The sequence below is a fragment of the Scaptodrosophila lebanonensis genome, unplaced genomic scaffold (genome assembly GCF_003285725.1).
Source record: "Scaptodrosophila lebanonensis strain 11010-0011.00,11010-0021.00 unplaced genomic scaffold, SlebRS2 tig00000123-arrow-arrow-pilon, whole genome shotgun sequence".
NCBI classification, from domain to species: domain Eukaryota; kingdom Metazoa; phylum Arthropoda; class Insecta; order Diptera; family Drosophilidae; genus Scaptodrosophila; species Scaptodrosophila lebanonensis.
In genome coordinates, this window is record NW_022060581.1 from 292147 (window position 1) to 364235 (window position 72089).

At 36.8% G+C, this 72089-nt stretch overlaps 2 non-coding genes across 2 annotated transcripts; one reads left to right on the forward strand and one right to left on the reverse strand.

The window, feature by feature from the left end:
• Positions 1 to 22640: 22640 nt before the first annotated feature.
• Positions 22641 to 22712, reverse strand: Trnad-guc. The gene has a single exon. It is a non-coding gene; the product is annotated as a tRNA-Asp (tRNA).
• Positions 22713 to 50325: 27613 nt separating this feature from the next.
• Trnap-agg lies at positions 50326 to 50397 on the forward strand. Its single transcript has one exon. It is a non-coding gene; the product is annotated as a tRNA-Pro (tRNA).
• Positions 50398 to 72089: the final 21692 nt, after the last annotated feature.

Below are 72089 nucleotides of genomic sequence, written 5' to 3' on the forward strand. Positions count from 1 at the left end.
GCTACGGGCAGCGCTGCAAGCAGAGCATGGGCAGCGATTTGATTTATGGCTATAACTTTCTTCACATAAGCACTAACTGGACGTAACTACTAAAACTGATTTCAAAATTCCAAGAATTACGGGAGTTTAAAAAAAACACGAATTGCAGGGAAGTGGGGGGGTGTATCAGAATAAAAAAATAAACTTGACCTGCCTAGGATTTAGGGGAACCTGGATACCAAGTTTGGTAATTCTAGCTCTTGTACCTTCTGAGATCCTTGCGCTCATACAGACGGACGGACGGACGGACAGACGGACATGGCTAAATCGACTCGGCTTGTCACCCTGATCAAGAACATACATTCGCACAAAACTAGTATAGCCTTTCACCCTTTGGGTACAGGCTATAAAAATTTTAAAAACTAAACTGAACAAAATTCATATTGATGTTAGAAATATTTAAAGTTCCGTGGAGAAAATGTTCGTGCGTAGTGAACGTGATGAGATTTGAAACATATGTACGTACGTGCGTGATTTTAAAGGCACATATTGTCACGCGCACATCTCTAGTCTTACAGACGGGTAGACTTGAGCTTGAAATGGCGGGGGACAAAAGCAAGAGTAAGAGTAATGCGCTCATAAACGCACACATAAATGCATAGTTCCCGGAAAAGAAGCATTCTTAGTAAGACGCATTGATTAGAACTTGAGGAAACTAGTGTGACAAATGGAAAGAAAGGTAAACAAATCATCCTGAACAGGAGCTGCCAATTATCCTATGAGCGCATGTTCGTGTATGTGAATACTACAACTATGATGACTATATGATGGCAATTTGAAAGATAAATCCAATTGTGAATTAATGAATGAATATAAGCAAATTATAGAGAAATGGCAAACGGGTAATATTACTTTAGCTTTACTTAAGCTTTACTGAATATATTATTCCTGTTGTGATAAGCAAATCATGCTGAACAGGAGCTGCCAATTATCCTGTGAGCGCATGTTCGTATATGATGACAATTTTTAAAATGAAGAAATCCAAGGAAATTAATGAATAAATGAAAGCAAATTATAGAAAAATGGCAATATTACTCTTATATGCTTAGTATTCAAGCTTTGCTGAAGTATATTATTCTTATATTATTCCTATTGTGATAATGGCAGTAAATTGATTAACAAATATAAGTTATTATAAATACAGGACGGGTCCTCCTCCACAAAACTATTACTACTACTAGCAGGAACCCCAAAATTTGAGTTCGTTCGAATCACGCCGCAACGCTCATGACAGAAGCATTATTAAATTTTCCAAGCTATCTTAACATTTAATAATTGTCCAACCTAGGACAGATCTTAAATAAAGTTTAAAAGATTTAAAAAAAACACACAACTTATGACGTACTATTTAATTATTATATTAGATGAGGCTATAGAATATTGTGAATACAAAACTTAAAGCTATCATTTCCATAAGATATTTTTATAAATATAAATCTTATCATATTAAAGTTTAGATTCTAATGAGGCTAAATACAAATCTACAAATCCAAGAAATCGTAAATTTTCTCAAGAAAAAGTGTTCCCACTCAGAGTAATTTTAGCACCGATCTTTCCTACAATAGCTATAGATTATAATGAGATTATAAAAGGCTTGTCATAAACTTTCTCTGCGTATGGATAAGACGACGCACTTATGGTTCATAAAGTTATCGTTGTTCATACAGACGAACAGACGGATAGGCCAATGGACATGTCTCCTTCTTCTGTCTATATATATATTTGGCATTTAAGCACTTCGGCGTTTAAGTACACCTTTCAACCCTACGGGTACAGGGTATAAAAGGAGTGCCTTGGCTGGCGTTGGGAGGGCAATAAAAAAATTGTTGCATACTTTATAGCCGTCTAAGCGCATTTATTTAATCAAATACAAGTAAATGTCGTGTCAAATCAGTTCGAGTGTAAATTATTGTAACAAGCACTATAGCTATATCTATATGTTCTGGGTAGATGTGGAGATGGGAAGCACAGATGCTGCCAATCAGCCAGCAAGTAGTAAATAATTTGATTTGTTTATTTTAATGCGAATCGAAAAACAAGGCAATTAAAAATTGCGCACGTCAATGTACCAATAAATATGTACAACTACATACTCGACTCGTACGTTCTCCAATTGCGAATTTGCACACTCATTTATTTTCATTCAATAATTGCCTCAATTGCTCATTTACTCAAATGCCCAGCAGTGGAGGGAGGTGTAGGGCGAATGGTCGACACTGATTATTCGAAATGGTCAACAAAATGCCAATACGAGTGAGAATGCGGGCGTTCGATGTGAAAACAAATATTCAATAAATTTGCATGGAAATGAGCGGAAAAATGAGTTTTCCAAATGAATAAATGTAACGAGCATTACAACAACAACAACAACAACAACAATATTATAAAAATAACAACAACAAACCACTGCAGCAGCGACCAAGTGCTCTACTTTTTGGCTGTCGCGCTTTTTGTTGCTGCCGCTGTTGATGTTTAGTTTTGTTTTAATTTTTAGCAGCCAGCTCAGTTAGCTGTCTCGGCTTTTTCTTCCCTTCCCCCTTTCGCTCTCTTTTTGCTCTTTTGCTGTCTGTAGTATTAGTAGCTGTTTTTTTTGTTTTTGTATTCCCGGCCATAAAAAACTGGACCTGCCTGTCGACATCGTCGTCGTCTTTGGCTATCGTCTGGCTGGCTTTTTGTGGCTATTGCTGTGCTGCTTTGGTTGTTGTTGTTGTTGGTGTTGTTGCTGCTGCTGCTGTCATGGTTGTTGTTAATTCATGGAAATTTATGTTTAACGACAACAAAAAGCAGCAAAAACTGCACTCCTATTTTTCATATCGCAGGTAAAAGCAAAAGCAAAGGCAAATTGCGCCTGGGACGGCTTCCAGCTGGAACAGAACAGGCAACTGCAGCTTATACGAGTATGTATGGTATTTAGGAGTTATAGGCCTGTAACGCTCTTTGGTTTCCCATTAACAACGCAAAATTGCAAAAAAAAAAAAAAAAAAAAAAAAACAGAAAAAAAAGAAAACACGCACAAAACTCAGATCCCATGCACATGTCATGGTGATTGCAAAAATTGGCGATTATGAGTTTGCGATAAATGAAGCAAGCAATTTTTTTCATGACTTACGGATTGCAAATGAAAATTTCAATATATTCCCTACACCCTACACTGTAACCAAAAAAATTATTATGAATGCCACAATTCTACATGTGCGACAATGTTGCCAAATCAAAACCTATAAAACCACAAAATACAGCCTTATAGCAAAGATGATGAGAATATTTTTAGTTTCTGAAATCTGAAGTGATTTAAATATTTCATTTTCTTATTTAAATTGTTCTTAAGTTCCTTTGTGATTACAGCAATGTTATCTTAAAATTTAGCTGACGAATTGAAAAGCGCAAAGTGTATCCTAAAAGTATGCTGTTCTTAATTTTAACTGTAATTGCCATTGAAGTGTCTGATATGGGAATGGAAACAAGAAACGTCAAGAAACTCCTTTCTAGGCCAAAAAAGAGGAGATTGAAAAAGCATTACCCACTGGATCTCCCAACGAGATTCCATGTTTAAGTTCATCATCATTTTCAATTATATTCAATAGTAATGTGAAAATAATGTAAATAATTTGTATTTTTAAGTGCAAACCTATAGGTTATTAATTTGCAACTGGATTTTAAAAAAACAAATGGAAAAAGACTGGTCTGGGAAATAATATAAATTTTCAAATAGTTTCAAATTCAAAAACCTACACAAGTATTTAAAAAATTAAAGCAAAATTAAAACATTTGAACTATTTCTTAAGTAATTTAAACAATTTAAGCCATTTGAAAGCTTTGTGTTTTATTTGTTGGACAAATTTAAAAGTAAGTTAGATTTTCGGTTTTATTTTTGAATAAAACATTCATGCACATATACCTTCATATATACCCTTCGACATGTATTTAGCTTTAGAAAACAGTAAATGTTTCTTATTTAATTGCTTGTTTTTTGAAGAATTAAAAACTTATGCGAATGGAATGCGTTCAAAATGCGAATGGTATGCAAAAAAAAAAAAATAAAACAAACTAAAAAGGTACCTAAAAGCTAGTGAGTTGAAAAGAAAAACCCTTTATAATTAAACATAATTTTAATGTGAACATATCGCGAATTATAATTAAACATAATTTTCATGTGAACATAAAGCACGAAAATGATTGTGAAACGCATAGTCATCTCCCATATGCATCTAGACAATTTACATATATAAAAATAAATGTTTATTAGACTACCAAGAGCTGAGAAGTTGGGTCGACATTAGAAAGCAAAGGAGTCTTCATAAACAATAATTAGCATGTGGAGAAAAACTAGACTAAGAATGGTATGTTAATGACGAAAGGTTTAGAAGCAACAGTCTGCTAGAATACGACCGTCCAACAAGAGTAGTGTAGGGTTGGGATCCAACCTAAAACCAAATACAGAAAATGGGAAATGGGAATGGCTTCTGGACCGACTCAATACGTTGCTGAAGTGCTCTATATTTGTTGAATAAGCTTACTAGACACTGACTGGTGATGCCAAGTGTGCGGTGGGATTGGAAGGGAACCATCTACCATGAGCTGCTTCCATATGGCCCAAGACTGAATTCTCTGAATTCCTCTACTGCCTATTGTCGATTGTCAAAAAGATAATAATAATACTTGTAATAATGACTTGCCAGGAACTGAAGAAACTTGATTGGCAGGCTTTAGTGCATCCACCATATAAAGAGGGGAATTATGAAACTATCCTTAAGAGGAGAACAAGTCATTAAACAAAAAGAGTCTTATTAAATAAAATTTGAGAAACGGGTAACAACATTAAATTGAATTTAAATTTATTTTCTCTAATGTTAATTATGAGGCGGGCTTTAAAAAAAAATCATGTAATAAGTTAAGAAACTCTAGGGTTTTTATTTTTTAAATTTAGGTTAAGCCTTTGGTTTTGAGAGCTCATGGATTTATTGCATATTTGCGAATTGCGTATTGTGTCGCATAAACTAAATAGCAGACCACAGAAGTCCACTAAATTGTGTTAATAAGCCTTTTCTATTGTTGTTGGTGTTGTTGTTATTGTTATTGTCGCTGCTGAGCGTCGTTGTCTGAGAATGCAGCAATGCGTGGGTGTGGCTGGTGGGCGCTGGCAAGAAAGGCGCACGCCTGTCAACGAGACCGAAAGTGCAACTTGCAACAAATTTTCTTTTGTCGGGCACACAGTTGTTGTTGTTGTTGCTGTTGAAAAAGCCCAGAAATAAGCATAGTTTTTAGGTGGGCGCCTGCCTGCCTGCCTGTCTGTCTGACCACCGACGCCGCCTGTTTGCCTGTTTGCCCGTTTGCCCGTTTGCCTGCTGTTTGAATAAAGCTCCATTATGGCATTCGGCTGGCCAATTACATGGACATTCTTGGGCCCCATTGGCATTATGCAATGTTACGCTCTGTAAGTGGACATGAGCCAAGACACAAAATGAGGCAAGGCGAGCCGAGCGGAGTCGAGCTGGGCTGAGCTGAGCAGAGCTGAGCCGAGCTGAGTCGACTCTGTGTGGGCAGCGCCATCAAATGGCCAACGGAAATGCCAAGTGGCGCATTCTAAGCAGGAAACTGTGGCCACTGCGTTGACTGCTCCCCACTGGTCAACCACATTATACATTGACTTAGTATCGGGGCATACCATAAGAAGCTTTTTTGGGCAACAGCAGCGCTCAGTTGGCAGTTAGAAAAGAATACTACAGTACAACATTCTAATTCCATATTGCATTTCAATTAAAACTTTTAATAGTTTTATAAAAATGCCCGGACATGAAAAGCTGATACTACTTCTCCGACCAAGGCTTTGATTAATGTTACGACCGTTTCATAGACTATTCTCAATGTCTGGGAAGAAATGAATGAATGCAAATGAATGCTTTGAATCATATTCTAAATTAAATTGAATGCAATGAAGAAAAATCCATTCGCTTTTAACTTCTTGTGGACTGCTTCATATTCGCAAACTTATGAAGATTGTGGCAAAAAATGTTTCACAAATCGGTGACGATCATTTTTCTAAATGTCTGCTTAAAATGTTTGTTCCGTCACTAGAAATGAATGAATGCAAATAAATGCTTTGAATAATATTCTAAATTAAATGAAATGAAGAAAAATCAATTCCCTTTTAACTTTTTGTAGACTGCTGCAAGACCTTGCGAAAATTATTAAAGTAATTGCTTTAAAAATCGGTGGCGTTCATTTTATAGACTATTCTCAAAGTCTGGGCAGAAATGTATGAATGGAAATGAAAGCTTTGAATCATATTCTAAATTAAATGAAATGAAATAAAGAAAAATCAATTCCTTTTTAACTTTTGGTGGACTGCTTCATGTCTGTAAAAAATATACGAAAATTATGGAAGAAAATGTTTTACAAATCGGTGACGGTCATTTTTCTCAATGTCTGATTAAAATGTTTGTTCTGTCAGAAGAAATTTATTAATGCAAATAAATGCAAATGAATGCCTTGAATCATATTCTAAATTAAATTTAATGAAATGAAGAAAAATCAATTCCCTTTAATTTTGTTTGTAGGCTGTTTCATGCCTGCGAAAATTATGAAAGAAAAAATCAGTTGCCTGCACGCAAGCTGGCTTAAATGATGTGTAAAGCGTTGGTAAAAGCGTAACGGACACTTTTATAAATCAGTTCAGCGACGGTATGCTATATAGCCAGCTTAATGCGAAATGTTGGGAATAAAATATATACAAACTGTTTTGTTTATCCTGACCGATTGACTGATTAGCGACCAACGTAAGCTTCCTTTTGAAAAGTAGGTGAGCTCTAAGAAGTTTTCCCCCCAAAAATGGGGGAAACAAACTCCACCGTTTGTATCAAAACAATAGAATTTTCATCCGATTTATTTGGATTGTATACTCTCAGGAAAAATATAAAATAAACTGTAACTTCTTTCTTTCAAAATTATATTGGGGTCCTGACATGTTTCCATTTTGCCGTGGGAAAATTGGGGCTCAAAAAGCTATGTGCAATCAACGCACAGCCCAAACGGTAAAAGCTAGGAAACTAAAATTACCAGGTAAGTTGTATTTTATGATGTAGGTGGGCACTAAGAAGCGGTTTTGGATCATTCTAACGCCAAAGGGGGGAAAATGAGCTCAAAAGTTTGCTTAAAAATTTACAATTTTCAAGCTAGGTTTGTATAATCTATAAAGGAATGAAAAAAAAAATGGTTTTTATGTTATTTTTCCTGGGGCCTGAAATATTTCCTCGTGGAAAAATTGGAACACATCGGAAATGTGGACTTAGTGTGGGCGCGCTCTAAAAAGGTTTTGAAAATTCTAACCCCAAAGGGGCTAAGACGGACTTCAAAATAAGTTTGAAAAATCTTCATTTTCCAACCAATCGAATTCAAACTTGGTTTGTTTACTGTAAACAAAAAATAGCAAACAAAATAATCTGCATGCTTGGTTTCTTGCATTTTTTTTCGCTTTTTATACTCTGTACTTAAAGGGTAAAAGGTATATCATATTACTAATAATAATAAACAAAGAAATTATTTTTTAGACACATTTTTTGTTTAAAGTGTTCATTCTTCTTTGTTGTGTATTGGACACATTTATAATCAAATCTCGATTCTTGATTAGTTTTGTGGGCTTCAAGCTAATTAGAAAATATGCTTAAATAAATTTTGTGCTGGCCTTAATATTCGCTGATTTGAATTTATTTATTTATATACTCGCGATTAGAACTAACTAACTAATATTACTAATAATAATTTACAAACGAATCATATTGTAGACAAATTTTTCGCTTACAGACTTTGTTCTTTGTTGATCTTCATTTTTTAGCCGACTTCAAATAAGGAGGAGGTTATATTATGATCATTTATAATCAAATCTCCAATCTTGTTTACTTTCTTGGCTTCAAGCTACCCGAAACTTGGTGCTGGCCCGAATCCTCGCTGATCATTTATTTAAATAAATAAAAACGAACATGAAAACAGTTCGTAGTCTATGCGCTTCTTTAAAGAGCATTACACTATTAAGCTAGTTCCTGATCCCTGACCCCATTGGCCGTCAACGCCCCAGCCGTATCTCAGTGGCATCAACATACTATATGTTTGTCTTACATTGGCGCTGGACGTCCCACGTCTGGGCACATGATCAAATCAAGAGCGAGTGGATTTGTGGTCGCCAGTTGATTTCATTGAATGCGTGACAAAATGACAGAGTTGTCGATGGCAATGGCTGCGACCGAAACGTTTTGTGCCACAAAATGCTGGCCATACGCTTTTTGGTAGCGGCGTGTCGATTTGGCCAACTATTTCAAGTAAATCCAGTTGCAGTTGCAGTCGCCGGCCGTTGCTGACAGTCCAACATAAAAACTTAATTAAGAGTCGAGCACACACACACACACACACACACACAGAGATATATACACACAGATAGACACACAGACGGACACGAACACACACATAGCACTGCAGCAGAAATAATTCGATTCACAGGCGACTCGATTTTCCCTTGCTGGCCTAGTGAGACAAGAGCTTGCTGCTCCCATTTAGGCAAGTGCCTGCTGGCCATTTCATTCAGCGAAAGTAATGCGGTCGGGTCAACGTTGCGTATGCGCAATGTGGCCAGCAGCCAATTAGTTGGAGGCGTTGGAGGAGGCGGAAAGGCAGCACGCAAGACCGACCAACATTCTGCATATCTGAGCCACTAATCTGGCAGCATGCAACTGCATGCGAACTCCCGATGCTGCACAGTGGCCCCCTCCCTTATGTTATCAAATGAAAATTTAACTAAAAACCCATTAAAGGCAATGCTATGAGAAAACTGTGAATATTTGAATCTAAATGGGGTTTTAATGTTAAAGCAACATTTTTTATACACCTCTATAGGATTTGAACTTAGCTTTATATTATAAATGAAATCAAATGCAGATGATAATACTTGAAGTAAGTAAATAAATCATAATAGATTTGATCTTTGAAGTGTATGCCTGAAACTCACTTTTTAGAAACACCACTCGACGTTAATCGATTTTGTGAATAAATCAAATATGGGATTATTTCTTCGACTTCTCCATTGCCTTATCGGAAGCAGAACCAAGGGCGTAAGCAGCTTTTACCAAAGGGGGGGCCAAAAAATTACAATTTTGATTAAATAATGCACGATGCATGTATAAAATAGCTTATGCATATGATCAATGGAAAAGCTTCAATAAAACCAATTCAGATCCATTTTAAGGCGAAATAGTGTGTCATAATAATAAACGTGTGGTTGACTTTATATGGCAAAACGGCCGTTGCGGCACCCCCCCCCCCCCCCCCCTTGCCAACGCCCTTGAGCAGAATCCATCACTGTCTCAGATAAATGTTACTTAATATTAGGGCTATAAGCTCCATGTTAGTCCTCAGTTTGAACTCTAAGCTAACTCAATAAATAAATAAATAAATCATTTTTAGGCAAATAAGCAGCATTACAGTTATTCCTATGAGTATACTATAATGCACCATTTTATTTGCTTGTGTCAAACTTTTTAACTTATTTTTCAAATATATATGTGTATAGCATTATTTATGGATTTTCATCATGAATTAAAATTTTTTATTTGTATTATAATGCTTCATTTTGAGTTAGTTGTATACTTTACAGCTCAACCAATAATCATATTTTTAAGCAAAAAATAAAAATCGTCACAAAATGATTTGATCAAAAAAAAAAAGTATTCTTCGAAATATTTAATATTAAAATCACTGTGCGTCGTCATTTGAACTTTGCAACAAAATGCAAAATGGAGCAGTTGGCCACTACAGGAGGGGAGGGGGTTACAGAAGACAGACAAACGTGCCGAGCAGCCAACTCTGCGGCATTTCAACTAAGCGCTCATACGAGTACTCGTACTATATAGTGAAGAAAAGGTCTTATAAGTTATCTTCAGCTGCACCGCAGCTAAATACGCTACCTTGTCTTTGTTTCTCTCTTCGCACTTGTGGCGACTTACTATTTATTCTGCTGCCAATTGGTGGCATAATTTCTTCTTCTTTTGTTGCCAATAGTACCCTTCTATTTAAGGCGAAGGGTGTCATGAAGTTGGGCAACTATTTTGGCAAAGATCTTTTTATATTTTGTGTGCAATTTTTTTGGTTTTAATTAACGCTCTGACCAAATGGCACGACGAGTGATGCACCACAACCAGTTGCATTAATGGTGTCAACACTGCCGCAAAATGTGGCAGGCGCCAACAACAGCGAACAGCAAACAGCGAACAGCAGCCTCCGCTCTTTTTTCTGTGGCCAACCAATTCCAATTTCGATTTGAGAATTGTTCAAAATTTATGGCTTTCATTGGCATTGACAGCGATAATTGGCAGCAGTGTCAGCCAATGTCTGTGGCTCTGTGTGTGTGTGTGTGTGTGTGTGTGTGTGTGTCTGTGTGTGTGCTTTTAACGGTCTTTGACAATTTGACAGTGCGCGGCGGCAGTTGCAAGAACGAGCGCCACAAAATAATGTCAAACAAGTACCATTAATCATTTGTCCCCTGGTCGGCATTGAAATATGAAAACAGTATGTTCTCTGCCCCGCACACACTAATATGCAAAGAGTAAGTGTGGAAATTAAGGAAAAGCCTACCCACGACCACTTTCCTTGGCCTCAACACACATACCACATATGTAGGTATATATACTTGTAGTATGTAGTATGCGAGTGTAGAGTGATATTTATGGCCAGTGGCCACTTATCGATCGACCGATAACTTGGTTGATAATAAATAAGCGACACAAATACCTGCAACGAAGCAGGCTCATTTATAATTAAGGCTTGGCAGTTTATTGGAAATTACCGATACATTATAGGCAGCCCTGTTAAGCTCTGTTCAGTACACACACTTATCGATAAGATCCCGTTGATTGTTATTATACATATTATTACATATTTCTTTTTATACAGGAGTCTGCAAATTATCATTGTTTTATAATTGTTAATCTCAGCTTCGGCTCTCAATTCTTATTATTTCTAATCCTCTGGTATGATCCCTACAATAACCCTTATACGATATGCTAGACTATGTACTTATTTTGTTTATAAATCGATCACTAACCTCAATTCAGGTCGAGTTTGATTTGAAATTCGTTAGTTTATTACTTCGGCTTCCATATTTACTTAAAAAGTTGCTTGAAAAGCGATAAAAAAAAAAGCTTGCAACCTTATATATAAGTTATCGATTCACTATAGTCAGTATATCGTTTATACATATATCGTTGCCTGATCTCCACTAAGCTGTTAGTAGAGCTTTGATAATTTGATTGTTCCTTCTGTTTAGTTTATGAGTTGCTTAATTGCTTGTTTTCGTTTAAGCAAATAGTTATCGATAAAGATATCGTTTAAGAATCGAGTACTCATAAAAGAAATTATATTATTATATAAAATGAAGAAATTTACAAACATAATATGCATATTTTCATAAAAGTTGTGCTTTTAGGCAAAAAAAAACTTCTAATAAATCTGAGCGTCTTTTTCGATAATCGATTACCTCAAATCATGAGCGATTAGACCGAGTTCTTTGTTTCAATTCAATGCGAAAATTAAATATTTAGTGCAACATGTTTATGAAATTTACACCTGTGCTTGAGAATGGTGTTATTAATTGTGGGTCGTCTGATTGCCACATAATTACATTCTACCTTTGTTTTGGCCACATTTGTGGTTTCCAGAGCCTGAACAAGAGCTAAAGTAAACAAATGCGAAAGCCTTGTGGCAGAGTAAACGCTTTTCAACAACGGTACGTATGCGTTATATTTTGTCTATATAAGTGTGTATGAGAGAGCTGCATGAATGCCACATACTGTTTGAATATAAATGAATGAATGAATGAATAGCTTATTGCTTGCTCCTTTAGAAAACACCCATGTTTGTGTGAGAGCGTGTGAGAGGCTGTTGCTGAGGGCGAAGTAAATATACTTTGTTTTCAAATATGAAATAGATTTGTCTGCAAATCTTTTACCACCAAACAGCAATGGCCGTACTTTCTTGATTTCATGACTCAAACGTAGCAACAAGTTCGCAAACCATTTGCCATTGATTATTTTTACTTTTGAAAGATAATCAATAAAAGTTATTCCCAATGTATATTATGTTTATTTTGGCACCTGCTCCACCTTTTTCTTACTTGCTTGCGCGAAAACTTCTTGTAATTCATTAAAAAAAATTTTTTTTTATTAAATACAAAGTTCTTAAGGTGAACTTAAAAACTAGTAGTATGTTAGCTTCGGCTGCTGAGGCCCTTAGCTACCTACGAGTACATTGATTACAAAATATGATTGTTCTTCTTCAATCCTGTTGGATTAATTTAGTTTATTCAAATTTACGATGTTACTTATGTTTATTGCAATAACAATCTTTTACAAAATCCGTTTAATTCAAATTTCACTCAGCGTCCTCCTTCTTTGGCTGGTCAATATCAATTAACCTCTTGCTTCCCTGTAATTCGTTATTATCGATTATCGATTATCGATTACTTATTACTACTTCGCTATTCGGTCACTACTTAATTATTGTTACTGATTAGGGGTGTTCCTACTATCACCCATTCCTACAATCCATTGATTCATTTGGCATTCATTCCTGTAATTGCAAATGAATAGAAGGTGCTCCCATGCAGACCTCTTGCGTGTGTGTGTGTGTGTGTGTGTGTGTATGCCGTGTACCGAAGATAAGCAAAGATAGTCGCTTACATTGTTGTTACTATTGTTGTTTTGTTTTTTGTAGCTGTTGTTATGCAAATTTATTAACAACCGCTAAATACGGCAGCAGCGACTGAAGCGACTGAAGCGGCCGAAGCAGAGTTTCGTTTGAATTTTTAATTAATGTTGCGCATACGCCGCGTATTGCACGATCCGACAAAATGCTGACATTTGCGAGCTTTGTTTTCCTTTAGCTACTCATGTTGCTGTTGTTGTTGCTGTTTTGGCTGTTTTTGCTGTTTTTCTGCCGCTTGTACTAACAAATTTAGCAACAAGCCAAAAAGAAAAATAAATGTGTGCCACAGGTAAATAGCTTTGAGGCGGACTTTGAAAAATAAATAAATAAAAAATAAATGAAATAATGAGCACACATTTTTATACAAACTGCAGCCAAACACTTTCACTGCCGTTGCTAGAGAAGTGCAGCCAACAAAAACAAAGAAAAACAAAAACAAAAACAACGACAGCAACAACAAATACAAAAACATTAAGCGACATTTTTTTTCTATTACACGAACTTCGTGTTCAGCCAGAGAGGCTGCAAAAGCTAGGCAGTGGGGTGGCCTGGGATGGTGTGGGGAGTGGGGGGTGTGGGCGTGTTATTTTATGTTATGCCCTGGTTTTTTCTTCTTCAAATAAATAGGCTGCTGCTGGACATTATTAAATGCTGAAGAAAAGGAAGAAGAAGAAGTAGAAACAGTAGTAGTAGTGGTTGGCAAATAAACAGGGAGATGTGTTTTATGCTCCTTAAGCAAATCATGAATAAAGAGTTAGCTAAGAATCTTAGTTTTTGGGAGAGGGAGATGCTGGTTCTGCTGAGGAACCGCTGGACGAGCACGCTAATGCGTTCCTAGAAAACCTCGTGTTAAGCGAAATTGTCTTAAACGAGACCTGGACTCCATAGAAAATATGGGATTACGTTCCGAGATTTCGACTAATGCACAACAAAATTGTTTCTTGTTTAAATTTCCACTGTTTGAAGGGTCCAAACATTTTCAAAATTAACAAAACAGTTGCTCCAAAAGTTAAATGTTAATCTTGATAGAACGGAAAATATTTTTAAGCGTAAAAAATGTTAAAGCTGCTTAATATAAAATTTAAGAACCATTCTTTTTTATTTGCAGATCTCTTGCAGATCATTGATATTCATGTCTTCGAATCCTGTACCTTCAATTAAATTTAACATATGTTGTCATTTATTTATTTAAAAATTAATAGCAAATGATACTGACATTTTGTACAACAAAGAAAACTTATATCATAAAAAAGGAAAAAAACTGAAATTTGTATTAAAAAATGTAGTAATGCAGTACTAATCTTAAAGGGATATTTTAGTCGCCGAAATAGGCCACTGTGCCCCGAGGTCATACTCTGATCATTTTAGTTTTGTGGTTTTAAGCAACCGCTGGTAATAATTTCTGCCAATATCCATTCAATGTTGCCTCCTTAAGCTCTTTAAGAGATAAAATAAACAATTCAAGGCAATAGGAAATTTATTCTCAGCACTAATGATTACATCGATGGAGTCCGTTTCAGTTGTATTCAAAATCCTGAGTATAGAGCGCCTGATATATTAGTAGTAGTATGTTTTGAAACTACAAATTACAGTGAAAACTCCCTTAATGAACACCTCAAAAACTAGCCGAACGTGAGTGTCCGGCCAAGAGAGTTTCCACTGTATATCCTAATCGATGGCTTACATTAACTGCATATCCTGGGACATATTCCAAAAACACAAAGGCGTTCAATTAATACTCTTCTTCTGTTTAAAATTTGTTTCAACTTCAAACGTGTAAGAACGAGGTTTTTGTTTTAATGTTTTATTCAGGATTTATATACGATTGGTCACATCTTTTGTGAATATGGGCGAGAGCCATTATAGGCATTTCTTTTCTTTCGCAATTGACTGTGAAGGCAGCGGGAAAAACGACCGTTAAGTTAGCATACGACATTGATTAACGATGAGACATTCTTCGGACCATGCTCAAGCATGCGCTAAATGTCGCCGAACTGCAAGACAACAACAACAAAATGCAACAACAAATAGCAACAACAAACAACACCAACAAGAGCTGCCAACAAGCATTGACACAATGGCTGACTGACAAGCAAGTGTCACATTTTCATATTTATTATGCATTTTTTCAATAGTTGTTGTTGCTGTTGTTGTAACATTGCAGTTAGTTGAACAACAACAGCGTCCAATTGGCAACACACACACACACACACACACACACACACCTACATACATAAGTACATACTCGCATAAACTTATGTAAGCTTGGAAGTACTTATGTATGTATGAGTACTTAACAAATAGCCTTAAAGCCAGTTGTGGATAACTGAAATGATGCAAAAAGTTATAAGTATGTTCAAAAGTTATATAATTAACAAAAGTACTCAAGTATCGAGTAAGTTGGTTCATTGCTTGGCCATCGAAAGAGTAAGGAAGTGTTCAATAGCTGTGTAACATTTTATCAATTGTAGTCAGTACCAACAGTCGATAGATATTAATAGCAACCTAACAAAACGTCTTCAGTAACGAGTATCGAGTATTGAGTAAGTATCGAGTACCATAGCTATTAATAAGAAACGCACAATTTTTTTAAGGAACGAGTATCCAGCATTGTGATTGATTTATTGCCTAAGCTTAAAAATTGTACCATATCTGATTTCCGGAAAAATACATATTCGTAGTCAAATTACAAAGTAATAGCTTTTAAATAACCCTAAAAAAACCCTTAATCGATATCGATACTAGTAACGTGTAAGCCGATTCACTGCTTGATCATCGAATAAACAAGAAAGTGTACTATAACTGAGTGACATTGAATCAAAAGCAGTCAGTTAAAACACTCCATAAATACTAATAATGATAATAGAAAAGTATCGAGTATTGAGTCAGATGATTAATCTTTCGCGCAAGGCCTAATTTTTTTTATCTTTATTAAAAAAACAATGTTTTCTGCATGCAAATAGTACCAAATAAGTAGTCATTAAAAATGGCTAAGAGTAGCTTTCTACTATCGGGCATTGTTGCTTTTTATTATCGATCATTGAGTGCTCAACAATAAGTACAATTTAATTTTGATCATTGAATAATAACAAATACCCATAATACCTTATTCCTTCTCTTTATCAATACCACAGGCTTATGCTGATGATTCTGATTCTCAGGGATAGTAAATTAGGAGCTTAAGCAAATGCATTAATTATTTATGATATTTAAGAGAAAACCCAAACAATAAAAAGTTATTTATTGAACTGCTAATCGTTTTATCCGATTGCTGCAAACACACTTAAACAAAAATATCCACCTTTGAAGTTATAACAAGGCTGATAATTGTATTTTCTGTTTTCGATTTGCTTGAAAATGCGCTGAATAAAAACACAGATAATTACAGATATAAATACAATTGATTATTATTATTATTATTGACGAAATCGAATTAAATTAACAGTGCGTTTGATAATTTATTCATTTTTAATCTCGATTGCCTTATAATTATATATTCTTTATAGGCTAAGAAACGAGATTAATTTGAGTTCAAAACTTGAGTGTTTAACGAGGAGCGAAGTAGTCTCTTTGTACAGACATTGCGAATCTCTAAGGCATGTTAATATTTTACCCAGTAGGACTTTGCAATTTGATTGAAGCTGTGATAAAAAGTACAGCTATTTAATGAGGTATATAAAGCAGAAATACAGAATATTAAATTATTTCACATAAAAGGAAAAGTTAACCCGCTCACTGATATACATACTATATAGTAGGTAGATGAGTATTATTTTCAAAGAATATCATCGATACGAATCAATGCTAGATGTAATTTAAAAAACTGTCATCTTTAAGCATTCGTTAAAAGCAAACTATTTTGTAATCTTTGCTGTCACTTCATATCGTAAAATATGCTCCAAAAAAAAAGAATTTTTTTTTTTTTAGGTGGTAACGTAAAATATAATACTTAATCCTCCAGCTTCCTGGTCTATGAATGCTCTTGAAAAACTCGCCACATACGCAGTTTATAAGTCTTTCGTGAAGGTACAACTGCATTTTAATACCACGTGTAAACTTTACTTTACGTTTTCATCTTAGCCTTTTGTGAAATCTTAAAGTTTTAATTTTAAGCAGTCAATTAACCTTTTGTGGATATCCTAACTACCTATTAAGATTTCATCTTTAAGAAGAAAGCAGTTGAAAGGCCGTCGTGAAGTCTCCTATTATTTTATGAGTCTGCGTATCGTGGAATCTTTATATTAAGTTTTAATTTCTAAGAAGATACTCAGCCTTTCCAACTATCTTATAAGTTTGCGTATCCTGAAATCTTTAAGTTCTCATCTTTAAGCAGTAAATAACAGTTTTTTGGATGTCCTAACATTTTGGTAATATTTCATCGTTAAGCAGTTAAAAAGCCGCTCGTAAAGTTAATATTAAGTTTTCATCTTTAAGCAGCCAATTAACCTTACATTTCTTTTTTAAAGAGGGTACCTAGATTTTCCAACTATTTTATTTGTGTCGAGAAAATAAAGTATGATCCAAAAGAATCGTTTTACTATATATATTTTATATATTATGGCTTACACGTATTGTTCTATGGATAGCATGAATTTAAAAAATATATATATTGCTGGCTGAGAAGTATATTTTTAGTTGGCGATCAATTCCTACTGGGAAGTCAAGTGGGAGGCGACGACCCCTGAATGCACATTCTGCACTCACAACCTCACAAATATCGCGTATATATGTACATACAAAGTATATATACATACTTAATATGCACTGTATATAATGAATAAAGATGCTTTTGCACAGACTGCATTGTTGTGCTGTTGTTGTTGTTGTTGTTGTTGTTGCCTCAGGTCAACAAAGTTTACGCACTGAGGAGAGCTCTGACAGCGGCGGCCGCGGCCGCGGCATTTTATTATTACGATGATGATGCTGATGCTGATGTGGATGTGAATGGTGATGATGATGATTATTATGATCGTATATTATAATTCATTGCTCGCTGCCTCATTTTCGATTTGTGTCGCGCAACAACAACAAGAGACAACAAGATCAAAGTCATTTTTGTAACATATTCTTGGGTGAGGTTATGCGAGTAAAGTTCCCGACCCGCTGCACATATTTTGTTTCGGTTCAGTTCAATGGAGGCAATGACAAACTGACAAACTGACAAACTGACAACAAACCAATGGCTGACGACCAACTGAGCTTTTAATTAATTTGCGTTTTTGAACTGCGCCCTCTCCAGTTGTTTATTGTTGTGTTTGCTTTGTGTGCGTGTACTTGAATTTATTTCAATTGATTTATTTTTATTTTTAGTATATCTGTTCTGTTTCGATTTACATTCTTCCACTTCTTCATTTTCAATTTTTTTATTTTTTATTTTGGGCTGTTTTTTGGACTGTTTGGCTGCTCGGCTGCTCGGCTGCTTTCGACTTTTATGGCCATATGAACAATTAAAATACACCCAATACAAATTACAACAACGATACGAATTGCAACAACAAATATGAATCAAAACAGTGAGTGAATCATAGGAAGGCAACAAAAAACAAAAAGCAGAAAAAAAAGGTTGAAGCCAGAGAATAAAAATAGCAGAGCATGAAAATCTTTCAAAGCAGACCAAATGGCAACGCGCTGAAGCATACCACTAATAGCCTAGGGGAGGGGCGACAGGGAACTCGTAGAGCTAGAGAGTGATTCACTGACCCATTCGTAGAAGGTGCAAAGCCATAAGCCGCACATTTCTGGAATTAACTAAGTATCTTGAATGGCATGGATTAGTATCAGATAAAAAATGTAACTTGAAGTGGGAACTTTAGAGAGTGTCAAAGTTCCAAAAGCGCTGATAATAAGAAATCAAATGGAGCCATAGTTCCAAATAATTTGGAAAACAAGTAGCGCGTTGTTTGGGGTAGGTTTGGAGATTTAAAAAAAAATGCCAAAAAAGAGAACACATTTATTTATTTTTTTGAAATTAGAACTTAGCAAATATTTAAGTTTCTCGCTTTAAAAAGTGATTTCAACCTTTCTAGGGTATATGCGAAAAAAATATACCTTCGTACAGTATGAAATGAGTTATGGAATGAATGGAATTTATTCCACTTAAATCCTCTACAAGTTTTCATTGCTTTCGAAAAATATCCATTGATAATATGAATAGGAATATTTGAAATGAAAACATCAACATTTTAATCGAAAATAAATACCAATATATACGATAATAATAAGAAAATAATAATAATGGCTTTATTAATAACTGTGATATTCGATATACAAGTAACTTTATTTCAAAGCATTGAACTGAAATTTAAAAATTAATAAAAATATCCTGTGATTCCTGATTCGATTTTGAGGAAGTTAAAAAGTGATTTTCAATCTATCTGGGCTATATTCGAAAAATATACATATACCTTCGTACATTAATTAATTGCGCCATTTAAGTGATCTATTTTAGAAAATATCAATTGATGAGATATGATACTTGTAATTATGGGAACGAAGAAAGGGATATTTAATAATGAAAACATTAAAATTGTAATCGAAAATAAATATTTATATATACGATAATAATAATAATAGCTTTATTAACATTTATAATATTGGATATAATTACATTTCAATGCATTGAAAGAAAATGTGAAAAATAATGTGATTCCAATGATCGTGTCTTTTCGATTTCACACAAAAAGCTCTTTCGAGTCGATTAGTGACAAAAGTATATACGACCCCCTCCCCTTTAAACAATTACGAAATATGAAGTCGACCACACATTCTCATTATTATGGCACTTATTTCGCCTTAAAATAGAACTGAGTTGGATTTGCTCAAGTTTTTTATTGATCATATGCATAAATTATTATTTTAACGCATCGTGCATTATTTAATCAAATTTTACTTTTCTTGTTTGTATTCCTACCTCGACTTGTTAACTAGCTTCGATACTAATCTGGATCTATCAAAACTAATGCGATATTTGATACCAACAACACTAATTAAAGAGCGATAAGTACATTCTCCTATTGGAACCATTATAAACTGACTAATAGGAATGAGTAACAAAGCTGAGCAGGCATTCATTTTGCAAAAAGAACAAACAATTCATATGTATGTATATATATTTTAGCAACTCATTTCAGTACATTGTATGTGCACATATATCTGTACGTATATCTGGAATAGATATTCAAGTTCCAATTCCTGTTATATACCTAAATACTTGTATATATGTATACTGCAAATATATAGCAGCGAAATCAAAGCATCGACAGAATTCGATTGCCAAATAAAAATATAAAACAATGAATAAAACAAAAGTGCGGCAATAAATAAATCAGACCACATTTTTCGACTACCAATATACTATATACATATGTATATACATATGTATGTACATATGTATGTACATATGTGTGTATGTATTTATTTGTGTAGGTGTACTCACATTTCAATAGAACGACGCCGGTGGCGTGTTGACTGCTGAGGCTGTTCCTCATCAGAGACGATGTCTGGGAGAGCTGGGAGAGCTGGGGGCCTGTGGCCTGTGGATGCAGCTGCTGCTGCTGCTGGTGATGATGATGGGCGCCATCTAGGGCTGATTTAATCATTTGGAAGGCCATCGCACTGTTCGGCACATTGGCATATGCACTATATATACTATACTATACTGTATATATCTTCACAAAGAAACAAAATAGTGTGCGGATTTCTTCAAGTTGTATGCAAAAAAACTTCACTTTACTTAAACTTAAATCGAACGATTCTCAATTCAATTATTAAAAACTGGGGCAGCAGTGTGTGTGTGTGTGTGTGTGTGTGTGTGTGTGTCAAGTGATTTGTATGAACGGAAATTAAAAAGAAATAAATTATTGGAGTCGCCGGCTGGGGTTATCTGCCAATGTTGCAACATTCGAGCATAAAGCTAATTATAGAATGTCTCGCGGGCAAAGGAATTTGAAAATATGTTGCACACACACACACACGCGCATACATAATTGAGAATGACATTATAAACAAAAAACAAAAAAAAAAAACAGACAACAACAACACTGTTGGGGCGCAAGTTGTAAATCGAAATGAGCTGATAAAGTCGAAAGCGAAAAGCGCACCAAATTAATTGTTGACGATTTATTTTAAATGCGTCGCCAGTTGCGAGCAGCAACAACAATACCAACAACAACAACACCGCCAACTAGTAGACAAACACGCCGCCCCCCACAGTTGTTCATTTTTTTCTCTCTTCCATTTTTTTTTAGTTTAGTTCTGTGTTCCTTTTGTTCCATTTCGGTCGCATTGTTTGCATGGGTCCAAAAAAAAGCAAAAAAAAAAAAAAAAAAAAAAAAAAACAACAACAATACACGCACACGCACACGCTTAGACAGCAGCACCGAAAAAAGCCCGTGTTTTAAGATTTAAAACATTTTGTCACTTGTTAGGCAATTTATTTTGATATAAATAATTCGGCAAATTGAAATGTTAAAGTGCGTTTCTTTCTATTTTGTTGAATTTCGGCGCGTCAATAAGAACACAGCGAAACTGTAAAGAGCAACAAAACAAATATGCATACAACAACCAACAACAAACAACAACAATTACTAAGCTGCGCGTACTGCAGACAGTCTGGCAGTCTCGACAAGATCGATTCTACTGAATGGTGTGGAGCGCGCGCTCCAAAAACGAAACGCGCAACCCAAACAAAACGAGCGACTGGGACGACTCCGACTAACCACCACCACTACACCACTACCACTACGACCACCAACAACACCAACAACAACACCAACAACAACAACAGCAGCAACAAGCAAAGCCGAACGACGGCTGCAGTGCATAAATGCCGCAAAATAAACGCAATGCGTTTGTTGTTGTAGTTGTAGTTGTTGCTGTTGCTTTTGGCGCTCACACTGCGTCACAGCACAGCTGATAAAGGAATTAACCAACTCTTCGATTGCAACTCAGCGCACAGTTTAAAGAGAGCCAACACGCGGTGCGAGACAGAGAGACGGAGAGAGATAAAGAGATCGAGAGCGCCAACAGCAATGCAATAAAGTGGCAAACAAAATTGAGTTAAATGTTTTGTTTTTTCCTTTTGATTTGTGAAATAAGAAAAAAAAGAAGAAAAACAACTAGTTTGTATTGATTTAATCAGAAATTTCTTACTTTACTTCAAAATATACTTTCAGCAAAACAGAGAAAAGTCGTCCTGAAAAATATTATACAAACATTTTTACAAGCACTTCTTCAGTCTTCAGCAGCATCTTTAAAATACCGTTGCTTCCCAAGCGCATTTCAAAATTGCATTCTTCAGATAAATCAAAACGAGAATCAGAACGACTGCCTGGCAGATATCAGGTCCAAATTTTATCTTGTAGAGCTTACATTCAAAATGAAACCGGCACAGTTCCAATTAAAAAGAATGAATGAAAATTTCAATATTTTTAAATAAAAGGCAATTACAAGATAATTACAAGACAAGACCCCTTAACTAGGGCATTTTTTTACTAAGTAAAAATAAATATTTTAAATTTGTTTCAGCAATCTCATTAAAAATAGCATTGATTCCACAAACACTTTTTACTCAATTTTGTTTGTCACTGTATGCAGTTTGAGAGCCACTGTTGCGAGCTGTTCAAGTCTGCGGGTGTGCGACTTGGCTGGGTTGTGTTATGTACTCATTTGGTTTCATGTGTTCGTGCGGCGATGCAATGCTGCTTTCAAACTGTCCGCCGATATTGCATTTATTTAAAAATAATTGATTTACTAAAAATAAAAATATTTATTTACAATATACATTCCCATTTAATATTTTCAAACCTAATATTGTATTACAAATTAAAATAAAAAAAAACAGTTGACTGATTATAATCCTCCCCGACGGGGAATTGAACCCCGGTCTCCCGCGTGACAGGCGGGGATACTAACCACTATACTATCGAGGATCTTATTGGAATTTTCCAAAAAGACTTTCTTCCCAATCAGCTCAGTTATTGCAATAAGAACGCCTTTGCAGAGACCTTTGCCTTTGGGAGACGCATGTGTCGAGGAAAAATTTAAATATAGAAGGAAGTACGTACGTACATATGTATATGCTTGTATGTAAGATCAACAAATTCGAAATATATGCATATTTCACTTATCAGTGCATATGCGTTCCTAAAATAAAATATAATTTAAAAAAAAAACATTTATTTCTACGAAACTTCATCAGAAACCGCTCTTTGCTTCTTTTGAAACTGACGTTTCTTTTTGCTCCGTTGATTGATATACATAGATATGTACATATACTCATATATATACATATATACTATAACAGCTTGAGTTTGTAATTTTCCCATTTTCTGAGCTGTATTTAATATTGCATGATGTTGAGCCTGAGTTTTACAATCACTGCAAACAACGTACGCCATACTGTGGTCGCAGTTTGGGGATCACTGTGTCTCAGTTGCTATAAAAAGCACAATGCTTGTCATAATTTTAATTTTTTGTTTATTTCTGTTGATGAGCTCGAGTGCGCTCGGTTTTAGAGTCACTGCAAATGCAAGACGAACTAGTTAGCACTTAGTTGCTATAAAAGGCACTTTGTGTGCCGAAATTTCATTTAAAATACATATTTTATTTCTTTAAATTAAAGTAAAACTTCTAGAGTACAAACACTTCTAACAAGAAATCAGTAACATTGAAGGAATTTTGCTTGTTCTGCGGCAAGACGTTATCAGAGCTAAAATTACTAATAATTGAAAAAAAAAAAAAACCAAATGTGCCATGAATTAAGAAATGCTTTAAAAGAAGTAAAAACAACATTTAAGGATAAATTTCTTCATTTCACAGTTTTGAAACTATTGTTAGCACTAACTGTATGTTTCTACTTTCCACACGTGTGCAACTCGTACAGTTTGGGAGCAGCTGTTGGCAGAGCCGAAAATTTGCATATGCTTTACTTTTCGTAATGTAAACTAGTACAGTTTGGGAGTAATTGTAGGCAGAATTAGCAACAAATTTATGGCACTGCCTCTTGTGCTGTGGCTCTCAAACCTGCACATGTTATTTGGGCTTTTGAAGAGATTTCTAGATTTGTTTTCACAGCTCCGATGACTCCTAAACCTTTTTCTGGGAAACGTTGCAGGACATACGATTCTCTAGTTTTTTCTTGTTATTTAATTAATTAATTAAATTTATTTTATTTAATTAATTAGTTATATGAATTTTCTTGTTATTTAATTAATTTCTTTGCCAATTGTTTAATTTGGAAGCATTTTGTATTCCTTTCTGAGGCGCTCCAAAAATAGAAATGAACAGAACAGAGTATTTTGTTCAAAAACCAAAACATTTCCCATCTCTGTAATTCGGAAGTTTTGAAGTAAATAGTAAATAATGAATATATTATTAATAAGAATAGTTCATAGCTTTTGCAGCCTACACTAAATATTAGTTTTATTTCTTTGCCATTTATTTGATGAGGAAATATTGTTGGAGTGAATGCTGGCTTTTCTTGGAATATTATCTCAATCAACAGGCCAATAGATGCTAGCAATCCCTTCCCGCCTTGGAGAGATCCAAAAGAACCCACTAAACCACACTGAAAGATATTGCCTGATTCAGAAAGTCTCAGAAGCCGGCGACGTTTAACTTTTTGGGTAAACGACGATAAATTTAAATTTGAATGTTGAATATTTTCCAAAAAAGAAGGACAATATATAAAGGCGTATCCAATTCCTTCGCAGGTACTATAAGTAGTTGCTTGTAATGCTACTAAGTTTGCAATTGTCTTACAATCTAATATCAAGAATTAGCAATAACCCGAATATAGTTTCACAAATTCGGCATTTCCGTGAAATCTCTCGAAATGGAGAGGTCGGTTCGATATAAAGATAATGTATTTTCTAAGCAAATATTTGTCAGTTCTCTTGGCATTCAGAAAAGACGTTCCACCAATTATTGATCAAGACTAAAAAGACATGATAAACAAAGAAGTCAAAATATTCTTTAGTGGACAATAATAATTTAGTTTGATACGGAGAGAGTCGGGCTGGCCATTAAATGTTAGCTTATCTTTCATTTGTTTTTTTTTTTTTTGTTAAATACTCAAATGAGTCAGTCGAGTCCATTTCACATTCAAGGGCACTCTGCTGGGCACTGCTCCCTCCCTAGAGCCTACTAGTCCCGAAATTTCGAATAAATCTGAATGCATTGACAGCCATGCTTTGTGTATTTTCGCATTAGTTTTAATTTCTTTTGCGGCACAAAGGGACGACAACAACTACAAACACAACTGCAAATATAGGCAAATGAGCAAACACACGAAACTATGTTACGAAAAAAAAACGCAACTAATTAAAATGCTATTCTATTTGTGCTTTAATTATTTAATTTGCCATTTCGTTCTCAGGACACATGAAAGCTTTAAAAAAAAAGTACTAGTATATACTCTGATTTTAGAAAGCCCTGCGCTATACTGTAGACTGCAGATTTTGGAATCGTTGGCAGGCATATAGGTTTTTGGAAGCATGTTACAGCAATTGCAGAAATGTCCAACAATTTAGTTCGATAGTTTTTGTATTGTTGGGGTTCTTTCTTAAAAGGATTTCTGCCATATTATATTGAGTTTAAAAACAAGCAACAAGCCTAATAAGATGAATGGCTTTTAAGGCGCAATGCATACAGAAGAATCAAAATCTAATTTAAATTATAACGCAGGCTAAAAAAAATAACACAAAACAATGTCCTGCTCCATTAATTTCATAAATAAATAAATAGGGGCAACAATTAAACAACCAATTAATTTAAAAACCACTCAAAATTTTTTTAACAGTAAGTTAATAATTATTAATGATTTAATAAATAGATGATAATAACATCTAACTTCTTTGGATAAAATTAAAGCAATAATTCTCAATTAACTGGATAATGGAATGGAATTTTTATTTGACAAGGTGCGTCCAAAAGCAAAAATAAGAGCACAGTATTTAGTATTTAGTTATAAGTTTTGAAATCGAAATAATCATCTTTCGTCTCAATACAACATTTTGAAAAATTGGAAAGCTTTTTGAACGAGTGTTTTAGACAGTCCTTCAGAATGCTGGCACAAGCCATTAGAATGGCTTCAATATCCTTAAAGCGTTTCTCTTTTATGAGAAAATTCTATTTTTCGAAATCAGGCGCTTTTGAGAAGTGGTTTATGGTTAATTGCAATTTTTTCCTCCGAAAATCCGAGTCAGCATAAAAAACAGCATTAACCGTTTGGCCAGTTGGCATTAACTCCTGCTTAATAATTCCCTACGAAGCGTTCACAGAAATAAATCAACAATATCTTCACTTCAGTTTTCGGTTTTGACTCTTTTGGGTACTTCCATTCCGAACTTGGACTTGGTTTTAGACTATTTCTGACTCCTTAATGATGTCTTAACTGTTTTGAATTCTGATCTTTTTTAACTGATAGCTTCTATCCAACCAATTACCATTATATTTTGACAAAATGTCGATTAAAGATTAATTTTTTTTTGTTATTTGTTATCAGCAGAGTGTTTTTATTTAAAACTGTCCATCGTGGACAATCATTAAATTTGTTAAATAAACTTAACGATTAATTATTTCAATTATGATTAAAGATTAATTAAGTACCCAACTAACACAATAATATTTCGAATACATAACAAAGATTGTTGAATTTCCACTTATTTTTTTTTGTTATTTTTTTTTGCAAACTTCATCCTACAATTGAAATCCCCTTTCTTCTAGGGTATCAAAAGAGTCATCAACTGAGTGGAAATAAAAAGCGGTTGATGATGAGAGCTGCATCAGCTGTTGGAGGTCAGTGTCCCACACACACTCACACACATCTATATACTTGTACATACATATGTGCATATAGTCCTACTCGGAAATATATTGACTTAGTGCGCCAAATAGCGCGACGCTTTTTGTGCTTTTGCAAATTTAATTTGAATCCGATTGTTGAATTGGGCAAAATGCATTTTGTCAGCCATTAGCAACCCACATTCGGGCCACGCCCACTCTGCGCCCAGCCCTAGCTCAACACAGGCGCTGGCGCGTAAAGGGAATTCATTTGTGGATATAAGTAGCCAATTTTTTTTCAATTTTGTTTCATATATCAGTTGATTAATCAAAGTTGATTAATTATCGACGTTTCTTGATTGGGAACAATGAAATAATATTGAAAATAAATTGCTCTCGATATCGGAGATAATTCGAAATACTTGTATTCACAAAAATATGAACGTTCTCAACTTTAATTTTTGGAAAGAGATATGAGAAAGAGAAATAAAATTTAAATTACTTTCAAAAACTAGTTTTTCTTCATTCCCAGATCATGGTTTTTTAATATCTAAAGAAGAAAGAAAGCTTATAAAAAAAAAGGTGTCAAGAAAATTCTTTTAACCAAGGATATAAGCAGAGAATCCCACAGTCCACGTTATAGGTTTCTTCTAATTTTTAGCAAAGTTTTTCTACCAGATGAACGTAGAATTTAAAATGTTGTTTACCAGATCGTAATAAACAAACAAGTTGTTGGTACTGTGCTTTATTTTTTTGCACCGCGCGTTCCTATAGCAGCTATATATATGATATATTGGACAGATTTTAGTAAAACTTGAGAATATTGTGATGCACTATAAAGAACCCAAATACCATATCTTTATATACAAAGCAGTTTGTAAGTAATAAGATTATTTGTTGCACCGATTGCTCCTCCGATTGCAGCTCCTCCGATTGTAGGATATGGTAATCCGATTTTAATGCAACTTCAGGAGATAAGGGGGCACTTTAAAAATCCCACAAATTCCCAATTTAGTACGTTACTTTTTTAGAGATAGAAGTAATCCTGCTGAGAAGGATTTTTGACCCGATCGTTCATATGACAGCTATCTAAAATAATGAGACAAGTTTACTCACCAATATTGGTATCCCTAGATGTTGTGGCGAAAAAGTTACCGGCGTTCATACAGACGGACAGACTGATGGACATACAGCGCATAATATGGGATATGTCTCGCCTCCAGTTGCCTGTTACATACATTTGTCGTTTAGACTTTCTAAAAAAAAGTACAAGTTTTCATCTCTGCCCTTAACCGCTGCGAAAATGTCAATTCTGTATTTAGAAAGCATTGCCCTTTTGAGCAACAGATCCGTCGATCAAATCTCAACAGACAAGTGTGAGTTTTTCTTGTATTACTCGCACATTAAGAGAAGCGAAGCAATAAGCGAACTGTAGTATAAGAAATTGAGAAACAATTTTTAAAAGCCATACAATTTGTGCGTCCCCAAAACGACACGAATCGGAGATAAAGCCAGCGCCAGAGAGTTACAGTTAGGCCTAATTGAAATGAAAGCGAGGCAGACGCGAACGGACGGATGATTAATGGAGCAGGCTCTGGACGAAGAAAGCGAGCAATTTGTTGGCGTTGCGGTAAACACACTTCAGAGATGGCAAATATTTTGGCAATGATAGCAGACAATATTAACGCCATGTCTATTCAATTATGTTGAACATGAATTTAAGGCTGGAAAAATATATTATTAATAAAATAAAAAAAACCTTGAGAGATTGTTTTTTTAATAAATTAGTAAGATCTTTGTCTCTTCTTGTTCACATCCAAGCAGTTCAGCGATTCAATTCAATTACCAGAGTTGGCAAGCTCATCCAATATTTCTAAGCCACGCGATTTTTGTTGCGAAATTTCTACTTGGATCTTAACAAATATATATAGAACATAAAAAGCACTTAGAATTGTAGTTATTTAGAATAAAATATGGGTTTCGACCCACCCTTCGGAGAAAGGGTATTCAAATATAGCTACCTGCATGGCCTTCCCCAAACATTTTATTTGGAAGTGCAACTCCTCTTATGTGAGGGTCTTTAATACTGGACCGGCAACCTTTTCTGTGACGAAACCAATACCACGGTAACAGGCGCATAAAAATGAACAGCAAGTAACATCAAAACTGCGTTTTCTAGGGCTCTTGAAAGCTCGGCAACCATCGGTCACGGCGGGTTTTCTATCTATTTTTTTAGTTGGTTTTATAGCTTTTTGTAGCCAATTTCTAGCCCATTTCCAGATGTTTTTCTATTTTTTAGTAGTGTTTCAAACCATTTTCTAGCGGCTCTTCGAGCCAATTTAGGCACATTTTCTTCCCAACTTTCTAGCTATTTATAGTGATTTTGAATCCATTTTCTAGCATATTCTTCGCCATTTTAGCTAGGCTTCTACCCATTGCTGATATCGCCTGGACATACAAATATTTTAAGTATGTTGCCTCGTTGAAGAAAGCTACTTTTTAGACGCTCCTGAGATCAAGTACTGGATTCTACTGGGTCTTGAGGAATGTTTCTTTGTTATCTCTCAGATCTACATTTAGCATCATTGACCAGCATCCATAGGAGTATGTGAGAAAATGTGTTTAGACTCACCTGAAAGACCAGTGTCGTTGATGCTTGAGGTGGAGGTGGAGAAGCCCGGCAGTTTGCGCCAACCCTTGCGATTCCAGAAACTGCGCGCCTTCGACTCTGTTGGTACCACCGGTCCGGGATCCTCGGCGGCCCGTATGCGGGCACAGCTGAGTATGCGACGACCGCAGGAGGCGCGTGTGAGAAAACTGGAGCTGGACTCGAACGATGGAGCCGTTCCGGGATCATCGTAGACGCCATGCACGCTGGTGACGGCGCGCTGGAAAGAACGACAGCTTTGCGTGGCGTAAGCGGACACGCCCAGTCCGCTGGTGGAGGGCGTTTGGCGGGCGCATTTGATGTGCTGGGTCTTGTGAAGCCGCAGACTGCCAATGTAGCTGGCTCCGCTGCTGCCGCTAAAGCCGCTGTCTAGATCGCCGGCGGCAGGGGCGGAGGCATTGTTGGCCAAGGGGTTGGTGAGCGCGGGTGGGGGGCATTTTGATAGCAGCTCGTCGCTGGCATGTAATGGCAGCTCAGCGACGCTCATGCCCATGCCCATGCCCATGCCCATACCGATCCCAATGCCCGAGCAGCTGCTATCACAGATATTGTCCGCTGAACTGGAGGCGAGACGCATGGCCAGCATGGCGGGTTGACCGCTTGCCGCGGTCACACAGACCGTGGGCTTGGGCACCCCTGTCCCCGTTACCGTCACCGCTGCCGTCGCTCCACTCGACGGACTCCCAGTCGATGCTCCTGTGGCATTTAGGGGTGGACTGCGATTGGGTGGACTCTCGGGCATGAGCATCGCCTCCACGCTCAGATTGAGCTCGCCCAGAATCTTGTGGTGGCGACTCTGCACACGTCGCAGCTCCTCCTCGACCAGCGTCTGATTCAGCGAACCGGCCGAGTGCGAGCTGACGGCGCCGCGCAGCTGTTGAGCTGCCGCCGTCGATGCTGATGCCGAACCCGAAGGATTTGTCGTGCCCCCAGAGCACTGCAGGGTGGCCGCATTGATCTCCTCATAGAAGTTCTCACTCTGCAGCGTGACGGGAATGGCGCTGGCGTTGGCAGCGGCCGAGGCGGCTGCAAGCTTGTAGCGGGTCTGGTAGCTCTGCAGCGTGGCCGGTGAGACGAGCTGTTTGTTCTTCTTACCCTTGGAGAGTAGGGCGCGTATGGAGTTCGGTGGCGGGGGACCGGAGGCAACGCCTGGTGAAGAGGGCGTTCCCGCACAGCCACTATTGTTGGCGGCCTGAACACCCTGAACCGCCTTGGACTCCGGCGTGGGCACATTCGAGTGACGCATCGCCGCTCCAGGCTCGTAGTAGGCATAGGAGTAGTCGTGCTGCTGACTGGGATGGTGTTGCGACTGCTGGCTGTGGTGGGGATGATGGTGGTGGTGGTGGTGCAGGCTGCTGGTCCACTTTACAGCCAAGCCGTCGCTGCCCGCCTCACGGCCCAGCGTGCGACTCTGGCGTGCCAAATGCTTGAGATGATGCGGGGAACCCCCGCCAGCGACTATCACTTTGTCCGGCTGCGGTTGCTGCTCATTGCATATTTCAATGGCATCCGGATCGGGATCCGGATAGCGCGGCAGCAGCTGACGTCGCGCATTGCCATTCGGACCCAGACTGCTACTCACAATGGCCGCCATGGCGATGGGGGAGCTACCCGCTGACTTCTGGAGGGGCGGACTGGCGCCTCCGCTGACTGGTGGCGGATAATCGGGCGGTGGCGGAAACTGCAGACACCCGGCATTGAGTTTAGTGACCGAATCGCCAGCCCCCACACCCCCACCCCCACCACCGTTCCCAGTAACACCATGGACGGCCTCCAGTTGTTGCTGCAACTTCTGCTGCTGCTTCAGACGCTGCAGCTGCGTCTGCTGCTGTGTGTAGTAGTTCTGATTGGCCGGCTGCTGCTTCAGCTTGGACTGCAACTGCAGTTCCTTGTCCTTTAGCTGCTCCTTGTGTGGCACCTTGAGATTGTGACCGTGGCCGTGGCCGTGACCGTGGCCGTGACCGTGCCCGTGACTGTGGCCGTGCACGTGACTGTGGCCGTGATTGTGACTGTTGATGCTGTTGTTGGTTGAGGTTGTTGTTGTGGTGGTGGTGTTGTTGTTGCCGCCGCCTCCGCCACCACCACTGCTGCTGTTGTTGCTGTTGTTGTTGCGTCTGCTGCCCAAGCCCAGACAGCTCTCCATGGCACATGTTGCGGCTGGGCGCAGTCCAAGGCTCCCCTAATTCCTCTCCTCCTCCTCCTCCGCCTCCCTGTCCTTCTCTTGTCCTGCCTGCACTTCTGCTCACCGGTCGGCGCTGTAAAGAGACACATGCATGGAATTAGCTTAATGCGCGACCTCATACATACATACATACATACATATATAAATAGTCATATAATTAGTCAGCCGAACTGGTGGGTAAGTGGTTGACTGGTGTCCAAACAACTTCCCGGAACTTTGACCATGGCACGCTCCAGATGCCAGTTGGTAGCTGCCAGCATCAAAGCGTGTGCCTCCCAAGCGCATCTACGCTTTCGCCGGAATGCCACACAATCTCTAAATTCCCTCTTAAAAGGATGTGCACATTATAGAGATGTGCGCGGGCAATTGCCCGGTCAGACTTGCAAATAATTTGCACACAAATTTTTGTTACTTGTACTCAACAATTAGGCTCTAAGCAGAAAACAACATTTTTGTAAAGAATTCGTTGAGATCTGGAATTGGAATGGCATTTTATTCTTCAAATATTTGTGTGCGAATTTGACAATCGCTCTTTAATTTCATCTACAGGCAGCTTGTCCTATCTTCGAGAGTTTCTTTTTAGACGACATTGTTCTTTCTTATGAAATTAAGTACAATTTGGCCTAGAAAATGGAAAATAAAAATATGTCTACCTTGCCAGACGTGATGAACCAAAAGTAAAGATCGATAAAAACTAAAGTTAAGGCGAAGAGAACGAATGCCATTATCATTTTACACCCCCCAAAAGGGGGGCTGTTTTTAAGGGAAAAGCGATCCTTTAGCTTACTTGATAAAAAGATAGTCCTTTTTTTCAGATGATATGACATGCGTCTACTTTTAAATAAACCTCTTTTATTTATTGATGATGATCAGTAAATTGAAAAAGTTATCATTTTTTATTAAAGCAACCGATAGAGTAGATGGATTGTTAAAAAAATACTCGAAACTATCGTTATTGGAAATCCAAGATGATTCCAGCTTTTATGTCAGTAGACTTATGCAGCCTTGTGACTTATATTAGATCTTTCAGCTTGGTTTATTTGCATGAGTTTTAAATAAAACTCTTTTATTTATTCATGGTGATCAGTAAATTAAAAAAGTTATCGTTTTTTATTAAAGCAATCGATAGTATTGACGAACTGATATACTTGTAAAATACTCGACACTATCGTTATTGGAAATCCAAGATGATTCCAGCTTTTATGCCAGTAGACTTATGCAGCCTTGTGACTTATATTAGATCTTTCAGCTTGGTTTGTTTGCGTGAGTTGCGTGACACGCCGGCATCTCTGCCATGGATAAAGTCACAGCAGCGACCAGCATATTTTGTCGTCATTGTCGTGTCATAGTGGAAAACCCGGGCCCCTAACCCGCCTGCTCCGACCGCCAGAAACCACCAGTAACCACCACAAACCACCACAAACCACCACAGGCCTCCAGCCAACTGCGACCGCACAAAGATTAATTGCTGCTAATTAAGTGAGTCTTTGGGTGACCGCGGCACATGCATCTGACCAGTGGCTGGTGGCTGGAAGCTGGCGACTGCCTACTGGTTAGTTGAGCCGGCCTTAGCTTCCGCTCCAGCTTCAGTTCTCCCGCTCTCCCATCAGCGCTGGATAGGGCTTAGATTTTTCAAAAAAAAAAAAGAAAAGTTTTTCATATTTTCCGAAGCATAAATTGAAAACCGCAACTACAACACAGCAAACAAGAAGCGGGCACATAATATCCTGCATATTCACAAAGGACGGGAAAAAGGAAAATCACATATTCAGCTTCGCTTTGGTAGTTGTTGCAAGCACCGCGCTTGGCGGCAATGTTGTTGTAATGTTTTAATATTTTCGGCTGCCAGTTGCCGTCTCCCTTTGTTCAGTTTATTCATAATGTAGCCGTGAGGAAATTGAATAAGAACAGATTACAGGGACATATTCCGGATAATACACACACACACAGAGAAACCGCAGCCCAAATTGTGCAAAGGCCCTGCCGGCAGCAAATTGAAAATTGTTGTTCAACCTAAATTCTGCTTCTTGCTGTCGTTGCAGAGCAAATCTACAGAGTAATTCAGTTTTTTTCTTGCAAATGAATACACTCATAATTATGAGTGCATAAACTATCGGACAGCAATCCATTACTACGAGTAGATAATATACATAGTTTATGTGGAGATATTTGACAATGTAAATGAAATTGTAAAATATTCAATTGCCGCTTTATGAATGAAATGAATGCACTCATAACTAACAATGAATTATTAACAACAAGTCATGAGTGTAAAACATATGTATATGCAAATAGAAATAGTCACATACTTGGTAAATACCAATATAATTGAATTGAATCTCTGTTATGTACAAGCGAATACACTCATGACAATAAATGAGCAGAGATTCAAATGGAAATATGAGTATTAAGTGTTAAAGAATGGCTACCATTGATTAAAATTAATATGTAAGTAATGTTTAAATAAATAAAATATTAAAAGGGTGTGCACGCAATTCCGCTAAAAGGGTAAGTTTTTTAAACATGAATGTATTCATATTGAATTGAATTCTCTTAATTAATTCATGTAGCATTTTAACTATCAATTAATAATAATAATAATAATAATAATAATAATAATAATAATAATAATAATAGTACTGTTGTGATAAACAGCAGGTTTTGTAAATCGTAAATAATTTCATCTACGCTTGCTTTTTCAAATGAATGCAACGGTGATGTTAAACTTTCCCAATATATAAAGTGTATTCAACACATCCATATTACATTCATAGGTGAATAAAGGAATGAATGCAAACAGACTCATCAACTTTTGTCAATAAAAACGAGTGCATTCGATTGATTGTACTGCATGTTTCGATGCATAAATCAGCATTGGATTCAATCCAATCAATCAGAACTCAATTAAAAATTGTTATTTGTTGTTTTATTTTGAATTTGGTTTTTCCAAAATTCTATTTGCTGGCATGCTTACGACCATACTCGTATTGTCGCAGCGACCAGCTCTCTTGTGGCCGGTCCTGAACACGAGCAGCCAAGCTAAATGATAATGTCAGTTGCTGGGCCAGATTATGATGAAGATAAGGAGCGGACCGAGCAGGGGCGAGCGACAGCAAAGGGCAGTCCGATAATGTGCAGAACATAATAAAGTTGACGATGATAATGCCACTGACGACGACCATGACGACGACGATGACGATGACGAGGCTAAATTATGAGCGGGCCGCACGAGGTTCTCAGGATTCGCTTCTTGGCCATTGCATGTTTGGATAACGTTGTTGTTGTTGTTGTTGTTATTAATATTGTTGTTGCTGGGCAGTTGGCGCATTGAGTGCAAGATAAATTCAATTGGTAATTTGAGCTGCTGTCGCTCGTCTCGGCTTCATTTTTGTTGCTGTTGTTGTTGTTGCTGTCGTTGTTGTTGTTGTTGCTGTCGTTTTTTGCATCGAACGTCTGGTAACATGAGCCGAGCTTGTCTTCCCCTTTCGCGACTCTACCTCCCAACTCGTCCATCTGCCGGCTGGCGGCGCGATCTCGTTGGCACAGCGGGTCGCCAAATTAGCGTCTAAATTTAGCTACTCAGGAATTGAGTTCTGGCTGCCTCAGCTCTGCTCAGCGGGCGTCGATCGGGAGCTGCAATTTCTCGCTCTTGCTGCTCCTGCTTCACTCGTAATATACTCTAAGTTAGTTAGTTAGACTAGCCGCTCGCTAATAGTAAGAAAAGTCTGCCTGTAAATTAATTTTAAGCAGAGTGTGGTAATGATTTGAAACCTTTTTTTTTATCACAATTATTTTGATGCCTGTTTCGTTTCTGAATAGAAACTCGGCTCAAATCACAGCTTTAACATCATTGCATAAAACATGGTTTGAACAAATTATCTGCAGTATTAAAGTTTCCTTAGATTGGACATTTAATTATTAATGTCAAACTTTTGTGGCAACGTAATAATAATAAAAAAAACATCAAAATACAATAAGCAAAATGGAAAAAATAAAAAAAAATGTTTTGAATGGCTAAATGAAATACTTTAACAGTTTTAAATCTTGCTCTAGAATTGATGGGTAACATTCTCAATTATGGAACTTTTATCATTAATTTAATAAATATATGATATATTTAAATAATTATAATGGAATGTATCGACAGAACTATTGTTGATTTACTAAATAAATAAAAATCATTGATCAGTTTTTAATATCACGCTAGAATGTGAGGAAATATTGCATAGCTATAGTATGACCAGAATTGACAAAATTATCGACAACTTTTGCACTATAAGGTTTAGTTGAGGATTTTTAAAACATTTTTTGCGAGTAGTCTTGAAACCCCTGAAACCTTTTTTTAAATTTTTATTTTATTTTATTTTATTAAACATGTGTACTGCTACCTAATGTGGCAGCTCAATCCAGTTGTATATATTCCCAATTTTAAACTTCAACTATTATCCATTCTATTTGTCAAAAGGATAAGTACAAATTAACAATTAATAATCGATTGTATACCTAGCCTGAGCATGAAAACTAATTTTTTTAGGGTGATGTGATGTATTTAATTTATTATTTTATGTTAAATTAATATTAATTTCTTTTGTATTCATTTGAGTTCGAGGTACTTTGCCTCGGTTTCGTTATGATAAATTAATATATTTGGCTTGAAAGTGTTTTTTATCTTGTTCTTAAAATTATTTAATTTTTTTATCGGGTTTAAAATTGTAGTATTTTGTTTTTTATTATTAATTCATTTTAGTACAATTTATAGAAAATGTAATTCTCCAGCTCATTAACTAATTTAATAAATTATCTCATCATTTATTTACCTAAGGGTTGATTAAATAATATAAAAAATAAATAACTGTTAAAATTTGTTCAATTAAAACATAAGGATTTTCAACTGTGCGGGCTCCGAATCAAGTTAATAAAATTGCTGTAATTGCTATTATTTAAAATAAAATTTGATTAATTGGATAAAATTGAATTCCTCGGAATTTAGTTAAATTGTAAAATGGTAGAAATTTTAAAATAGCGATTGATAAAATTAAAGCAATTACTCCTCCTATTAAAGGATAAAGATATTTCGCTTTGAAAAAGCAATAGCATGGAGTTGAAAAGTTCAATCCATTAAAGGATCCAAAGATATGTTGTTTCTGTTGGCATGCCTTCAATACCATATATGAATATATAGAGTGAAAACTCTATTAATCTACTATCCGGGCAGCCCTCTTAAGCGGACATTCGTTCTGTGTACTATGTATTGAAGTAGCCCCTTAAGCGAACGCTCCTTTGGGGGCCTTAGGCTGAAAAAGGTTGCAAAAATCAAAAATTTTATGAACGGTTTCGATTATATGAATTCCCAGAGATTAAAATAATCTTACGCTCAATTCAAATTCTATAATAATATCCAGTCTCACATTGATTAAATTTAATGGTCTCTGTAGCTCTCTTTTGGGTAGAGTTCTTGTAAGTGAAGAGATAATAAGTAATCGGAGAGTCCCTGTTTTTGGAAGTATAAGTCCAGAGCCTGCTTTCACATTTCGTTCACAATAGCCCCTTAGTTGTGAAGGTGTTGCGCCGTTGCATGATCTGATTTAAAGCTGTTTGCGTAGGTGCGTGCACCTGCAACATGCAACATGCAACCAAAGCATTGTCAACAAATACGCCCCTCAACAAAATGCACTCAACTGCCAGCAACAACAACAACAACAGCCCCAAGCCCTAAACAAGCTTTATGTGGAAATGAGTGTGCAAGTGTGTGTTGGTGTTAGTGTGGGTGTGTGTGTGTGTGTGTATAAGTATAGCTATGTATGCTCGTTAGTTTACTTGCTTTTGTTTTTCCGGCCCTTAAGCACATTTTCCATCATTTTCTATCGCCACTGTGGCAGAAATTGAGGAAAGAAAGTGAAGTGAAAAACATACGAGTATAAGAAAAATATCAACAGCTTCCTGTTAGGCAGCCATCCGTTTTTGCTCTCGTCCTGTGCCTCCTTTTGTTCACAAAATGCGTGTGTGTGTGTGTATCTTTTATGAGAGTGAGAGTTGGCGAGCAACGCCTCCTGAACTGCCAATTAGCTTTGCTTCTCTTCTCAAGTGACTTTCGCTATGTTTTGGATTTTTTTATTTCCATTACTTCTATTGATTTTTTGTTGTCAAATTTCGAAGCCTAATTAATTTGGCAGAGTAGGGATGATAGCCACCAGCAATATAAAGTAATCTAGAAAGCGATCTATGTATATTGAACGCGTAGGGTAAAAAGGAATTTGTGCAAAGTTTCTTGTTATAAAGAAGAAAAACAACATACATATATTCTTAATCGGCATGTATGTATGTATGTTCGTCCGTCTGTCTGAATGAACGCCTTTTTTTCGGAAACGGCTGATTGTGCATTGACAAAACTTGGTTTGTAGACTCTCCTAGTCCTAATGCAACACGAGTTTATTATTATTTTTTAAATTTTATTAAAAAAAAATTTTTATAGCCTGTACCCAAAGGGTGAAAGGCTATACTAGTTTTGTGCGCATGTATGTAACACACAGAAGGAGGCGTGGCAGACCCCACAAAGTATATATATTCTTGATCAGGATGAGAAGACGAGTCGATATAGCCATGTCCGTCTGTCCGTCTGACCGTCTGTCCGTCTGTCTGTATGAGCGCAAGGATCTCAGTAAGTACAAGAGCTAGGATAACCAAAATTGGTATCAAGGTTCCTATAAGCCCTAGGCAGAACGAGTTTGTTTATTTTTTCTGATACACCCCCCCACTCCCCCGCAATTCGTATTTTTTCTTATAACTTCCGTAATTCTCGGAATTTAAAAATCAATTTTGGTAGGTACATCCAGTTAGTACTAATGTGTCCGTGTGCCAAATTTCATCATGATAGGTCAATTCTGAAGAAAGTTATAGCCATAAGTAAAATCGCTGCTCATGCGCTGCCTGCAGCTCTGTCGGCAGCGCTGCCCGCAGCTGTTGTTGTTGTTGCTGCTTTTGTTCAACTTTGTGCTGCATACATACACGCATATGAACACGCATAGGTACGTGATGTAAATGTATGCTGTTTAAACTGAACATAAACATGTATTCTAATTTAATTTAATTAATTATTTTAATTAATTAATTCATTCATTTTTTTTAATAATTTAATTTTTTTTTTTTAATTTTTTTTTTTTTAATTTTTCCTTTTTGTGGAGAGTACAGGCTATTTTACTGTCGGGCTTGCTCGACTGTAGCGTTCTATCTTGTTTTTTCTCGACTAGCGCTTTCTTTTGTTTTTTTTTTTTTTTTCAAAAACCAATCGAATAACAGTACGTGGGCAATAATTATTCTTAGATACAACTTATGTGAATTTGTTACATCAAATATCCATAAATTTCGGGACTATTGAAATTAGTAAAATGTAATGAATTAACAGGCTCTGTATTTTCAATTCAAATCAGAATATAAGCCTATTGCGAACTCTGGAAATATACACACTTGGTGTACAGAATGCAGAATACAGATGGTTTTACATTCAAGCATTCCCGAAGTGGAACTAAATTCAATTCGAAAAGAAAAACTGATGCACTTATCTTTAGTATTGATATTAACTTTTAATTTGTATTCGAATTGGAATTTGCAATTTCTCGATTGCGAATTGTTAATCGATTGTCGATTACGACTGCAAATGGGAAATTAAAGCAGAAATGAAAGCTAAAACAGTCATTGCTATAAACTCAATTCCGGGGAAGGGCGGGACGTGACTCTGAGAAAAGCACGCATGGGAGGGGAGCGGGAACAAAGGCGGCGAATGCAGCCGAACAAGAAGTCGCGGGGGTTAATGGAACGGGAAATATGGTGGAGGGCGATGCGATTGGGACTGGGACTGGAATTGGGATTGGGGAGTGGGTTAAATTACTGATGGGTGCGTGGCGCGTGTTTTACAAGAAAGTGAATGAGCATGAAGTTCAAATGCATGCCACGACAACAGCAACAACAACAACAGCAACAACAACAACTGCAATAACAAAGCGAATGCCTTCGACGATGCATACGAGTATGCAAAAGGGAAAGAACTGAAATACATTGCAATAATTATACAAACAAACACAGAACACGAGAAGCAGCGGCAGCAGCAATGGTTTATAAGACCCCAACAACATGCAACATGCAGCAGGCAGCAGCCAGCTAGCAACTGCAATGCCTGCCATGCCTGCCATGCCTCAGCGCCAAAGTGTTGCATGTTCTTCTATCATATTTACAATTTATGTGTCGCCAACGTACTCAGCCAAGAGTCCAGAGTCAGGCGAGGAATGGCGGCACCCATCGAACAGCCCCAGGGACGGACGTGAGGCTGCGGGAGGCGCAGACGACTACGTTGACGGCCAATGGAGTAGGCAACATGATGCGAGTGCGAACAAGTAATTAGAAAATATATTTAAGATGTTGTTGCTGCCGCCGATCATCGCGATATTTATGCACCATGCATTCTGCAGGATGTGCAGCTGCGGCTCCAGAGGCAGCGACTACGAAGCGACGCTGCTGGCGAGTGCTGGCCACAGGTGGGCGCGTGATTAGCCTCACGCTCTAAGTCACGCAATGCATGCTACTCGTGAAGCGTGCTGTGCGAACGAATGCGCCTTTCGTTTCTCCCATTAAGTTTTGATTTGCAGACTGGTAAGGTGTCGCAAGGCTATTAAAAACTAATAAGTCTTGAACAATTTAAAATATCGGGCATCGAAAAACTAAAGGTATCGGGTAGGAACATAGTTATTGAGAAGGCATTGAATTGGCATAAAACCATAATAGTGCATCGAAAACAAATCATGTATGAGAATGGTATTGGCTTATTATCTAGCAGCGAAAAGCTTAAGGTATCTTTAGGAACAAAAATATTGGCAAGGTATCGAATTGGCATCAAACATTAATATTGCATCGCAAATAAATAATCTATTACAATACTATTGGCTTATAATCTGGCATCGAAAAGCTTAAGGTATCTGTAAGAAGGCACAAGTATCGAATATTAATAATGCACCGAATACATGCCATTGGTATCGACAACAACATAGTTACTGATAAGACATCGCAATTGTATCGAATATCAAAAATTAAAAATGCTTTAAAAAATTAGAAAGATTTGTAAAATTATTAATGTGGTAGCGGTGGCATTAATGCACGAAAAACGAATGCTATGAGCTATAATGGTTGTTGAAAACGCAACTCTAAGATATCGGGAACAAATAAGGTTGAGAAAATAATAAATGAAATTAATTAATAAATTACAAATCAAAAGTTTCCCACAAAAAACTGCAAGATATCGAGAATAAATAAGGTTGAGAATATAATAAAAATAATTTGGGTGTAGGAATTAAAAATCGAATGTTTCCCAAAAAAAAAAAAAAAAACTCCAAGATATCAAAAACTAATAAGGTTGTAGGAATTATAAATCAAAAGTTTCAAAAAAAAAAAAACAAAAAAAATAGGTACTCATACATTCTGTGCAATGTTGTTATAATTCTTGAAGTTGTTGTTAGTATCGGTTCAAGCATCAATTGGGCATATTTTGTTGGAAATTGAACAACGTCTTGAAACATAAGCAGAAAAACAATACGTATGCTTCTTTTTGGTATTGAAGATAAAATTTGAGTACTTTTTTTTTTAATAGCTAATGGGTTTTAAGACTATGTTTTGCACTTTGTTTAAACAAATCGAAAATAATTTGAAAATGAAATTTTATAATTTCAATATTAATTGAAGTTACTGATTATTGATATTCTTGAGCTCTATTGTTAGTACACCTAATTCTGTTCTTACACGCTAGATTGGTTACAGAAAAACCGTGTAAAATATTTGATTATATGTTATTTTGAATCGTGCTAAATGGAATAAAGTCGTGTAACCATATACAAATGTATAAAATGTTTAACTTTCATAAATAAAATTTTTAATTTTTAATTTTTTTTGTAAAAAAAAGACCGCGTAAAACCAGCATTAGGTGTAGTTGTTTGTGCATTGATGGTGTTTTTTCACTCACGCCTGAGTCACGAATCACGTGCATCTCTAATGAGCGCAACCCTTGAATATTGCAGAAATCTTTGTTGCTGCAATTGCGCTTTGCTGTTGCCGCCGTTGCTGCTGCTGTTGCTGATTCTCGTGCATTCCACTAAATTGATATGTAAGCACACACACACACACACACACATACAACAAATACACACACACACAACACACAGAACAAATACACATCAGCACACACTCACGCATGCATTTCATTTGAATTTCATTTATAAACCGAAACGCACGCGCATTTCCTTTTCAATGTTGCCATCAAGCGAAGGAACAACAACAGCAACAACAACAACAGCAGACGCAGCAGCAATTACAACAACCAATGGCGAAAGCTGTTGCTTTCGAGAACGTGATTTATGGGCAATTGTTGCACAAATTTCGTTTCAACAGCCGTGGCATTAGCTTCAGCTTTAGCCATGTAAGTATGTAGGAGCAAAGGCTCTCCTAACTAGCCAAAATTTTCTCGTTGGCTTATTGGGTTGGCCTTTTTGTTTTTTTGTCTTTCTTTCTTTATTCTCGCGATTTTATTAACCCCAAATGGTTGTTCTCATTTTACCTTCCCTAAGGTTGTTCTTCGTCGAAACGACTACGGCCGATTTGAAATTGTCGCTGTTCGATCCCTAGGTACAAAATTCTTAGTTTATAAATTTGTATACCTTGTACCCGTAGGGTAAAAAGGGTATATTAGGTTTGTGCAAAGAATGTAACGTGCAGAAGAAAGCATCTCTGACCCCATAAAGTATATATATTCTGAATCAGCATGACGGGAGAAATCGATCTAGACATGTCCGCCCGTCTGTCCGTCTGGATGAACGCAAGGATCTCAGAAACTATAGAAGCTAGAATAACCAAAGTTGGCACCCAGATTCTCCTAGCTCCGAGAAAGGACGAGTTTATTTTATTTTTTTTTAATTCCCTACATCTATATATATTTAAATCAATGCCAATATTTTTTGTTGTTGTAATTTTATAACTCAAGAATGGGCTCACCTAACCAAACCAAATGTTTAGGCTTTGTTCGGACTATTTAGTAGATGGTTTATGTGAAGTTTGCACAAAATCGGTCGAGCGGTTCTTCATTTATCACATTTTTTGTAACAAATGAATTCAATTCAATGAATTTGGGGGAATCATGTTCTTCACATGGCCAACTTTATGTTGCCTGTTCCAGAGTCGGTACCCCCCAGACGTCATGCTTCAAACGGTAGAACAAAACATATTGTTTATCTAAATGTTTTGGATTAAGTTTTAAAATAGCAATTAAAATATTTTTTTGTTTGAATAAATGAATTTGATGTTCCAATAAATTTTTTTATTATTTCACTTTAGACGTGGTGAAGCACGTACCGGGTCGCTAGTAATACATAAAACTAATAAAAAAAACCCAGTTTAATGGGCAATTTTTTGATAATTTGTACAAGAGGTAATAGACGAACTTTGACCCATTTCGACTCACTTGGGCCCGATTTGTTTTACGAGAACAATTCATGATACTGCACATTTGGTCGACACCTTCTTTCGTTGCATTATAAAATTCAATCATATGGGGCTTGTTGCTTTTAAGAAATATTAATTGTTCCGTCTTCCTTACATGATATCTTCTTGTGCAAATAAACGAAATAAGAAGGTTTTGGCTTATATGAGAAGAAGTGTGAGTTCATTGACATGAACGAATGCAAAACTATGAAAAATATGAAAAAAACTTCATTAAAAAACTTTTGTACTAATTTAATGATAACGATAAGAGCAAAAAAAAAAATCAGAAAGGAAAACCCTTAAATTTATGTATTAATATTATTAAAAAGAAAAAAAAAAAAACAGAAAGAAAAAACCTTAAATTTATGTATTAATAATATTAATCTTTTAAAAATAGGTTAAGTAGGTTATGAAAATCACTTTTAAATTTTATCTAAGAAAATTGCATACTTTGTGACTAGTACATTAATTTATAGGAAATCTTCTTGTCGTACTAGGAATTAATAAACAAACAAATAAATAAATAAAAAAAAAATTTTCGGAGAACAACCATCTAGGGTTAATGGGTCGAGTGGATTGTTTGGCGATTCCGATACACAATTGAAGTGGCAAACAGCTGCGAACTGCAACACACACTTTATCGAGAGCATCGTGTGTGGTCGGGACATTTCACCACAACAGCCAGCCCATTGCTGGCCGCCCCTAACAAAAATTTCTCGTTAATTTACGAATTAAATGAAATGCGTGTTGTGTCAGATGTTGCAAGTTTAAAGGGCCCTGTGGCAGGAACAGGGGCATGGGCAGCCGCAGGCCCAGCCCTGGGGTAGGGGTGTTGGAGCGGAGTGGAACGACTGCTGGTAATTGCAGCGCTTGTTGATGCTCGCAAATTGCTGACAGCAACGACTAAAGCAACAACAACCACAACAGCAATATCCTTGATTTGCGGCCAACAAGTAATGAGCACACATAGCCAATTCTTTTATTTACTTCCCTTCGGATCGAGCCAACGCAAAGTTCTTGCTGCTGGTTAGCCAACAAATTTATTTGCGGCTAATTTGTTGAAAATTCAAAGATTTTTGTCTCTTCATTACCTTAGAAGTACAAATATTTGGCGTCATCTGACTGAAGTCCATGCCACAAAAGCAATTTACACCTTAGCCCTCCTTTAACACGAACTTTTTAACGCGAACTCGGCCTAACACGATTATATTTTTCCCTTCGCCCTTATAACAGTCTGAAAACCTCGTTCTTACACGATAGAAGTTGAAAAATATTTTAGAAAGAAGAGTATTACTTAAACGCACTTTTGTTGTTTGAATATGCCTCAGGATTCGGATGTAGTTTGAAAAAAGAACATGAAATTAAAAGACCCTTTCTTTTGCAAGCAAAAAAGGTTTAGCACGAAAGCGGCTTATAATTCGATTAAATTTTATATTTTAAGCAACTTAACTTTAAAATTTTTTGCCTTTAAAAATATTTGCCGGTTTTATAGGATTAATCTGTTTATGATAAATATTCAACAAATGGATTAACTTTTTGATAATTTTGAAAAAATTTAAATTATTTGCCCTTTTTCATAAGATTAATCTGTTTATATAAAATATTCAACAATTGGAGTAACTTTTTGTTAATTTTGAAAAAATTTAAAATATTTGCCCTTTTAATAAAATTAAGATCTGTTTATGATAATTATTCAACAATTGGAGTAACTTTTTGTTAATTTTGAAAAAATTTAAAATGTTTGCCGTTTTAATAAGATTAATCTGTTTATGATAATTATTCAACAATTGGAGTAACTTTTTGTTAATTTTGAAAAAATTTAACATATTTGCCCTTTTAATAAAATTAAGATCTGTTTATGATAGTTATTCAACAATTGGAGTAACTTTTTGTTAATTTTGAAAAAATTTAAAATGTTTGCCGTTTTAATAAGATTAATCTGTTTATGATAATTATTCAACAATTGGAGTAACTTTTTGTTAATTTTGAAAAAATTTCAAATGTTTGCCGTTTTAATAAAATTAAGATCTGTTTATGATAATTATTCAACAATTGGAGTAACTGTTTGTTAATTTTGAAAAAATTTAAAATGTTTGCCGCTTTAATAAGATTAATCTGTTTATGATAATTATTCAACAATTGGAGTAACTTTTTGTTAATTTTGAAAAAATTTCAAATGTTTGCCGTTTTAATAAAATTAAGATCTGTTTATGATAATTATTCAACAATTGGAGTAACTTTTTGTTAATTTTGAAAAAATTTAAAATATTTTTCCGAAAACTAGGAACTCCATATTAAGGCTTAATTAGGTAATAAAATAAAATAATCTGGTTTTATCAAAATCGGTTCCCAATATCAGCTCGAGCAATGAAGGTATAGTTGCAGAGCTGTAGGCGAGAGAGGGTACGGTTGAGGGTGGAGAAGAGCCGGGCTGGCACGCCCTTCTTTCGTCATTAATATTAGCTTCGTCTTGAGCAGTAAGCTTGCTTCCAACTTGAAATTCTGTCATCTAGCGTTTAAGTATTTCGCTTTCGTTTGTTGCTGTTGTTGTTGTTGTTGTTGTTGCTGTTACTGTTGGGAGCATTGACATTGCATGGATGATGCACCCCTAGAAAGTATGAAGCAGCAGCCGAGGGTTTTTCACTTTTATGGCCAACAGAATACGGCTTAACAAAGCACAAAGAGAAGAGAATAGAATGGGGCGAAACGGAACAGAACAGAACAGAACAGAAGAGACCAGAAGTGACGACAAGAGGGGGGCTAAGAGAAGGGAACCGAATAGAGCAGAAGAGGAGAGTTGTGTGCATTGTCAACAAGTGAGGCAATGGCAGATACAAATGCACCCACAGATACAGATACAGCTACAGCTATAGATGCAGATGCAACTGCAACTGCATTGGCCATAATGGTAGTGGCAGTGGCAGCAACAGTAACAGTTACAGTGCCAGCTACAAAAGGCACTCGCCGCCAATTGCGCCAACTGTCCAAAATGCTGAACTAAGCTGGAAGAAAAAGGAAAAAAAACAAGCAAATAGGAGCAACAGCACCCTAAACAGCGAACGCTGCTCATAGAAAGGATAACAACAAGAGAGCAGCATTATCCCTGCTGTCCATCACGCTGCCTTAGTTGGCCATCTTGCAACCCTAAAAGCGGCCCTTTACACATGTTTTTTCCATCAGCCATCAACTAGTTTTGTTTTACTTTCTGGTAGGCCTGACAGCGAGAAAGTGAACCGTGAACTGACAGCCAGACATCTACAGTACAGTAGCACCTGCCCAGATGGTAAGCTCTCAGATAATTGAAGAAACAGTGCTTCTAATTGTGAAGACAAGTTTCCTTTTATGCATTTCTCAGAGCTTCCTCTTGGCGTCTGTCTGCTTACGATTATTCCACTTACGAGTTTCTGCCTCTTCTATATGTTTTCACCATCACATATCAAAATCAAGCAGTTCAATAAATAAATAAGAAGTTTTCTTTCAAATAAAAAAACATCAACTGAAACTCAACTCAAAAGATTCCATTGAAGCACAATTCAAAACGAAAATATACCTCTTCCGACAGATAAATTTAAATTATTTAAAACTGAAAACACGATTTTCAATTATGTGTCGCCTGAGTTGAACAATTTAAACCCATTATAGGTATTGTTTTTAAATATTCTACATATATCATACTTATAACTCAAATGCATCGCAATCTTAACAAAAAAAAAGTCAGATGATATGCTGTAGAGCTGAAGAAACACAACTTTAAAATGTAAGTGATAAAATAAACATTAAAAAAAAAACCAAAGATTTGTTTTATAAAAGAATGAGAAAAATCTAATGATGACGAGCTGCTCGATATATTTATGTACTATATTTAGCGATAAACTGCAGATACTGTTAAGTTCATGTTCAGGCTATAGCCCACAAATAGAATTCCTCGAAACCCAGCAAGATGTTAAAACTGCATGGGGATATAGATGTAATAAAAAGAAGCAGCCTCGCTAAACATCAGATCATTTATTTATCTAAAACAAAACTTTAATTGAACATCGCAAAGCAAAGGTTATAGACATGCATATAGTATCTCACCTCTATTGATCGAACAATATCCTATATGACTTGCCTAAGAAATCTCCAGCAAACTAGAGACTATACGACATTTTAAATTGTAATAAATAAATTGCCATTTTACATGAATAACTAAGTAAGCAGCTGTATCATTAATTAAAGATACTTCAGCCTCTCATGCTCTAATTAAATGTCACTATATCAGTCAGAAATTATACTTATTATTGAGCCAAATAGGCTTTAGTTTTTGGGTCTGAATAAACATGTCTTCTGCCATTAAGATCAGTACATTTTTTGCGGAGAGATGATATAGAAGAATGATAAAATATCATAAGAAATCTTTCTTCAGTTAGATAGTTAGATAGAATTCGCATTTATTTCACTTAGACTTAGGCATAATATAATTTAAACAGACTAGATCAGTGAGGGGTTATCTTTATTATTGAGCAATATAGGCAGACTGAATAATCATGTCTTGTATTGAAGAATGCTATGAAATGTCAAGAAATCAGCTTTCTTCAGTTAAGATAGAATTCGAATTCACTTCACTCGGACTTAGGTATAATCTAATTTAAACAGACTTGATCAGTGAGGGGTTATCTTTATTATTGAGCAATATGGGCAGATTGAATAATTATGTCTTGTATTGAAGAATGCTATGAAATACAAGAAATCAGCTTTCTTCAGTTAAGATAGAATTCGAATTCACTTCATTCGGACTTAGGCATAATCTAATTTAAACAGACTAGATCAGTGAGGGGTTATCTTTATTATTGAGCAATATAGGCAGACTGAATAATTATGTCTTGTACGCTTATTTTTGGAATCATAAATGTGGTCATTATAAGCGGGGAGATGATATAGAAGAATGATAAAATATCATAAGAAATCTTTCTTCAGTTAGATAGTTAGATAGAATTCGCATTTATTTCACTTAGACTTAGGCATAATATAATTTAAACAGACTAGATCATTGGGGAGTTATCTTTATTAATGAGCAATATAGGCAGACTGAAAAATCATGTCTTGTACGCTTATTTTCAGAATTATAAATGTGGTCATTATAAGCGGGGAGATGATATTGACGAATGCTATGAAATGGCAAGAAATCAGCTTTCTTCAGTTTAGACAGAATTCGCATTCACTTCACTTAGACTTAGCCATGCGACTAGGGCAATGGCTGCTGGATAGTTGGATAGACTGATGTGTGGCTGACTAACTGACTGCTTGACAAGATGTTTGGTCAGAGCTACTAGGTGGGGGGAGGTGCTGTGTGCGCTATCTCGCAGTCACTTTCTGTAAACTTGATAATGTTCCATAGATGAACTACGACCCTTCTCCCCACCCTCCCTTCTCCTTTTCCTACCCCACTGTCTCTTATACGTGTATGTCCCATCCCTCATACATATGCATTATGTTAGTATACTATATATGTGTAGAGTATGCTGGCCGTGCGAGTAGTATGCGAATGTCTAGCCCACTTGTCTATGCCTATGCCCATGCATTAGTTAACATTAAGCCGCTTAGGACTTGCATTCAAGCCATGTCGAACCGAACCGAACCGAACTTCCAACCAAATCCCTTGATGCCTCAGCACACAGTTTTCTCCACACACTTGCAACTTGTGCCTTTTTCCTCATTCTTTTTCTTGTTGATGTTTTTTTCCTTTCTTTTTATTGCATACTTTATGAAAGGCATTGCAATTTCCGTTCCCTCCCACCCACTGGGTGTGCTTGTGGTTGTGTGTGTGTGTGTGTGTGTGGTTGTGTGGCGCACGTGTGGTTCGAGGTGCATGCTAAAGTGTCGTTTCGGTTTCTGCCATTTTGTCAATTACTTACATTGCCAACCGCTTTCACTTTTGCTTGCCTTCGCTTTTCTTTCTTCTTCTGCTTCTTTTTAGGGCTTAGTTCGATTATAAAGCATCGCAGAGAAATAAAGGAAAACGAGACTTTATTGAAAACCCACAGAGTGGCAACTTGAGCTTAATTGTGGCAACCATTTGTGGCAAATTTAAGTGCAGCGCTTTAATCTAAAAATCTGCATCAATTCTCATCTATGCTGATGAAGTGAAGTTTTTTCTATACTTCACACCCTCTGGTTCATATTTGTACGCAGGATGATATTTCCCCATGATATTTCCCCATTTACTGCTCTTGTATATATAATATTTTTAGCGGATCTAACCTCAATGAGTAGTATTGGGGAGGAGTACTTTTTGACTCCTTTCGACTCCTTTTTGATTCCTTTTTGACATATTTTTGACTTCTGTTTGACTCTTTTTTGACGCCTTTATGACTCCTTTTTGAATCGTTTTAGATGCCTTTTTGACTCATTTTCGACTCTTGTTGAGCCCTTCTTGACTCCTTTCGGCTTCTTTTTGATTCCTTTTTGACATATTTTTGACTCCTGTTTGACTCTTTTTTGACTCCTTCGGCTTTTTGACTTTTTTCCTCTTATTTGACCCTTTTTTGACTTGAATTCAATCTTCACATCTCCACTATTGTCAACAAGGTTAAGGGTGTACTTCGATTCATTTAACGCTGGTCTAAAGAATTGAATGACCCCGATACTACAGTTCTGTTCTGTAAGGTCTGTGCTTGAATACTGGTATTGAATAGAATCGGTTTTTAAATAATCTCTTCCTTTCCCAGCTCAAGCAGACTCATTTCTTGGGAAAATTTGGTTTTTATGAGTTATGGACAGTTCTTCATAATTAAAATCTGGGAAGTGAAGTGAAGCTTGATATGTGTCTGTTTATAAAGATAATTGAAGTAGAGCTGTTAGTTATGAGTTATGTAGTATAATATATAATAGTTTATAGATTTTGATGAAACCTAGATTATATGGAGTGCACAATTCATCATAATCGGTAAACTATATCTTATAACTGGTATCAGAATAAATATTACAACCAATTTAATTTTAGTTGATTGGCTCTAACGGAACAAACAGTTGATAAAGAGTATATCAGAGTCGAGCTAACACTACTATTTTACTCGCTTTTCCCCTTAAACTTGATTGAAGAGCTGCGATCACTGCTCATTGCTTTCAATAACAAATAATAATAACAATATGCATATAGTAGGCATATAAATCGGACAAAGCGGCCATAGATTGATCGCATTAAGGTGTTGGAACTCTGCATTGGTAGACGGCATACGAGTTGGCTTTTAAATTATGCCAACTTGCTTAGGTGATAAGCCAATTTGAATTGCCGTATCAGCAACTTTCACTTTTTGTTGTTGTTGTCTTACAGTTGCTGTGGGCAGTTGTTGTCTATTTTTAGATTTCCGTTGGCGGCTGCGCTTCTTTTACACTTGTGGGCTCCGCGTAATCAACTGGCTCGTTGGTCTAGGGGTATGATTTCCGCTTAGGGTGCGGGAGGTCCCGGGTTCAAATCCCGGACGAGCCCAATTGGAGTTAACTTTTTTTTCAAATATTAATTTTTTAAGAGCAGATTGTATGTAATATTACTGTTGAAAGCTTGTATGTTTCTTAAAATAATTCATTAGGATTATAAAGTGCATTGTTTCTTAACCCATAAAAATCTAAGATCCTGTAGAGTTTTTTATTTCATTTTAATGTTAGCTTTATTACTCAACACAACTTGGATTTATTGGTTTTGCATACATAATTGTATTTTATATATACATACTTGATTGCTTTTAAGCACTAATATATATTCTTATTGGTCCCCTGTAAACTGAATTAATTATTTTCATATGGAAATAAAAAAGAAATGGAAGGAAAATCGAAATACTCCAATAATGGAGTAATTTATAGAAAAATTCTAAATTCTTTAAAAAAACTAGAAAAATCGAAAAAAAAACTATGCTAATCAAATGGCCAGGGAACTTCACAGGATCAACAACGGGCCTTTTTTGAATATTGCCACAATATTTGATCAAAATCGTTGTGAAGTCTATAGGGAACATACATGCATACATACTTGTACTTCCATTTTATGCTTCAAAATAAAATAAAAAAAAATTAGATCATACCATTTACTTAGTGAGTTTTTGAGCCTGTACCCAAGCGAATACAACGGCTATATTATTTCATTATTCTGCAATAGGAACAATTTTGAAACACTCGACTTTTATGCCACAATATTCACATATTCGAAGAGAACTTTGATTTCTGGCCTCTATCCGAAATAGTTATTCTAGAAATGACTAAGCGCTGGGATGGCGCAGTCTTCTGAGTATAATATTGTATGTAATACGATAGTTCGATGAAACTAAAGTGAATTGTTTCAATGAATGTCTCTCCTAATATTCCCAATCTATCGACAGCAGTTCATGGTAAACTTTTTAAGAACGCATAATTATCAGAAGCTTTCCTCACTCGTCATTGGGAATGAAGTTATTGTTTGCCAGCAAAATGGAAATATTTCTTGATAGCTTGAATATGTTTCAGAATATAATATTATTATTATAAAGAAAATGGATTCTTTAATGCCATTTCAAGGACAATAGCATTTTGGAAAACATGTATATATTTCTTTCAAATTTAAAAAATATGGGTAATTAATCTATTTTTATTTTACCGATCCACAAAATCTGCTAGCAAGTACAGTTATAAGAAAATGGTCAATTTCTTGTACCCCAGCAGGTAAAATGGCACGGAACATGGGCGTAGCCAGGATTTAGTCCAGGGGGGGGGGGGGGGGGGGGGGTAAGATTTTTTGGCCGATTTTTTACTATCAAATTATTTCCACTATACAAAAAACACATGAAAAATAGGGAAAAAAGAAATTCAAAATAATGAAAATTTGAAATTTCAAATGCAATAAAATGTAAAAAAAAACTTGGTAAAAAATAAAAAGATTTGTGATCGTGGAACTAATATAAATTTGGTCCCGTGCGACATCGAGAGTGTAAAATTTAAGAATTTGAAATTATGTTTTCTTACATAAATGATAAATTTTTATATATCCGTACGGTTAGAAAAATATGTAATTTTTCTAATGGGTGCTGCTCTCAGTTAGAAAATCAATTTATAGTATCAACTCCAGTTAATTTTCTAAAAAGAAGCTTAAATAGAATGGGAGCCGTATCTGGGGTGGGGGCAGTTATCAAAAGAACGTTATGGCAGATAAAGAAATCTAAAATCATTTTGTTTCGACAGTTCAGAACTGAAACTGCATTTTCTGAACTGTTATACCAAAACTATTTTTAAGAGACAATAATGCACAACGTTTTAAAATTAGTCGCATTAATATATATTGCCTCAGGTTTCGATAAAATCAGCGAACTGTTGGCCGGAAAAACAACTTATTTGCCCCGAAACACCCCCCTCGCTACGCCCATGGCACGGAAGATTAACCCATTCCATAAATGATCGCATTTTCTTATTTATTTAGTGGGTCTTTGATATTTAAAGTCTGCACATAATACACATATATCTAATTTGATTTCAACATCTACATAGATCCTTTTAAAGTCTCACATTAGAAGTTCATATTTTCACATTAAATTATTTTGTTTGTTTTGTGTTTTCAATTCCGCTGTCTGTGCGTTGTGGTTGTGCAATTGGCAGCCAACAAAATGCGCTTCAATGGCAACAAAATGTGGCCAACAACAGTAAAAACAATGGCAACAACAGCAACAACAACAACAATCAATACAAGCGACTGGCAGGCAGCACTTGAATGAGAAATTCGTTTGGGTTGCTATACACACGTATGACATTAACATTGTTTGCCCCTTTTTGTTGCCACGCAAGCCGCCGCAGCATGCTCGCCACGCCCACCATGCCCCACCCCGCCCACTCTGTTGTATTCCCACCCAAAAAGAGCGCCCAAAAGCAACGCGCCAGCCATCAAAGTAATTTGTGCAAATTTTCATGCGCGACTTGACGCTCGCCTGCATTGTTGCCCGAAATGGGCAAAATGACATTGCCCGACTTGTTGGCTGGCTGGCTGGCTGGCTGGCTGGCTGGCTGTCTGGCTGTCTGGCTGTCTGGCTGTCTGGCTGTCTGGCTGGCTGGCTGGCTGGCTGGCTGGCTGGCTGGCTGGCTGTCTGGCTGGCTGACTGCCTGCCAGACTTGGCCCGACTCGCCCCGGCCGGGTCTGACTGGGGCAGCAATTGTTCGGCGCTACCTCTACCGCCACCCAAAAATGAGACAAACCAACAAGAGGCAACAACTTCTCCGCAATGCGAATACTCTTTGCTGTGGTGAGAGCTGTTTTCTCAAGTTGCTGCTAGAGTTGACAGGCATTTCTACATAACGTTTATCTCGATTCTATATAGATGAGTTTTCAGAAGGGCGAAACATTGTCCTCAACTTCTCGAATACTCTTAGCAATATTAAGCCCAGTTTTTTCAAGTTGCTGCTAGCCGGAGAGAAAGATTGTCTTCAACTTCTCGAATACTCTTAGCAGTATACAGTCCAGCTTTTTCAAGTTACTGCTAGAGTTGACAACCACCTCAATTTATTTAGTGGAGTTTTAAAAAGGGAGGAACATTGTCTTCAACTTCTTGAAGACTCTTAGCAATATTAAGCCCAGTTGAGACCACTTTAACTCGATTCTATTTTAGATATTGTCCTCAACTTTTCGAATACTCTTAGCAATATTAAGTCCAATTTTCTCTTGGGAACTTCTAGAGTTGACAACTGCGTTACCATGCTGCTAAGTTCGATTCTATTAATTAAATCCATAGCCGGAGAGAAAGAAAGAAACAGATAGCTCAAGCTTTTCCAGTTACAGCTAGAGTTGACAACCACTTTATTTTATTTAGTGGAGTTTAAAAAACATTGTCTTCAATTTCTTGAATACTTTTAGCATTATTAAAGCCAGTTTCTTAAAGTTTTAATTTTATTTATTGTCTATTTAATGGAGCTACAACCAGAAAGACCAAATATCTTCAACTTCTTGAATACTCTTAGCAGTATTCAGTGCAGCTTTTCAATGTGCTGCTAGAGTTGACAACCATTTGAACATGGCGTTAAGCTCGATTCTACATAGTGGAGTTAGAAGAAAGGAGAACCATTTTCTTCAAATTCTCGAATACTCTTAGCACTGTTAAGTCGAGTTTTTTCAAGTTGCTGCTAGAGTTGTTTTTTTTTTAGCTCGATTCGATTTAGTGGAGTATTAAAAAGGGAGTAACATTGTTTTCATCTCGGATATTATTAGTAGTATTAAGCCCAGTTTTTATTTGATTGTTAAGATCGATACTATTAATTGAAGCTATAGCCAGAATGAAACATTGCTGTAACTTCTCGTATACTTTTTTCCGTACTAAAGTATTTTGGAAGAAAACCTCTGATATGTACGAATAAAATTTGTCTTAGTTTGTTCAAACCTGTATGAAGTATCGCTTACTATATATACCCATTATATATAACGACTCTTGAAGTGTACACATACGCACGTCATATTTTTTAGAGTACTTAGGAGTAAGCCCAACAATAATTTTGAAGCTCTACTCCAACTTCTGTACAAAATGAAGTTTGCTTGAAGATGGTCAAAATAAAAACCTTTATCGCTCATTTCACTTAATTAACAGTTGATGTTGTCGTTAAGTCCTGATTCGTTCTTTTGCAGATTCAGTACAGTTAACAGCCTCTCAACATTCCAGGCAGGCAGTTCATCCGACAGATAAGTACACTTAGTGCTACCAATAGATCGGAAAATACTAAACCTTTCCAATTTTTTTGTTTTACATATTAAAGTAAAATAATGTTATACACTCAATAATTGATTATGTCCAATATTTGTAATACAAATTTCAAATTTTCTATTATGTCCAAGTGGCGACTGTACATACAAGCTTATGCTTTTCAGAAACTTTATGTATTCTTTCCATTGAAAAAAAAAACAAAGTATATTTCTTAATACCCATTAATTAAACAGAGTAACATATTCTTTATTTTAATGCTTGACTACTTACATATATGGCTGAAATTCTCAGACAAATATTTTTTTTAAAGAAATTTATTAAGCTAGCATTCTGCTAACTCGGACAAATGAAGTTATTTTTGTGAGTTTGAAAGCACAGTCGGTTTAGCATAGAGCCCAAAATTCTTTTTGGTTAAGGGTATGACAAGAAAACCACTTTGGTGGCGCAGAATAAGGTTCGGTGATGGTGGTGCTGGTGGTGCCAGTCGTCGCATGGGCGCAACTTTGTCAACTTCAGTCGACGCTTGAACGCCCGCCATCGTCCGGCGTCGTCGTCGTGTGGCATACTGTTTGTGCAAATTTAAGTGGCAGTAACAGTAACAGAAGCAGCAGCAGCCGCAGCAACAACAACGGTATGCATTTGTGGGACAAACTGACAGACGGACAGACAGACAGGCAGCCAGCCAGTTGAACGAATTGTTATTGTTTCCCAATTAATTGCGGCGGCGCACACGCAGACAGACAGATATATAGACGGGCCAACTGGCAGGACAGAAAGGCAGCCAACAGACCAGACCCCTTTGCCGTCTTGGCCGAGTCGTTTGAATTGTTGGCAGGTAGAGTCCGCATCCAAAAACCCACAGACGCCCACTCAACCAACTGACAAACCGACAAACTGTGTCTATCAGTGTTGACTGAACACATAAGTGATAACGGCACACATTTGACAAATGGGCTGCCAATACTCGTATAGTTCAGTTGACAATCAGTTAGCAAACTAAGCGTTGATGTGTTTGGCAACATTATCTGGTTATCTGAAAACATCCATCAATTGCTGCAAGATTCCCAAGCTAATGCCCAGGTCGATTCTGATGATAAAGAATGTATATTACGGGGATAAAGAATTGGTATTATACTGTTTACAAATATGACCAGCACACTATTTATTTTATTGCCTTTAAAGTAACCTCCTCCGGATGCAGTACCCATGGGTCAACGCTTTTTCCAATACTCGAAGCAGTCCGTTAAATTCTATTCAAGAATGACCCTCAGTACCTTCTTCAGTTCGGCTTCCCCAATCATCTCAACAGATCTGCTCAATTTATTATATAGTCAGAATGCACACGGAGCTTAATCAGCATATCAGCTTCATAAAGTGACCAGACTTTGTGTGTTATTCGTACAGTACATATAGCTCCAAAACTCTGCTCAGAGTAGTGATTGAAACAGACAGACGACCGACATCTCTCATATGTGGTCTACCATTCTTTCTTCTGGGTGTTACAAGCTAGGGATGTTAATCGAAGGAAAAACATCGATTTCGATGTCGATAACATCTATGATGAAAAACAATTGATGCATTGTAGATGCATCGATGCATTTCTATTACAAACTGACAGACCAAAAACATTATACCCTTACTTCTTACCGGATAGAGTTTATATAACAAAATATATATAACTTCCATAGTCTGACCACATTGTGCTGTGAATCGGGTCATAGGTCGACCGTATCTATATATCTAGGAAACGGAAATTCGGACAAAAGATCCCTCTCATAGTGAAAATGAGCTAGTGGGGAGAAGGGGGCTTGGAAAATTTGAACGCGAAAGGGGGGAAAACGGGCTCGTTTGTATGAAAAACCTAAAATTACTTGTAGTTTGTATACTCTCAGAAATAATACAAAAAATACAGAATGCTTATTTTTCTGGGGCCTCAATTATAGGGACTTTCCCGTGGAAAAATCGGGACACGAAAAGGTATGTTCATAGTATCCAGCGCAGTGTAGGTGCGCACTAAGAAAGGCGTTTGGAAAATTCGAACTCCAAAGGGGGGAAAACGAGCTTAAAAATATAAGTTATAATGGTCATGTGTGTGTACGTTTAACGAAATATTTTGGCAAGAACAAAAATGTAACGGACTGCATTTTGTAAAGAACAGAAAATGTTCATTTAAATGCCTTCCTACTGGTAACTAATAAGGTGCAAACAAATGGGAAGGTCATGCACACACAAAATAAATAGAATTTGAAACATCATATTGAGCCGGGTTAAGACGGGCAATACCTCCTAATTATAAAATAAATAAAAGTCCCCCAATTGGAGGCGTTAGTAGACATTATATAAACTAATAAATTATCAAATGTTACCTATTTGTTGCTTTAATAAAATAAAATAGAATGGGAAAACAAATTAATTTATCTAAAAGTTTATCAAGAATTTTAGTATAAAAGATTTCCTACTTCTACTAATCAGACATACTCGTATATGCTTCATAAAACAGAGTAAAACATAAATCAAAGGCTAATTTTGAAAACTGATAAATAGCACAACTCCACTGAAGCTTAGTTTTTAGTCTAGTCTTATAGTCTAGTGTTATTTGTGGTATCAGAAATAATGCTGCGCCACCATATTGTAAGAGCGGGTTAAGGGAAGTGTTTTACTTCTTCAGCACCTTTCTGAATTTCCAAGCATCTTAAGCTGCACTCACACACAGGTTAAGGATGTACAGGTATATTTATAAGTATGCACATATGCATATGTGTGTGTATACTATATCCAACATATTGTATTTAGACTTGAAACCAAATTATGCAAAAAAGAAAAGAAAAAGCAAAAGGGAAACGAGAGGAAAATCGCAAATAAAAAATGACAGGCACTTGCCATATTTGTCGTTTGCCGCGTGTTTCGTAATTATTTAAAAAGCAAACTACACACACACACTCCTACACACACACACACTCACACACACACACACATACTCGCACACACTCGCTGCCATGCATAATTACATGTGCTTTCTATTGTTTCAGTGTTTTGAGATGCGGAGCCCGGCGCCCAGCGCCCAGAGCTGCCAGCTCTTGGATCTTGGAGCTCCTCGGGTCGGCGACAATCAGTACATTGTGCATTCAGGGAGCTAGCTAGCTAGCTAGAGACTCGCTCAGTCGCTGCTGCCGTTTCCTTGGCAGCTTCGAAGGCTTTTGGCATGGGTCATCATCTTCTTTATTTTGTGCACTCAAGCGCCTTTCACTTTGTGCATAATTTCTTAAGCCGTAGCAGCAGGCAGCGCCTATTCACCAAGGGCTACCCACAATGTACCCCTCGTGGAGGGGCCACCCACCCATGCCCACACCCCTTGCTTACTCCCCTCGTCACACACATCAGTGGCGTCGGGGGCATCAGACGCGTTGCAATAGGGGGGAACAAATTGTTAAACAGTGCATTGCACTCGCCGAGAGCCCCTCTTTTTGGGGCTGGGGTTGGGGTTGGGGTTGGGTTCGAGGCTCGACTTGTTCCTGACTTAAATAGTAACAACAAAAGCAACAGCAATACACCTATTGCTTATTTATTTTGCTTCTTCAACAGATCTATGTGAGTTATAAAGATAGTCATATTTTGTCAACTTCTACTCATTTTTTTTATTACACTTACATTTATTTATTTATCCTTCCTCTACAAGTGCTGAATAATAGTATTGCCAAGAAACGAACCATACATTAAACAGTGTTGGATAGCAGAAGCAAATTTTAACTAAAGATTAAACATTCTTTAAATTTTGTGAAAAATTAAGCAATTTTTAAGCATTTTTTCAATGAAATTATTAATTTATAGCATAATCATAAGTCTTCCGATCAAGATAGATAAATGGAATTGTCATAAGTTTTAGATAATATTTTCTATATAATACATTATATACAAAAAAAAATATATTGTATTTTAAAAATGTTTATTTCATTTATTCACAAAAATTGGATTAATAAATTAGTGTGTATCTATAATTAGTTAATAATAAAGAGTACAGGTTATAAAACCTTATCAACTAAAGTGTGATAGTTTGTGAGTGAACGGTCAGTTTCTAATATGTAACAAAAGCGGGAGAAAAATTTAATGAAAAACCTATGAAAAATGTTTCAGTTTTTTTTATTATTAAACACATTATTATACAAATTAGGTGAACAATTTTAATTAATCTTCTCTTCACTTCCTTAAATGGGTTGCAATTTTAATGAAAATCATTCAATCGATTGAGAAGTTTTTTACTTTCTTCGATTTTATTTAGCATTGGAGGAATTGACTGGCTTCAAATGTTCGTTGAAAAAACCTTGCTTTTACATCTGTAATTCTCGATTAAATAATTTTGATTAAAAATCAAAAAAAAAAAAGAATAAAAATAAAAGGAAAAGTGAACCCTAAAGGAATTTTGTTTTTTCATAAATTGTTGTTCCTTTTTTAAAAAGTTTTATTATCATTTATGTAGTTTTTTACTTTAAGCTCTTAAATTGTTCATAGTTGAGTTTAAATATATTTTATATATTTTCAACGAAATTTTTTTATGCAGCTGCTAATCGATTTGTTTTTGACTCTTATATCGAAGCGTATGTTTTATAAAAAGCTGAACAGTGGAATTAATTAATATTTTTTTTTCCCATCATTTTATGAACAGCAATTGAAAATCTGACTTGGCCTGGCTTCTTAAATGATCTTTTTTGTTTCGAATTGCATCTGAACGGGTAATTGATATTAAAAAGTTGCGAAAGAATGTAGCACAGTGGAATTTATGAATTACTATTAAGTATTTGATTAAGAGCAACATTGTGCTTGGCGAAGCCGGCAGACACGTTAAATGAGCCCTAGAAGTATGCTGTGGAAATGTTAAATTGTGTTTCATTTCTTTTGAGAGTAATTTATTATTCAAACGTGCCAAGAATGTTTAGAATGGGCAACAAAAAGAGCATAGTTGTAGGAGTAATGCTAATTTATTTTACTTCCAACGCTTTTCAAGTTTGGAGTAATCGCCAGACTACAATTTCTCATGGCCGTCAATGATTTGAGGATACATTGTGTCTTTAAGATTTTTCTGCTGGCTTACAAGTTTCACACTAAAAACATTGTAAGTACGTACGAGTATGTGTTTGCATATGCAATGTTTTGCTGTTGTTGTTGTTGTTGTTGCTGCTGCTGCGTCACGCCCGTTGCATGTTGCGGCTGCTTTTTATATATTTGGCTGCTCTGTGCTAGATGCAAGAGGGTTTTTACAACTGACTGCCTCCCTGCCTGCCTGGCGGCTTGCCTCCTATTTGCTACTCTGTTTGTTTGTATGTCCGTTTGTTTGTTTGTTTGTTTGTTTCTGTGTGTGTACGAGTGTGTGTGTGTACGAGTGTGTGTGTGTACGAGTGTGTGTGTGTGTGTGTGTTCTATTAAGAGTGGCTCTTGGGCATGAATGTCATCATCAGGACAAGTGTCGCATCCATTGCCGCTACGCTTCACACACACATACACAGATACTCATGCACATGGAATGCTGTGACAACAACAACAACAACAACAACAAAAGTTGGGGTGCACGATTGCTACAACGCTTTCGGGTGAAAGTAAAAATTACACTTGCAACGTTGGCAACAAAAACTGCAGCAAACGAAATTTTTGTAGCAAAACGTCAAAGGGAAAAGCGTTGACGCTTGTGGTCCAGCTTCTAGGTCTGTCTGTGTGTGTGTGTGTGTGTGTGGATGTGTGGGTGAATGTAATTGTGATTGTGCCTAGGGTGGCTCGACGTTCATGCGAGTTCGTTAAACCTTTAAGCATCGAAGTTTTCATTTCTTGACAACAGCAACAACAACAACAAACTACACTGTGTTGGGGCAAACAGAGAGAAGGTTCCACAGAAACCTTCCTTGCAGTCAGGCAGGTCGCGACTCTGGGGATAAAGTCTAGTCGCAAGCACTAGGTAGATACTTTGAAGCCAAGTGTTGACGACAACGACAATGACAACGACGGCGGCACTCCAAAACTTTGTGCGATGGTGGCGGTGGCACCCATGGCACCATGTGGCACGCCCCCTATTTTCCATCATTGACAAAAGTCATTCGCCGCACACTTTTGCGCACATTGCGTTAAAATTTAATTAACAGGCGGCACGCACTTTCGAGTGCGTTGGATGCGAAATTGCGAAAATGCGAAAATGCCTCTGCCATTGAGGCTGCTGCCACAAATGTGTGGCAGGTTTTGGAGCTGGGGGCTGGTGGCTGGTGGCTGGTGGCAGGAGAACCCTTGCAGGTCACCGACTGTGGCAGCTATTGGTCTGTTGTGCGATAAATTAATCGCTCACTCTGCTGCTGCAAACGCACAAATTTATGTTTTAATCAACGCAACTCCTACAACAGCAACAAACACAACAAGTACTAGTGTATTTCAAACGCCGCGGGTGGCGCCACCAAAACGTGGCAGTTATAAATTGGAGCAAAAGTTCATGGGGCGTTCAAAACCCCCCCAAAAAAAAAGCCAGCACACAGGCTTTGTCAGCGCCCCCTTTTTAATGCTCAAAAATTTCAAAACTAACGCTTAAACGACCGAACAAGTTGGAAAGCATTAATGCCGATATATGCTAGAAGAAGTATTTAATAAAAGATAATTTTTTAACCAATTGAGGGCTATGAGGAAGAAGAATAGGAGAAGCATTTGGCGATACTAGAAAGCTGACGCATATTGTTGGATTTCTCACGAAATTTATAATATAGTCGGAATTGTGTGGAGTCCTGTTTGATCGAAGACTAAAGAACTGGGGATATTATTGTTTGTTAAAATTACAGGAGGGGTATAATCTTAACCGAAGAGATTTTCTAATCTAACGCCTAAATGACCGAACAAGTTGGAAAGACTTAATGCCGCTATAAACAATATGAAGTATTTATTAAAAAAAAAATGTATAATTTCTTAATCAATTTAGAGCTATGAGGAAGAAGAATTGACGATACCCTAAGCTGATGCCATGTGTGGAATCCAGTTTTATGGAGAACTTAAGTGAAGTCTAGGTTTGGAAGTGGGGTTTCGATTTGTCCCTTCAAAGTGTGCTTCGTTTGTCGGCTAGCAATTATTTTAGTTGTGTTTTGTTTGCATTGAAAAGGTTCAGGAGTCTTTGCTGTACAGATGGGCTTCAGTTATTAAGCATTGAGTATAAAATTCGGTATTCGGAATTCGGAATTTTTGCTGTAATTCCTACACATATACATCACAATACCAAAAAATAAGACGGTTTTTAATAAATGGCCGTATAGAGTTTCCTTCAAGTCATCTATGGGGCTCACAATATGAGACTGACTGAGTTCACTTAAGTCAGTCAAGTATAAATCAATTGCAAATCGGAGCAAAAATTTACTGCAATTAATAGAAAATTGTAAACAAGAAAGGAATGCTAAAGTCGAGCAGGCTCAACTCTTAAATACCCTGTACCACCCCACAAAAAAATAAATTAATTTAATTTAATTAATTTAATTAACTTAATTTAATTATTAAACTAAGTTAAATATAAAATATTCCATACATGCATACATACATTTACATCAGAATCGGTTCTATTCGTGTTGGTGTATTTGTACATATGCATGTATGTGTGCATTGGGCATGGTTATATGGCTATAACTTTCTTTCTAATCAACCTATCATAATGAAACTTGGTATACGGATATATAATTACTAACTGGATGTGTCTAGTTTAAAATTCCAAGAATTACGGGAGGTCTAGAAAATCTTGAATAGGGGGGGAGTGGGGGGGTGCATCGGGAAAAATGAACAAACTCGTCCTTTCTCGGGCTTAGGAGAATCTAGATCCCAAATTTAGTTTTTCTAGCTCTTATACTTTCTGAGATACTTGCGTTCATACAGACAGACAGACGGACAGACGGACATGGCTATATCGACTCGGCTTGTCATGCTGATCAAGAATATATATACTTTGTGGGGTCTGCCACGCCTCCTTCTGTGTGTTACATGTACACTCGCACAAAACTAATATACCCTTGTACCCTTTGGGTACAGGGTATAAAAATAACTTCTGCCGTGTCTTTTGAATTTATAAGTAAGATGAGTGTTTTGCATGAGAAGCGCAGAGAAGTTTTCTTTTCAATGCAATCGTAGAAATGTGTTAACTTTTAGGCGCGTAGGAGAGCTAAACAATATGTATATGGATTTGGATTTGATATTATAAGTAACTATATAACGTATGGATTATGTATTAAGCCCAACAGTTCAAGTTGCTTACAAATGTTAGAATAGTTGCTTAGAAGGTATCAAAGTTTCTTCTGTTAATCTTTCACAAACTGATATCCCGAAATATTGTAAAGAATGCAAAGAACTCAAATAACAATTGCATAGAAATATAGTAGTAGTAATAACTTTTCAAGTTCACTTTTTTTTTACAGCAACTTTTTTGCTTTTCTTGAGTGAATTTCTTTCCCCTTGATCGTGAAATGGTGATATACGAGTATGTGTTTATTGGCAAGATCAGCAGAGTGTTGAAGCTTTCTTCGGCAACAAGCATCAATACAGTATATGCCATGGTTTTGGGGCAATGTCAACATAAACTGATTGATATAAGCAGCTGGCAAGTGCAGCAACATTGGAGCGGCACCTCATCAGCACCACTCTGCTCACCCGCTCTATGATCCGGCTGGTGGTCTTGTAAAAAGGTATAATTATAATGCGCCGCCAACAATGCGACAGCGTGAAAAGACAAAAAGCTGCTAAAGCTGTTAAAGCGGCCACGATCGACGCTGAAACCGGCAGTGAAACCGGCAAGGCGGCCTCGCTGATCTATCTTCACGATCGCAGACAAAGCAGCCCGAGGGGTCTGAGGTCCAATCCCGATGCTCATGCCATCACCGCAGCCAATGGAGGGGCTGAAGCTGAAGCCGAAGCTCAAACTGAAGTTGAAGCTGAAACTGAAGCTGAAGTTGAGGCTGAGGCTGACATCGCATGCCAGAGTCCGAAGAAGCAGGCGTTGCGCTAATTGATTTTGCCGCTTAAGTTTACAACGCGTAATTTTTGTTGAAATGCAGCCGAGCGGGCAATGAAGCCATGACGTGACTAGAGATGAGCGATAATGTGATTTTGATATCGCTATAATAATGGGTGAGATCGTTCCTGATTCATTTCAAACCAGCTTCTGATATTAGTTTAGGGTATCATTTAACAATCCTTTCAATACAAATTTAATGCCAATTATTGAGTTGAACAGATTGGAGACATCAAAGTAGTCTGATATTAAGAAATGAAATGAAATTGATTTAAAAAAAAACAATTTTTCTTTTGATATGAAATATTTAAAGTGAGTCCAAAGAAAGGCTTTTCCAATTTTTGTTAGTCCACATTTAATCTGTTTAAAAATAATTTCCTTTGTTTGCTGGTCTTGGTTGGAGTAGAAGTGACCCTTTACCACCGTATTCTCACCGTTCGTTTCGGGTTCTTAAAATCAATTTAGCCATCTCTTTGGCCCTGCGAGCTCTGTCCAGTATACTACATTTTCGAAGGTCAGCATAAAATATTTAAAATATTTTTTTAAATAATTTATTTTTTTATTTTTATTTTTAATATTTGACAGTTTTTTATGTTTTTAAATTGACAGTTTTTTGTCAAAAATAAAATAAAAGCAAGCAAATAATACATGAAAGTTAAGCCTCTTGAATACCGTTGTGCTCCCCAGTCCTTCAATTAAAACAGCTATGGTATAGTAATCCAATTTCGTTGAATCTTTAGAATGTCATTCAGGTACGATATCATACCGTGGCTTGAGTGATTTTTGCACCGATCGGTATAAAAAATGAAGCTATATACGATTTGACATAAACTTGCTTTGCATATGGATAAGACAAGTCTACAAACCAGATTTGGTGTTCCTAGCTGTTACGGTTCAAAAGAATTTGGCGTTCATACAGACGGACGAACGAACAAACTGACGGGCCTATTTGTAAGAGGGGGGGGGGGGGGGTCTTTGACGATTAAACTTTTTAGCATACACGTTTACGCTTGAACTTAATACAATTTACTAATTAATTACCAAAGTTGAGGATTGTGATTTGTTGGTTTTGGGAATGAGTCACAGGTAGGCTGAATAGCGTTCATCTCTAGAGGCGACCGAGTGGCAATTTTGTCGTTGTTGTTTTTGTTGTTGTAGCTGACCTCGGCAACATCATCGTTGCCACCGTCACCGCCACCGTTTCTCCGCTACGCCGCTTCACCGCTGCAGCGCCTGCCCGCCGGCTGCCTGTCTGTCCGATTGTAATCTGCTTATGCCACATTGCGCCTGCATCGTGCGATGTCCACTTCGTGTCTCCGTTTCCACGTCGATCTGGGCACTGGGCCTAAGTTTCAGTCCCAGTCCCAGTCTCGGACTGCGTTTGGGTTTGGGTCTGGGTCGTTGTCTGCGACTGCGACTGCGACTGCGTTTGTGTCTGCATCCCTGCCCCATTCCAGTGCATGTCCTTTGCCGCGCCAGCTCGTTTTTTTGATGTTTTGTGCTTGTCAGAGCATTTGTAAATGATATGAGACGCGTCGCGAAGTGACAGCGCTAATGGGCAGTCGAACAGAGTGCGGGCTGGGGCGTAAAGGACGGTGTGTGTGCGATTGCGCGTGCTGCGCATTGTTGGTAGCTAAGCCCCCTCCCCTCATCGCTCTACTCCTTTCTTTTTTTCTCACTCACTAGCCACAGCATTGCACGCTCAATCAGACGCGCTCAATAAACATTGAAGCTACTTGGCATTGTTCGAATGCCACTTTCTGTGGCAGCTAAGTGGCCAAAGTGCGTCGCAGTCTTTAGCCGCTACTGCCACTGCCACTGCTACTGCTACTGCTGGTGTTACTGTTACTGCTACTGCCACTGCCACTGCTGCTGGTGCTGGTGCTGCTTTTCACGTTCGCATCCCACAAGTTGTTTGTCGGTTGATTGCTGTTATGTGCTGGTATGTGCCTCGCAACGCTTAACACGCTAAGTCAATTAAATGTTGCTTCCGCAAGTTGCCAACCGAAAGTGTAGCAGTCGGCCATTGTACGAGCTCTACGAGCTGTACGAGTATACTCGTATAGCATCTGGGCAGCTGCAGCTTAAAGCAGGCTAGTTAGCTACACTGATCAAAAACGATCTAAGACTTTGAAAGAAGATATCTAGCCCTTCCAAGAACTATATATGTTCCTATAGTACATATTTCTCATCATCATCACATTTCTAACTTACTTTTCATTTGAACCCAAGAATAATGCAACACTATCTGATATTACAACAATACTATATTCTTAATATAAAATTTGATTCTAATATTTTTAAAAGAAGATATCTAGCCGCTCCAACAACCATACATGTTCCTATAGTACAACATCTAATTCTAACTTACTTTTCATTTGATCCCAAGGATATATTCTTAATATAAAATTTGATTTTAATATTTTTAAAAGAAGACATCTAGCCCTTCCAACAACCATATATTTTCCTATAGTACATATTTCTCATCATCATCATCTCATCATCAGCACATTTCTAACTTACTTTTCATTTGAACCCAAGAATAATGCAACACTATATGATATGACAACAATACTATATTCTTAATATATAATTTGATTCTAATATTTTTAAAAGAAGATATCTAGCCCTTCCAACAACCATATGTGTTCCTATAGTATAATGCAACACTATCTGATATTACAACAATACTATATTCTTAATATATAATTTGATTCTAATATTTTTAAAAGAAGATATCTAGCCGCTCCAACAACCATACATGTTCCTATAGTACAATATCTAATTCTAACTTACTTTTCATTTGATCCCAAGGATATATTCTTAATATAAAATTTGATTTTAATATTTTTAAAAGAAGACATCTAGCCCTTCCAACAACCATATATTTTCCTATAGTACATATTTCTCATCATCATCATCTCATCATCAGCACATTTCTAACTTACTTTTCATTTGAACCCAAGAATAATACAACACTATCTGATATGACAACAATACTATATTCTTAATATAAAATTTGATTCTAATATTTTTAAAAATCAGAGTCATTAGTGATTGAGACAGATCCATGGTCGTAAAATATTAAACGAGATTAAATTTGCAGATTCGATGATCAAATTAATTTTTGATCTGAAAAATAACACATATATAAGTATTTAGTTAAAAGCGTGACTGTGCGACAATTGTAAGCAAAAGCAAACATTTCCACAATCTCTAGTCCTCCAGATATGGGCATAACAAGTCGAAGCCACCAAATAATCTCAAAGCAGTCTCTGAAGGCAGCTTTTAATTGACTTGCGACTTTTCGGGCTATAATTTTAATGCTTCTGAAAAAGTTTCAAGTGATGACATGGCTTTTAAACCTTGGCAGATAACCTGTGTCGGACTAATTCGGGATTTGCATTATTTTTCTTCTTAAGCTTTGTTTTTTTTTTCTTGGTATTTTCTCCGCTTTCTGACTACTGAACTATGTATTTGAAAAAGGTTCTACTTCATATAAAAAGCAACTAAATACCTTTTGATAAATTGAAGAATCCGCCGATTTTTGCTATGAAGATAGGGGATTACATACTGGTGCTAGTTCTTATAGATTCGGAGCCATCTTCTAAGATGCTAAGACTACTGAAGAGTTCTGACATATTTATGTTGTAGCTTCCAACTTGAGAGCCTTGCTGTATCTGCATAGAATGTAGGCCGCTTACAATTTTTGGCTATTGTAACTAATTAGTTCAAAAGCTAAGTAGTTAAGCAATCAATCAATCGGACTGGCTGAAGAATCTGCCCTAACAGGGTAAGAGATTCCATTTTTTTTTTAAATTTTTTTTGTATTGTTTTTTTTTTTTTTTTTTTTTTTTTTTTTTTTGAAAATTAGCTTTTAATTAATTTTAAGCTTAATTTCTCTGTTAAGTTTTTTCCATTTACTTATTAGATCTATTCACCCCCAGCTAGCCGATCGACAAATAATATTCCCCCACCGAGTCGGAGACGTTTATTAGATATTATTGTATTAGACTTCTCCTACTTAGACTTTCCTAGCTTACAAGTATAAGGTTTTTTATGTCGATAATCAATGTTTGTTGACATTAAAAAAAAAATAAATACATGACTAAATAAATCTGAGGATCTTGAAAAATGCAATTTTGCTATACAAGTAGTTAGTTCTATTGCAATATTATCCCAAGCTGATGCTTCGAGTATGGATGGTAGGATGGATGTATGGGATAATACTTGTAATCAAGGAGAATCTTGTGATAATAAATATTTTTATGGCAATACTTATTTTTATTGTGACAAATTGCAGTTTTTATAGCCTGTACCCAAAGGGTGAAAGGCTATACTAGTTTTGTGCGCATGTATGTAACACACAGAAGGAGGCGTGGCAGACCCCACAAAGTATATATATTATTGATCAGGATGAGAAGCCGAGTCGATATAGCCTTGTCCGTCCGTCCGTCTGTCCGTCTGTCCGTCTGTCTGTCCGTATGAACGCAAGGATCTCAGAAAGTATAAGAGCTAGAATAACCAAACTTGGTTTCCATATTCTCCTAAGGCCGAGAAAGTACGAGTTTGAGTTTTTTTTCGATGCACCCCCCCACTCCCCCGCAATTCGTGTTTTTTCTTATAACTTCCGTAATTCTCGGAATTTTGAAATCAATTTTGGTAGGTACATCCAGTTAGTACTAATGTGTCCGTATGCCAAATTTCATCATGATAGGTCAATTCTGTAGAAAGTTATAGCCATAAGCAAATCGCTGCTCATGCGCTGCCTCTGTCGGCAGCGCTGCCCGCAGCTGTTGTTGTTGTTGCTGCTTTGGTTCAACTTTGTGCTGCATACATACACGCATATAAACACGCATAGCTACGTGATGTAAATGTATGCTGTTAAAACTGAACATAAACATGTATTCTCATTTAATTTAATTAATTAATTCATTCATTCATTTTTTTTAATAATTTAATTTTTTTTAAATTTTTTTTTAATTTTTTTTTTTTAATTTTTTTTTTTTAATTTTTCTTTTTTTGTGGAGAGTACAGGCTATTTTACTGTCGGGCTTGCTCGACTGTAGCGTTCTATCTTGTTTCCTATTCTTCTGTTTGCCTTTGAATGTATAAGAGAAGTAACTTGCAAGTACATTCTTTCATTTTGTTTCAAAAAGGGAAAAAGATTTCAGAGCATTTTGTCACTGAGACAAGACGGCCATAGCTGGCCGTTTGGCAAATAAAATTCCCCCACCGAGTCGGATTCGTTATTAGATATTTTTGTTATTTCTATAGACTTTGTTTTTCTTAAGCTATGTTGGTCGAAAAAATAAAATAAAATAAAACAAGAGAGAACGCTACAGTCGAGCAAGCCCGACAGTGTAATACCCTGTACCCAGGTAAACTTGCGTCACTGAGTTATATGCGCCCATAGCAGCAGCAAAAAGAGGAAGAAGAAGAGTGAACTTGTTGCTGCAGTTTGTGGGGGTTGTACTGGCGAAAATTTGTTTTGCTAATAACTTTTCTTAGAATTGACCGAATTGAATAAAATTTTGAACAACAATAGACAATTATATATAAATTATGTGTGCAAAGTTTGGTTTAGGTAGCATTTGAAATGTGGACGCTATTGACGAAATTCTGTAGCGGGGGAAGGGGGGCAAAATTCCAAAAAATAAAATAAACTCGTCCTTACTCGGACCTAGGAGAATCTGGATGCCAACTTTGGTTATTCCAGCTTTTATAGTTTCTGAGATCCTTGCGTTCATCCAGACGGACGGACAGACGGACGGACAGACGGACAGACGGACGGACATGTCTAGATCGATTTCTCTCGTCATGCTGATCAAGAATATATATACTTTATGGGGTCGGAGATGCTTCCTTCTGTATGTTACATACTTTGCACAAACCTAATATACCCTTTTTACCCTACGGGTACAGGGTATAAAAATTGCTGTACTTGTATGTTAAGCTTTCAAAACAGTCAAAAGATATACAAGTATGTGATGATTTTAACAGGCGCTATTACGAAAAGTTGGCATCAAAGAACAGTCTTATTTATTTACTCGTTTTCTTTTCATTATTTTTCTGAGTGTAGAGCCTGCAAGAAACGACAATAAATGTTGTTTGCAGTTCAAGTTTGATGTATCATCAGAAAGAAGGCGGGCAAGTGTCGATGAAGTGTTTATAACAACAACAACAACAACAAAAAATATATGAAAAATAAAATAGAAAAAACTATGCAGCTGCCGTTGCCGCTGCTGCTGCCAAGCCAACGAGACAAGCAACTAGTCTCAGCCAGTGAACCAGTCAGCCAGCCAGCCAGCCAGCCAGCCAGCCAGCCATCCAGCTAGCCAACTAGTTGTTGTTGTTGTTGTTGGGCTATCATATGCCCCAGCAATGCATCCAACATTATGGCATGCCATGGCATTGTTGGCTCGGGCTCTGGCTTTGGCTCTGGCTCGGTATCCGTATCCCAACACCAACAACAACGACACACATGGACACGAGGCATTGTGGCATGCGTGCAATTGCTTGGATGTAACCCAAACATGTTCATGGCTTTTTACACTTAACACCAACATCAGCACCAGCAGCAACAACACCAACACCAACAACAACAACAGCAACTATTGAAGCCGATGTCGATGCTGTTGTCGATGTCGCTGTCGATGTCGGAGTCGGAGTCATGGCACCGTGTGGTTCATTGTGGTCAAGTCAGAAGCACTCGTCGGTGAAAGTGAATTGCATGCTTCCTCTTCTTCTTATTTTTGGCTTACCACAGAAATGTTCAGCAGAGTGCGTTACAGTTACCGTTACCTTTACCTTTACCTCAATTTCAAATGCCATTAGAGTGGGAGGCGGTTGGTGCTGATTAGATGGCTAACCAACCTGGTTAACTGACTGATTGACTGTTTGATTGACTGATTGACTAACTGCCTGACTCAAGCGATAGAACCGCCAGTTGAGTGGTTTGTTCAAATATACTGTTAATCATTTATTGACAGCATCAAGAGGAGCTTTGAGTGAAATTTCTAGGACCGTAGACACTCTCCCACAGCCTCAGATGTTCGAATTCCCACTAATGTTCTGATTACATTATAACTTTTACATTGACCCTCTCTCTACTTTTAAGTTAGAGATATTGAGTCCATAGCCTTATCTAAGGATGCAACCTCAAATACGCCTTTCAAAAATTGAATAGATTTGGACGATCGCAAAGATCGTTATATGTAATAGAGAAGCTATTGAATTCTAATTTCTCAAATTTGAAACATAAAATTGTCATTTATTGGGCTTCTAATTGCATCCGCATTCAGATCTGGCCCCCAGCAAATTTTTACTGTTCTCAGACCTTAAGAGAATGCTCGCTGGACAGAAATTTTGCGCCGACGAATACGTAATCGTCGAAATTGAAGCCTATTTGAAGCCTATTTCGTACTATAATCATCGAAATTGCATGATCGCCTGACGAAGTCAGTATATTCTACCAAACATATATATTCTTACGATAAAACATTAATCTGAAAAGCTAAGCAAACCAGGGACCGCAAAAAATGATTTTTTTTAGAGCGAAAAAGTCATTTACTTATAGTAGCTTTGAGAAAAGTAGAGAAAAATTATTTAAGATTATTTATGGATATTCACCATGAGCTAAAAATTTTAGTTTTTTCCCATTCTCTTAAAATATAATTTTAATTAATTTTCAGTTATACTTTACAACTCAACAAATAATCATTATTTGTAAGCAAAAAAATAAAATTTCAAAAACAGATTATTCTTTGAGTTTCATTTTGTGATCCAAAATAGTTGTAATTTTGCCTTTTTCGTAGGGAATAAGGAGAATATACATATATATTTATATAACCTTAAGGAATGAGTCAAGACAGGAGTCAAGACAGGTGTCTGCACGTATTGCAGAGTTGGGTTAAAAAAAATCCTTAAAAAATATTGTAACTATTACTTATCTGTATTTCAGTTTTTATTAATTATAAAAATTATTATTTTGTTTAATAGTGGATGTAGCCGCCCCTTAATATAATAATATAATAATATATATATAATAATAATTCCGGAGAAATTTCATTGTACCAATTCAATGATCTCTTTCAATTTTTTCAAAATTTGTGGGCTTTTAACGGCGTATTTTTCACCTTATAATGAACCAAACGTTCTCAATAGGGTTGAGGTCTGGAAAGCAACTCTATGCCTAAAATATCTATATATTCCTTAACCTACGACAAGAAAAATAGTTAATATAAAATGTTTGGCAAATTTGAAACAAAAGATCCATGTTAGAAAATGTTTATGCAGTTCTTTCCGATTTCGAAGGAACCGTTTTGAAAGCCACTTTCGCAACGTGTTCAGTTAGAGCCTCGAATGTGTATATTTTGTCATTTAAGAAACTGCAATGAATGGACCATTAAGAACCTGCCCTCCTGAAGACCCTATCTCTCTTGAGGAATATTATGAAAATAATACTAACCGCAC